We start from the raw sequence: 72,089 nt of genomic DNA on the forward strand, positions 1-72,089 counted from the left end.
TTGGGTGCAGGAATTGTTGTCAAGGAGACTCCTTCAACACTTAATTGTCAACCCAGGGGTTTCATAAACTTAGAGACGAAGCACAAGAAATTCCAAAAATGATATGAAATTTTCCAAACTCTATTCCTTCTTCCTTAATTGCAATCTTGCAAAATAAAAAAGAAAAGATCACTTGGCAATTTACACCAAAAATATTCTAGTGCTAGAATATGAAAGAAAATACTTTTGTAGGAAAATAAATGAAAGGAATTCTCAAAACCTCTTGCAACAATATTTGAAAATATAAATCTATGTTTATCTTCAGCATAGTTGTGTGCCAGATTAATAATTGGACCCTTGAAGATATCTAACTCTTATAGATCTTCCTCCCTGTACTAAGTTATTATTCCTGTACTTCTGCAATGTGCTTGCACTAGTATCAGAACAAAGCTGAGGTGCTAGGAGTATATTTTACATCTATATTGAAGATTTATGTCTTTATGCAGGAACTCTAAACCTCAAGGCTAGATCACTCTGTTCCTATATCAGGAGATCAATTCTTGTACTGGGACAGAGGTTCCTGCACCAAGTTTTCCAATCCTTCTTTCGAGAAAATAAAGAATGTGTTAACTAGGAAAAATAGCTTGCAAAGGTGAATAGAACTTCAAAAATAAATTCCTCAAACCAAAGATGCTTCAACTAATCTTTAATGTCTAAAACAATAATTAATTCTCAAAGTCAAAGCATACCCTTCTTTAATTAAGGAACTTCTGCATGTAATCTAAGAGATCATTTAATTGTGATAGCAGGCTTTAATCCTATAATAGCTATACAAACTAATCTGCATTCATAACCTTTTGAACTCAAAAAGATTTCCTTTAAGAATTATTGCCCATGAATCAGATATTTCATAAATAGCATGAAGTGTGGGCACAGAACAGTGTGTGTCGCAATAGTGTTTTGTTTCATAAGTATATTAAAATATCAAAAGAACTTCATACTATAAATCAGGCTTTTTAGAATCGCATTAAGACTTAATTAAAATCACACTCTTCAAGATCGCATTAAGAATTAATATCAAATAAAAAACAAAAGACCATTACTATAATGAATCGAAAGAATCAATATGTGAAACTATAAATGCACTAGTGTAGGAATGGAATGCATGCTTGCACAATCCAGGTAGAAAACGAGATTAAACTTCAAAGAAGGAAATCATAAGATTAAACTTCAATCGAACTTGCACACCACGATCTATCACACTATAATGAAATCAGATTCAAGCTTTGTAGAAAGATAAAAGAAACATTTGTTTACTTCACACGTTGCATTAAAAGTAATTAACACACCCTAATCGAAGAGAAGAACATGAGGGAAAACGAGTTGGGTTGGATGGGCCCTAGCCAACCAGCTTTTTTCCTTTTTTAGGAAACGTAAAGAACCAACTCTTTAATCAACACATCAACACAAAATTATAGTGCAAGATTGATAAATCATGGTGTAGTTCCTTTCTATTAATGATCAGCAAATATACGTCATGAACTTGAATCCAGCCCAAAACGAGGGCGATATAAGCAAAATTACAAAAGGATAAAATCACTGTATCCTTGCTATAGCTATCGCTCACTACCATTTTCTATCTGAGTCCTACATTTTATACATTCATTTAGCCTTGCGACCATCACCAAATTACAATAAGTGTTCCAATAAGAGCCTCTCATCTATAACAAAATAACAACAACTTCTCGTGCTAAGCCTTTCGGCTATAACAAAATGTTATTCTAGGTATTTAGGCGGCAACCTAATCTCCACCATATCCCTAATTTTTCTCTATGCTCTGAGCCCAACTCGAGTTAATCATTCCAGAACACGGTGTCTGCATGGAGTGGTGAGCTTTCACAGTAGTTGGAAATTTTCGAGTGGTGCTGATTAATTCATTGTCTATCAAATACTTCTAGGAATAGAATTATTAGTTGCAAATATTTAAAGGAATAAAATCTATGTAAATGATTAATTAAGCACATTCGTAAACCTTAAACATAAAACGTAAATCTAGTGCAGGAAGGGACATGATTCTTGGACTAGTGTAGGAATAAGGGGGTTTGCAAGGTTAAAACAGAGGTATAAGGTTATGGTTTTGAAGGGAAAAAGGGTTAAAAATGAAGCAATTTAACCTACCAACAGAAAACCTCCCTCCCCCTAACTCCATTTAATCACTCTTGGTTATCTTTCCATTCAAGAATATACCTGGGTGAAAATCAAATTCCTTTAGTACACCCTTGCAACCAGTAGTTTTATCATCCATTCTACCAGACCTCCCACAATGCCACATTAGACAGTGAGATTCCAATGTGACTCAACTAGTAGAGGTGAGGGAAGTTATTGGGGTCTCTCTCAAGAACAGTAAACAACTTAGATATATTGGGATTCAACTCTAGAGCACATTTAGTATGTGGTGGATAAAACCACTTTGGAAGCTCTGGAAGAGAAATATGCTTACACTGATGATGATATACTTAGCCATGTGGAAAATTGGATCCTTGATTTGGGCCATACATATGGACATTAAAATTTGTATATATGCACAATTGAGATCTATTTTCATCTCAAAACATGTATTGGCAAACCTTTGGAGGAGAAAGAAAACAATAAAAGTGAAATTTCTTTATAACTTTGCATACTACTTATAGAGAATTACCATATGTCTCTCAAGCACTGGGGTATGGCAATGTGATTGGCGAGGATTAATGCCCTACTCTTTAAGGAAAGGGGCCATCTTTTGTAGGCACCACCACTGCATTAATTGATGTGTCAACTTCAACCTAGTCTATTTTATGTCTTACTCGTTTTCTTATAATAGTGTTCTTCAGGCCTTGCAGTAGGCCTTCATATTCAATTGTGTTGTTGGTGCATGTGAACTCCAACCGGCTAGCCATTAGATGTTGGTTCCCTTGCGGGTCAATGAGAATACTTCTAGCACCTGAACCTTCAAGGAAGTTAGAACCATCAAAATAGAGTGTCCAGAATATTGCATCTAATGTTACATCAATTAAACTACTGTCTAAGAAATTGGTCCTATCGTCTACTATGATACATGATAGCTCATCAGTTGGATTATGGGAGGGAATTTCCAACCATGTGTGTGTCAAAGTTTCTTCAACGGTTTCTACATGAAACTATCCAAAACAAGTTTCTATATTATAAACATTGAAACTATAGTTCCCAAGGATGGAGTTGGTAAACATTACAGGTTCATTGGGACCATTTAGTTCCGTTACCGCATACTTCATGTATCTTTCCCTATCAACTCTGAACATATCACCCTTTCCCTTCTGAGGCAACAAGAGATGGGACCAATCAGTCGAGAAGTATCCATTCAATTTTTCTGACCAGCCCCCGCTAAGCAGCATTCCATAGGCCTCAGGTATATTGACTACCACTATATCAATGACCTGTATATACTGTGGCTTAGCAGCCATCCGAATCAACACATCCTTCAATTCTCCAATTACTGTCACATTTGTCCTATCTAATTGCATGATTTGAGTTCTAGTTTTTTCAGGTATGGCCTAAAGTCTTTTAGCGATAGCATAAGGCATGACAGTGGATGAGGCGCCAGAATCTACTATGCAATTGTGGACGTTCCTATTGAAAATTTCAAACGTAATGAGGAATGGTGGAGTCATAGATTTAGATTTCCTCCCTATCATGGTTGCGCTGACATCTTGGGGTTTTTGGTTCATTTTGGATAATGTGGCCTCCATAGCTGATGGTATTTGGGCTACACTAGTGGTACTAACAGGTTTGGACATTGGCTTCTTGGTTTGGGTGCTTGAGGGGGTGTGGATTTGCAGTTTCGCTCATTCATAGCTTTCAGTAGCAAATCTCTTTGCTGCGTTAATTTTAACAAGTCAAAATATGTGATATTGGCCCTAGAATTCTTGAGATCATCCAAAATATTATAATCAATGTTATAGACAGGATAGGGTAGAGTAAACATACCTGTTTTGCCATTTTTAAGTGGGATTTTACCATGTTGAGTAGCCTTCATTGTAGTGGGAGATGCATTTTCTTTCTCTGGGTGACTTGCAACATGGGTATTCTTGGATTGATCGCCAGGTCCACTCTTCTCAACAAGAACTCTGGGAGCAGATGCTTTCACAGGCTGAACATCTTGCTTTGTTTGGTCTAAGGGCTTTGTTGCACCTGGAAGCGGCCCTTTACTGCGCATGTGGATTTCATTAGCGTTGATTTTTGTAGTTGCATCTCCTTCTTCATCATTCTCATCATTATGGAAATCCCATAGCACATTAATTTGGGTTTCCTCATCTGATGGTTCCTCTACTTGGTATTCCTCCTCGTCTCCTTGTTCTGGTTCGAGCTCTAGTATAGGTTCTTCTTTGTTGAGGAGAGATCCAATCAGAGCCAATTATTTTGGGTTTAAATCCCCTTCATTAGGTGGAGTAGGAAATCTGAGCTGACCATGACCACCCTCTATTTTCTTCTGGTAGAAATGTTTGAAGGGTTTTCTATTATTATAATATCCTCCCTTACCACTAGTACTCTCTCTGTGATTCCTTCTCATATCAATGACTCTGTTCGTAAGTTTCTTAATGATCTGATGCAACCCTTCCACATCCGTGGTGTCCTTGTCTTTAGTTTCAACCCCTTTGTTATCATTTCCATTATTCTTCTTGGATTTCTGAGGGGCTTTCTTTTCTCTAGTTGTAGGGTGGCATGTTGTGAGGCTAATCATTTCATTTTCAACTTTCACTTCTTCATCGATAGCACCTTGTAAGGTCTGCACTTTACTCCTTTTAACCCACATCGTTGTAGGGACAAGGAGAGCAGAGATATAGAATTCCATTAGCACCTCTTCAGTAGGTCTAGCAGTGACTGGGATTCTGTTGAACAAGGTGTTGAACTGGATTTTAAAATCCTTAACTTTCTCCTTGCTTTCCATTTTCATACGGGATAATTCTAAGACTAAGGCCGCAGGCATTTTGTGATCACAAAAATTGTCCAAAAAGGCCTGCTGAAAGGCATCCCAAGAGGTGATTGACCCTATTCTCAAGCTGAAATACCATGTGGAGGCTAGACCACTGAAAGTAAAAGAGAATAGGTGGCACACCACATCTTCATCGGCAACCCCCAACCTGCGCAAGGCTAAGAAGAAAGAGCAAATATGGTTATCAGTGGTATCTCCTTGCTCAGGGTCAAAATTAGGTAATACTCTTTCTGTGTTTTTGGGTAAGGGATGTTGCTGCCCAGATACCGCTACAACATCCTATGCAAGCCAAGGAGGGAGTGCTCTTGGAGGAGGTGGGGGTTGATTCACACTCGGAGGAGGAGGTGGAGGTTGATTCCCACCTGGAGGGGGAATGTTGGCCATAGTATGGACAGGGAAGTTTTGTTTGGAGGCTTCTCCATTAGGATTCTCAAAATCGAGCAAGTCGTTACCTTTTGAAGTGGAATCCTCAGGAATTTCTTCCCAAGCGGTGTTGATACTTTGCAAGGATTCTAGCACAATATCTTCGAGAGAAGTGGTTGCAGATGTATCTTCGCTTAGGGTAAAGATCCTTGGCTTTCTCTTAGTTGTCAAAGGTAAAGAGCAAAAGATGGGAAGCTAAGAGAGGGAACGAGTGTAAGCCCGAGTAATTGTTTTGACAGGTTGTTCTTGAGTGACAGGATATTCCCACAATCTCTCTTCCTTGGGTGACCTAGAAACAGGATTAGAGGGGTCTCTGTTTCTTCAAAATGAGGCTCTTTCAAATGTGTAGCAAGATCTCTCCAACCTCTACAATCCATACATTAATCCTTCTGAATCTATGCGTGGCACTTATAGATGAAATCTTGAAAAGATGGAGAGGGCAGTTTTTCCCTCCTTCTAGTGCCAATTTGTTGACATGGAAAATGTGCACTATGCCAACAAGGGGAACTAACCCGATCACAAGCCCCAATTAGACCTACTTTCATTTGGAATGGCTAACTTTGACGGGTTTTAAGGGACCCTGTAAAATGCTTGAACATGTCAAAATATTGCTTCTGGGAGGAAGAATTCAATTAAATCAAAAAAATGAAACAGCTAACCTCTATGTATTAAATCCTATCTATGCTACTTCTAACTACTCTAACCTAGTCCTATCTACTCTAATCTATCCTGCAAGAGCATAATACAAAGGTTTAAAAATCACATATATGTTCAGCAAGAGCGTGATAAATAAGGTTAAACATCATGCATAATTCAAGTCCAAATGAATCAATCATTGAATTCACAGCTGGACAAGACTGTATTAAAGCTAAATTGCAATCCAATTACTCATATAGGAATCCACATTCTTCTATGGAATTAAAACTGCAACTGATGTTTAATTTAGTTTCAAATCAGAGACCATTCACAAATTAACCATGAAACTAAATCACACTATTTTTAACAAGACTAATAGTGAACTGTAAGTCATCAATATGCATAAATATAAATCACATTTATATTCATGTCAGTAACAACACTCTGATCCAAAACAATACAATCTATTTGGAACTAAAGGCTCCTTCTTCCCTCAAAAACAATCCTCCTCATTCACAATAAAGTAACATTGTTCTTCTCGAAAATCAAAAGCCCCTTCTCCTCTTCAGAGGTAATATTTATGCTAAAAGCCTCTCGCCCTCAGTCTTCCTTGCTTCTTCGCCTTCCCTCTCCTTCCTTCCTTATGCCGATCAAAAGAAACAGGTGAAAGCAGTCAGTGTCACTGCTGACACGTAAAGGGTGTTTCTTGACATTAGGGTGCTTCATTTCTTGGGCACTAAATGATTATTGATTAGAGGGGATGACTATTTTGTCATCTCTTCATGATGCGATTTGGAGTGGTTTTGTCCTTTTGGGAATACATAGGAAACACCTGGACATACGAACGCCATGCCATAGAACCCGATCTTCAAATACACATATCCATGGGGCAAGCTCTTCAGATCGGCGCATGCATCCTTTATTTGGAGTCAAACTTGAAGCTTATGCATCCATCCTGAGGTTTCACTTGCCTTCTCTTGGTCCTCACCTGTAGAGATGGCCAACATCAGTTACACATATATAGATATGCTGCAAAATGCTTAAAAAACACAAATTTCGCATCCATGAGACATTTATAACATAAAGAATGAAAATCGAGAGAGAATTGATCCTTGGTTTTTAGATTTATGCATAAATTAAGCCTCGCAAGCCAAACTCGATTTACACTGAAAACTGTTGCAAAACACAATCGAAATCAAAATGCAGACTTGAAACATTATATGCTTGGCTTTGTAATCATCGGCGGGTTCGAAAGGTCATGGTGCGCTATATATATATATATATATATATATATATATATATATATATATATATATATATATATATATATATATATATATATATATATATATATATATATATATATATATATATATATATATATATTTCGGATCCCGCCAATAATGACAAGCGATGGATCCCAGACCCGAAACACATATGTGTTAAGTTTCATAAATCCCTTTGGATCTGCAATGTTACCCTTCCCTTTGGAAAACACTGACGTTAATGTTTTATCGCACAACACATGGATAATGGGAAAAATCCGCATATGGCTGTTGGGGTGGACTTGAAAATAAATATGCCTAGTTTTATAATCATCTAAATGTCTGACTTCTACCTCCCCGCTAACTTTATGCCCCCGTGCTCTGCCGATATGCGATGAGCGATTGGGAACCGGACCTGATAGCGCATATATTCCAATTAATAACTCTGTCGGGTCTGGAAGATAGTAGAGTGCTTTATGTAAAGGCCTCATGCCCAGGCGATTGCAATATGCGATGGGCTTTCGGACTCGACATGTATATATATTGTGGTTTGTAATGCCGTTGGGTCCGGCCCTTATGGCATGTGTTATGCACCCATATTGAGTGCGATAAGTGAAAGAGGGAGGGTTTATGTGTTTTGCGAAGGGTTTCCTTTGTAAAAGGATTATAACATGACAATGATGTGATGAAGGGTTTTGCGAGTTAAACCAACAAACAATTATGATAAGGGTAGGGGTGATGGTTTGTGCGAGCACCAATGTACCATGCATGTTTCGGAGGATCGAAAGATCCCAATGAAGGGAGATGATAAAGGGACAGGCTGTGCCATGAATGATCCATGCAGCAAAGGTATATTTAATGGCTTAGCCATTAGGACTTGAAAGTTTGACTTCGCAAGAAATTGATATCCATGTGATAAAACAGATCATTCTGAAATATGAAAAATCAAACTTTTATGGGACCCATTGGAAATTTGTTGTAGAAGCATGTTTCAATAGGGTGGTAGTTGTGGCCACAATAGGACCATATTACTTCGGTGATAATTTATTATCCTTCTTAGATTGATTGAGGGACATTTGTTTGTATGGTTGTAGCTGTAAAAATACCCAGTTTCCTACATCAAAACTTCTTTCGCTGCTATGTTTATCTTCATGTTGTTTCATTCAATTATGCACCAAAGTGAGGTTGTCCTTTAAGATTTTGAGAACTTGTTGTTGATGCCCGATGTGATCTTCCACTTCTTGAACCTTAGAATGATTGTCCTAGACTTTTTGGAGATCTGTAGAAATAGATGATTTTGCTGTTTGAACCTCTAGTGAACATAATTGTGAAATTATGCCCCATTTTTCTTTCTTTAGAAGATTTTTCATGCCATTAGAGCTGATACCAAATGTTATGCAACCAACTCACAAAATAAGAGAAGAGATAGATCAATGACTTCAACACTAACCTATTCGAGGGGGAAACCTCCTTCAAACTACACAAATGAAAAATTATTGGATGATACAAATGACAAGACCTCCTTTCTATGTATAGGAGTCTAAGGGGTCACAATATAATCAGAGCCTACATAACAATAATATTGTTAGGACACAATAATAAAAATAGTTGGATTCTATGGGGCACAATAATAACAATATGGGGACTACATGGGCACAACAATACAATAAGGGGGTTGCACTAATAACAATAAGGGGATACTCTAGTGGTATAGGGACCTAACACCTCATCTTCAAATTCAGAGTGCTCTCGCACATATACAATGATATAGCCATTTATGAAGTTTCATGATGAATATAACTCCTCCATAAAGCATGATTTATACATTTATCTCCTAGAAGAAGTCATTGTGCAAAAATGAGTTGTGTGGAGTGGAGCATGTGTGTGGAATAACTAATGTGTCGAAGAGGGGGTATGTGCGCAAGAATGAGTTTGTCGAAGTAGTTCATGTGGAGCAAGGAACACAAACTTTCTAAACTCTTTGATTCATTCAATAGGATTAAAATTTTCACTTTACTTGAAATCGATAAGAATCATCCCATAGTTTCTAAGTTCAAAATCGTTGCTTCTAATGGAACCTTTATTAAATGCTATATGGGATTTTTGGTGGTCTTGGAGTTCAGAGAATCGCTGAGTATCCGGATTGATAATTCATCATTTCTGAAAGAAATATTCAAGGTTCAACACAAAAATGATAGATGATATACAAACATGATACATCATTCATTTATCATAGAAAGTAATAGTGCCTTGATATGCATTACAGATTAAGCGTGACTTGAATAGATAGATTCAATAATGATAATCTTTTTGATGACATTTTAATAAATTAATACTCGATTCTTTGATTGTCATCAGCCACATTTCATCCATAAATCATCATTAAATAATGATTCACAAAAACAACTATTAATATTTCTTTGAGATTGAAATTGAAGTCCCTACAGGGGTTTGGATGACGTGGTGAGTAAGCCCCCTTCTATGATGTGTGTTAACTGTTAACCTATTATTCCCCTCATAGAACCCTTGGCACTTTCTTTTTCAACGTGAAGAATAAGCTTTCCCTCGCGGTCCTCTTCTTCGATGTGACTCCCTTTGTAGTGAATGTTCACTATTGGATAGGTTGAGTGGGTCTACGAAGGTAAGCTCGTTGGATCCCCATAGTCAATCGAATCATGGAGGTTTGTAAAAGTGATTGATTATGCAATGGATCTGGATGGTCAAATTATTAGGAATATGGGTTTTCTAAGGGTGTTATTCCTTTGGGAGTATCAATGCTAAATTTAGCTAATACAATTCTAAGTTTCTAGGATGATTTAGTGCCCTATCTTAGGATCATGCTTCTCTCGATCATTATTATAACCCTACAACACAAATTTAAACCAAATATAAATAATTTAATCATGAAATTTGGTGGGATTTTAATAAAATGATTCAATTTAATGTACTCCTAGAACAAACAATTTTGAAGTCAAGAGACCAAAAGAGGCGCTTGGCAACCAAATTCAATTTTATGTGTTCATTTGTTGATTTAGAAAATAAAAATAAAAAATTGAAGACGTCGATGGTGTTTATATTATTTATAATCTTACTATGGAAGTCATGGTAGAGGGTGGACATAAATATGTTTTGATGGCATTATGCAGATGCGGATGGAATCTAATAGAGATAGCATGAGTGGTGATATCCGAGTTAGGTGAATTCATGGTGGAAGACCAATGATTGAATGGATTCATGGAGCTCCTATGGTTGTTATTGAATAAATGTTTGAGTTAAATGCCAACTTAGGCCTCTACATGGATTAGAATTCACATTAAATAACAACATTTAGACTTGCGATCTTCGCGACTTGACGATGATATCTTGGAAACCCTTGTGATTGCAAAATGTCGCCGCCCCAAGTTGAATATTCAACCCAGAAATTGGCATCTATTAATAATTTTGGTAGCCTTATTCGCTCGTTGTGACATCATGAGATACTTCCCCGATCTGGAAACCTTTGCGGGTAGAGTTGACAGGTCAACGTGGGGTCTCGACTTGGTTGGATAATGGAACTTGGTCATGGTATATTTTAATATTTTAGTACCTTATCCTTCCCTTGGTCTATGTCACAAATGTGTTGACCTTGCTCCATGGATAAAAAATGTAACCAAGGTTTATATTATATACAGTTTCCATGTGGAAATTTTTAATTCATGGTTTGTAATACAACATAATATAAATGTAATATATATCATAATGTAATGTATATTTGTTAGGTCCGTATAATACTAGTGTATCCCCCTTATTGTTATTGTTATGCCCCATAGAATCCCATTATTGTTATTGGTGTGCCCTTATACTATTATTGTTATGTAGGCTCTGATTATATTGTGGCCCCTTAGACTCTTATATATACAAAGGAGGTATTTTCATTTGTATCATCCAAGAATTGTTCATTTATATAATGTGAAGAGGATAATTTTTAAGTCATTGATCTATATTTTTGCGGGTTGGTTGCATAGCATTTGGTATTATAGCTTTGGATTCTAGGGTTTTGATGTTGCAAATAGGTCGCCGTGGAATTTTCACTATAACATTTTTTCTACAATGTTTCAGAATCTGAAATGTTTACCATTTCGATCCAAAATCCTGATGAACTTCGTGTAAAAAATTCAGATCTTGGTTCGCTATATTTTCGGATATATGATCCTAATAAGTTAAGGTTTTTGCATGCTCCATAATTTCATCTTAAATAAGTGACCTTGGGAAAATCATCATATCTTCCTCTACCAACATCAGATTTGAATTTCATAAAAAGTGTTTGAAATTGCACATACTTTAGTATCTTTTCTACTTTTTCCAGGGTTGAAGGCAGAAAAAGGGACACATGGCACTCTGTACAAGTTCTCTCTATTGAATCAGTCCATAATAAGGTCATCATGAGAAATTGGACATAACTTTATCTTGAAGAATCCAAATTTGGTCTGACTTGTGGAATTGGAAAGAAGACTCAGAGGGATACCACATGACCGAATTTCAAACCTTGGAGATCCGAATTTATAGAGATACAACATATTCAATATTGAGCTCCTACAAAGCAAGAAAAAGGTGTGTATATTTTTTAAAATTTGCATAAGTTTTGTTTGAAAAATCAGTGTGAAGTTATTCTAGGGGCATAGTGAAGCACAAATATCATTTTTTGATTCCAAAATGACTCGAAGAAAGAAAATGGAAACACCTAGTAAGAACCAGGAAAGCTCTACTATGACACATGAAGAAGAAGAAGAAATGCAACGTGATATATCAAAATTATGAGACCAAGTGCAACAAATTTCTCTCACGCAAAGAGTAACCAAAAATGAAATGAAGCTAATATGGATAGTTTGAAGAATGGTTTAAAATCAGACATGGAATGTTTGAAAGATGTCATATAAGAAAAAATGAAAGGAAACATGGAATATTTGAAGAATGGTTTAAAAGCAAACATGGAAAGTTTGAAGGAAGGTTTGACAAAGTTGCTACAAGAAATGCTTCCTAATGGAAAAAAGGCATTAGATGAAACTAATGATGAGAACAAAAGGAATGTTAATAATGATTTCTTAGACTCTAAATTTTGATTTAAGACCCCCCATATTCGAAAAATCAATATGAGGAAGTTTTTTGGCAAGGATCCGATAACATGGATACTACAGATGGAGCAATATTTTGATCTCCATAATGTGAAACACACACAAAAGGTATGCACTGCATATTTATATTTAGAATCAAATCAGTTTGTATGGTATTGATGGCTTTGTTCTTGTAAACCACTTGTCACTTGGTTAATTTTTACGAAGGAAATGATAGCAGATTATGAGGATACAAAGAGAAACACCTTCTTTAGCCAATTGATAAATCTAAAACAATAGGGTTCAATGGCAGAGCACATTGAGGACTTCCAAAAATTGAATATAAGGGTAAATGATATTCCAAAGGATCATAGGATTGATGTATTCATAGGGAATTTAAAGGATAACATCCAACATGAGGTTCACCTCTGGGAACCAGATTCATGGGAGAAGACATTCAGGGTGGAAAGAAAAGTTGAAAGAAAATTATGCCAACAAGGAAGTCTACCACTGACAAATATAAAGATGGAAGTGTTTTTCTCCTATTCTTACACAACCTGCAAGGTTGACACCACAAAAATTGGATGAAAAAAGAGCAAAAGGGCTTTGTTACAGTTATGATACAAAATACACTAAAGGTCATAAGTGTGCTAAGAATAAATTAGTCTACATAGATTGTGAAGAGGAGGAATAAAAGGAACAAGAAACATTAAACGAGGAGGATATAATCCAGGAACCAACCCCAGAGAAAGAAGAAATAAATCTGACCATTTCTTGTAATGCATTGGCAGGAATTACCACTCCTCAAATTCTCAATATTGAAGGATATCTCAAGAATAAAAATTTAATAGTGTTGATTGATTCGGGTAGTACCCATAATTTTATTCATTGTAAGATAGACAAGGAATTTAATTTCCTCCTATATCTAGCACCAGAGTGTCAAGTGATGGCTGCAAATGGAGGAACTATAAATTTCCCTATAAAGTGCCATAATATCAAGCTAACCATGGGGGAAAATGTATTGAATGGTCCAATTCTTTCCATTGCAATGGGCGGCGTTGATATTGTACTAGGAATCCAATGGTTACAATCTTTGGGGAGATAGCTTTCAATTTCAAGAAATTTTCTTGAAATTTTATTGGGAAGGAAAGGAAGTTGAATTAAGGGGAATCAAAGGGAAAACAAGAAATATAATCATCTCTAATGGTATGAAAAAACTTCTGAAGAAAGAAAAACAAGCCGTAATTGTATAATTATGCTCACTAGAGGTTCAAACATCGAAATCATCTAATTCTCTAGATCTCCAAAAATTCTTGGACAATCATTCCAAGGTGTTTGAGAATCCCAAAAGCCTCCCACCTATTTTTGATCATGATCATGCTATTCACTTGATTCTAAGAAGTGTTCCTCCAAACATTAGGCCTTATAGATATCCCTATGCCCAAAAGAGTGAAATTGAATGTATGGTTGCAGAAATGCTAGAGGCTGGTATAATTCAACCTAGTCAAAGTTCTTTCTCTGATCTAGTAGTATTGGTGCACAAGGATGATGGATCATGTCGTATGTGTCCAAATTATAGGGAGCTCAACAAGCTCAATATTAAAGATAAATTTCCTATTCCTGTCATTGATGAATTGTTGGATGAATTGCATGGAGTAATTTACTTCACCAAGATGGATCTTCATTTATGATATCACCAAATTAGAATGAAGACTAAATACATTTTGAAGGCAACATTCAAAACTCGTGAGGTTCATTATGAATTTTTGTTCATGCCTTTTGGCGTTACTAATGCACCTTCCACATTTCAAGGTTTTATGAATTCCATTTTCAAACCCTTCCTTGGAAAAACAAATTAGTATTTTTTGATGATATACTAATCTACAACAAGTCTTGGAAGGATCATGTTCAACATGTTGACAAGGTGCTTAAACTATTGAAGGAGAAACAAATATATGCAAAAACCTCCAAATGTTTCTTTGGAGTATAGGAGGTGGAATATTTGGGTCATATTGTATCTCATGAGGGTGTTAAGGTAGACCCTAATAAAATTAAATCTATTAAGGAATGGAAAACCCCCACAACCATAAAACATCTTCGAGGATTTCTTGGGTTGACAAGGTATTATCGCAAGTTTTTTCAAAATTATGGGAGAATAGCAACACCTCTAACATCATTACTGGATAAATATGCATTTTCTTGGACTCTAGAAGCAACAAAGTCCTTTGAACATCTTAAAGAGGAAATGTGCCAAGCATCGGTCTTAGCTATGCCAGACTTCAAAAAAACTTTTATTGTGGAATGTGATGCTTCAGGAAATAGAATTGGTGTTGTTTTAATGAAAGAAGGAAGACCCGTTTCTTTTGAAATTCATCCAATCAAAGGAAAGTATTTACACAAACCTATTTATGAGAAGGAAATGTTGGAAACACTACATGCACTAAAGCAATGGCAATCTTACCTAATGGGGAGACACTTCAAGGTAAAAATAGATCATGATAGTCTTAAATACTTTTTGGAACAAATATTGTCTTCAAAAGAGAAGCAAAAATGGGTGACAAATATGTTGGGTTATGACTTTGGAATCATCTACAAAAAAGGGAAGCGAAATTTTGTTGCATATGCACTCTCTAAAAAGGACGAGGATGTGGAAGCATTGCTTTGTTCCATTTCTATTATCCAAACTAAGTGGATAACTGAAGAAAGGGATGAATGGAATAATGATGAATATTTTTGGTCACTCATTCAAAGTTGTAGCAATATCCTAGTATGGTCACTCATTCAAAGTTGCAGTAATATCCTAGTACATCTGATACATGTAGCTGGAAAAATGATGCATTATGGTACAAAGATCGCTTATATATTTTTAATAATTCCCAACTAAAATGAAATATTATTTTGGAATTGCACACCTCTCCCTTAGGAGGGCACTTAGGATTTTTAAAAACTTACCAAAGGGTCAAGAAGGAATTTTTTTGGGATGGCCTTAAATATTATATTGAAAAGTTTGAGGAAGAATGTTTAGTTTGCCAACAAAATAAAGTTGAGATAATTAAGACCCTGACTCTGTTACAACCTTTAGCCATTCCAAGTCAGCGTTGGGAGGAGGTCTCAATGGATTTTATCATAGGTTTACCAAGTTTGAAGGAAAGAGTGTCATCATGGTGGTAGTTGATAGACTTACCAAGTATGCACACTTTTGTGCATTATCTCATCCTTTTAAAGGTACTATAGTTGCTACTGCATTTATGGTAATAATTCAAAAGCTTCATGGAAATCCACAAATTACAGTAAGTGATAGAGATCCCATTTTCACTAGAAATGTTTTAGACGGAATTATTTTCTTTTCCTAGTACTCAATTAGCTCATATCTCATCTTATCATCCTCAATCTGATGGGAAAACTGAGATAGTGAACAAATGTTTGGAAGGATATCTTCATTGCTTTATATTTGATAAGCAAACACAATGGGTCAAGTAGTTACCTCTTGATGAATGGTGGTATAACACTTCCTTCCATACTACGGCAAAAATGACCCCATTTATGACACTTTATGGATACCATCCACTATCAATCACATCATATTTAAGAGAAAATTCTAAGGTTCAAGCACTAAGAGATCACATTGAGCATCAACAACAAGTTCTCCAACTCTTAAAGGATAACCTCACTCTAACATAGAATTGAATGAAACAACAGGAAAATCAACATCACAGTGAAAGAAGTTTTGAGGTAGGTGGCTAGGTATTTTATGGCTACAATCATACAAACAAATGTCTCTCAAGAAAGCTAGGAAGGATAATAAATTATCACCCAAATACTGCAGTCCTTACAAGGTGTTGCAAAAGATTAGTACTATTGCATACAAATTGGAGCTTCCTGCATATCTTGAGTACACTCAGTTTTCCATGTTTCATGCTTAAAGAAGGTTATCGGTGACAAGCTTCCAATTCAAACAGTGTTTCCAGAACTTGACGAAGAAGGAAAAATCATATTTGAGCTTGAAGCAGTCACAGAAATAAGAACCTAACAGTTACAGAATCGATCAATTTTAGAGTATCTCATTAAGTGGAAGAACTTACCCACTAAAGATTCCACATGGGAGGATGATAATTTTATACAGAAGCATCCAAAAATACTCAAGTGTTGAGGACAACACTTTTTTGCAGGAGAGGGGAATGTTAGGTCCCTATAATACTAGTGTATCCCCCTTATTGTTATTGTTGTGCCCATGTAGCCCCCACATTGTTATTGTTGTGCCCCATAGAAGCCCATAATTATTATAGTTGTTCCCTTACATTATTGTTGTTATGTAGGCTTTGATTATATTGTGACCCCTTAAACTCCTATATATACAAAGGAGGTCTTTTCATTTGTATAATCCCAAAATTGTTTATTTATGCAATGTGAAGGAGGTTTCCCCCTCAAAGATGATAACTTTTAAGTTGTTGATCTATCTTTTTGTGAATTGGTTGCATAAAAATATTTTGTACATAGTTTATAAATAGTTGGTTTACAAATGGTTCACCACATAACATATAATATTATAAATAGTTTACCACGTGGCATATAATTTATTTAGGGTAGAAATGTGTATAATGATTTTATTATCTTTTGTTTTATTTTTTTTGTGTTTACTAATAATATAACATATAATTTATATAATAGAACAGTCATGTTATATGTTTTTGTTTTTAATGTGGATTTAATATTGTTAATTATAAGTTTTTTTACACATTATTTACAAATAAGAATATAATAATGCATATGTATAATATCATGTATACATAATGATATATATATAATATGTATAAAATATAAGTTTATTTAATAAATGTATGCACATGTTTTCCCCTAGAGAGGGTCATTAGAATGTTAACATGAGAATTCCACGTGTACATAGATATCATGCAATGTGTACATGGTGTTTATTACAAACTCTTCAACGATAGTAAAATACCACATACCTTTGAAAGGCCATAACATTAAATATGGATATAGGAATCGAGAAATCTGTGTATTGTTGAAAAAATGTCAGAGAGAAAGGCAATACAAAGGTAAAAAATATAAAATAATGAAAGCCAAAAATTATTCAACATAACAAGCCAGAGAAATAAAGGTAATATTCACAAAAACTATATGGGATCCCTTTAATTTTGTTAAAAATTAAGGAGAGGTGTTGAGGCTTTAATGGGATGATTTCTTCGTAAATAATTATTTTGATATTATTTTAATATAAATTTTATATATGGGAAATTTATTTAATTATATAAGTTATTATGTCTCTTTATTTATATCTATTAATTTAAACGGGCTAAAATCTAAATTTTGTGTCATTATCTTGATTCCCAATTTCATCCACTTATAATTTTACAAGGGTATATATAAAAATATTTGATAGAACTATAGTTTTGAAAACATTTTCATTGTTTGAATCCAGGTCACAATTTACTATAGATAACCACATTGTTTAATGAATAAAATAATAAAAACATAGCCACCTCAACTTCACCTTCATAGAGCTCTCACAAGTAGACAATCATTATAGTCATGTTTGAAGTTAGACAATGATTATAGCTCTTCCATAAAACAAGATCTACACATTTAATTGTGTGAATAAGAGATGTGTGGAGTCAAGGATGTGTGAAGAAGAGTGGGTATATGCATCGAGACAATGCATGTACAAAGCAAGGAACTAGCTTTGTGGAACAAGAGATGTGTGGAGTAGGGGATGTGTGCAGAATAAAGGATGTGTGTAAGAGGGGGTATGTGTGATAGAGCAGGTGTGCAAAGGGAATACATGTGCGGAGCAAGGGACAAAAAATTTCTTCTACACATATGAAATTAGGCTCAAAATATATAGATTGTTTTAGTGATAAATTTGTAACAGAGAGATAAATTTTGTTTTCTTTTAAATAGTTAAATCTGAGTAATATTTTTGGATTTTTCTCATATTTGTTTAAAATGTGGAAATTATTTGTTTTAATTATATGTTGTACAATAAAATATTATGTTTTGGGATTTATTTTTCTGCAAATACAAATGTTGTAAATAAATTATTTGGTCGTGATTATTTTTGGTACAAAATAATGAAACCAAAGTGTGTTATATGCAGGAATGCAGTTTTGTATGTACTTTGCATGTACATCATATAAATATTATTGGGACTCTTAATATTTGAATTTGTTATTTTATCGTTTAAATGATGATTAAAGTTGGGTCAAGCTTAACAAAAAGATATTCATAACTTCTAAATATTATAAAATCAACGAAGCTAATTTAGCTAACCATAATATAATTTTATAAAAAATTTATAATGGAATTAAATAAAAATTTAATAGAATACATATCTTGATTATATATAATAATAACTGCAATCAAGAATTGACATTGGAATTTCAAACTGTCAAACTCATGTCATGGAAATTGACATAGGAATTTGAAACTATCAAACTCGTGTCAAGGAAATTGCCATCAAGGGATTTCACCCTTTGCATGGAAAAAACTTTTCTTTGATTCATTTCCTAGTAGGAAGCAAGGGTTCCAAACTCTAAGGAAGTATTTTGATTTAATGAAGTTACAATGGAGAGGCTTCAGTGGCTTCAGTGATGGCATAGGCAGTTCATCCAGTGGATTCAATGATAGCATTGGTTGGTGGTGTGGTTAGAAATGATATCATTTAGCAAGTTTAGTGATGGCATTAGCTACTGTTGTGGTTAGAAATGATGTAGATCATCTAGCAGCAGCTCAATATTGAGACCCGACATACCTTCCATGTAATGTTTTGGACATTGATCTACACATTCCCAAGAACATTTTTAATACAAGACAGGAAATATTCTCAATATTGCATCAAGTACAGGATACTCAATCTCAAGGTATTAAGAATTAATAATATTATTCTAAATCCACCTGAGCTTGATTTCTCACAAACTCAAATAGTTTATTAGTATTGTCTAGGAATAAAGGCCAAGAATGCATGCGGAATTTTTTTCCAAGTACAAGTTCATGGCATAGCCATCAACTACACCATAAAGTACAACAAATATAAAATTAATTTCTTCCATGTTCTTTAACTTGATTTTGGTTTGGACTCATCAACCATCTGCTACCCCTTTCTTGAGTCAAGTGTGGCTCTTCATAGCAAAGAGAAGCCACCATGTTTCCCTAGATTGTGTGTATAATTAGAGTTAATGTGTGGGGTCAAGGCAGCCTCTCTAGTATATTTGGTTGGGCTAGTTTTAGGTTAATATATAACATTTTAGAAAATTTTCATATATATAAATCAACCATCATTTACATTTCTACAATTAAAAGATAAATAAGTTATCTTCACTCGAAGTTGATATTTGATATTGGCTATTTGTAAATTTCTTATACTTGCATACACATCTTCTAGAGTAGTCTAGTCATTATATTTTGTATATAGAAAGAACAAAAGAAAGGAAGATTTATTCAGTAGCAGGTCATTTTCCAAGATACTTAGGAATGCTTTTATCAATGTGTTATATTTACCTAGTTTTATCGGTGAATCATTTTTAATGTAATATGTAATATGCATAACACAAGATTTGGGTTCGAAGTCTACAGACACACCAACTACAAGGGTAAATGCGTATCGTTTTGTGGGTTCGATGTTTATGACGCACAACAACTAAACAAGTTTTTTTGATATTTTGTATATTTATTAAATTTGAAGGTGAGATAAATTTAAGTTGGATTGTTATTTTAAAATAATAACAATTTTTTTATTAAAAATTAATTTTTGTTTCTATGTATGTATATTTATTTAAGATTTTTATTCTCATAAAAAGAATGAATAAAAACTATGTGTCCAAGAAGTTAGCAAGGAAGTACAGGAGAATGGGTGTGTTGAGCAAGGAACACAAGCTTTCTTCAGAACACACAAAATTTGGATAAGAATGCATAGATTATTTCAATGGTAATTTGTAAAATAAAAATGATTTTTATTTTCTTTTAAAGAGCTCAGTATAGCCCGCAGAGGTTTAGTCTCATAGCCAACGGACGATCTGTTAAGTCATCCATGTCGTTGTGCAGGTCACGAGTTCAATTCTCGTCTTACCCGAGGGTCGTTCTTGCGGGGAGGGCAGTTCCTCCTAGAGGTTATAGTGGGCGTTGGTGGGATTCGACCTTGTGTAACACGAGTACAATACCACCGTCGTTGTCGATTCCGCTAGTCAACAAAAAAAAAGAGATCAATATAAATTTAAATTGAATTATTTATTCAAATAATAATATTTTCATTAAAAAATAATTCTATTTATGTGTGTGTCTTCAAGCATCATAAAATGAAGGGACAAAAATTAAGAAAAGTGTCTAAAAAGTGAAGCATGGAAATGCGGAGGAATAAGGAACACAGAACATGAAATTTGGCTCAGAATATATAGATTGTTGAACTGGAAAATTTGTAAGAGAGAGGTGGTTTTTATTTTATTTTAAAGGACTTAGTAACGAAAAATAATAAATCATAAAAAAAGTATGCATCCTTGTGTAAGACTAGGAAAACATCAAATATTTGCTACTTTAGAAAAAAACGTAGATAAGCTAGGAACTTTCTTCAGAGTTTGGGTTAGCTCTAAAGTCTAGAAATAAAATAACCAAAAATAAATCATAAAGAAAATATACAATGTCTCAATAAGATTAAGCAAGTTCATAAAATAATTGGTACTCTAAAAGAAAATTGAACTAAGTAATGTCTTCCAACAAGCTTTGAAGTACAAAAATATAATAACAACCAAGAAATAAGAAATATTTTTTCTCAATAAAAATAAGAAAAGATAAATTATTTGCTCACCTAGAAGGAAAACTAATCAAATTAGCAAGTCTCCTCTAGCCATCTTTAAAGTAAATAAAATAATGACAAAATAATAATAAGTTGAAATATAATTGAAATATAAATTTTTAAAAGTTAAGGAAAAAGAATGAAACTGAAGTTTGCAACCATAAAATTATATTATTTAAATATCAATTATATATGTGCGAGAGTTTATACTCAGTAGATGTGCAACTTTGTAGATGTTCAAGGGAAAAAAAATCAAAATCAATAAAATTGAAAATTAAAAAATATTAATGTAAAATATTATTATGTATATATGAGAATAATAATTATGATTTTTTTATAATAAAATAAATATATATACATTTATTTTAATTTATATTTTCAAATAACATTTATTATAGGTTTCTTTTACTAGAAATTTTCACCCATTAATATATCTTGTTTACCGAGATTTTTCCCGGAGCTGCGGAGGGTTTTCGAGAGCTCTGGAGGCGATTTTCAAAAAACTTCTCCCGCGCTTGTCTGGTTCTGCTCTCCAGGCCCTGCCTGGCAGGGCTGCCGCCAGCCCGTTGCCCCTCTCTCTCCCGCGCACTTTGCTTTCACCCTCAGGCCTCCTGCCCGGTCCCGCGCTGGGGCCCATACCTTTGCTCTCGTCCCTCCTGCGTTGGCTTCTCAGTTTTGAATGGCTGGGAACGCCCCCCCCCCCCCCCCCCCCTCCAGATCTAGAGAACTATGAAGAACTTTTCGCCTCGTTGATCCCTCACAATGCTACATCAAGAACTCGTCCTTCAGTCTGTAAGTTTGTCAAGAAACTGGATGAAATCCCCGAGGTATCTCTCCCTCCATCCCTGCCAAGGGAGTCAGCAATCACCCTCGTTGAAAGAGGTTTCGTAGGACAGTTCACTGGTCTTTGGCCTTCTCCAAGATCAGTTCAAAAATGGGTGGAACGCAACTGGAATGCAATGACTCAAGGGAAAATAGCCATCAGATTTTGTGGAAGGGGCTATTACACATTTCTTTTTGAAACAAAAGAGGACAGGAATCTCATATTCAGAAACGGCCCTTATTTTATGGATTCAAGAGGCCTCTATCTGAATAGATGGACACCAGACTTCGATCCGGAAATGGACATCCCAAATGCAGTTCCGGTTTGGGTCCGCCTCCCACATCTGCCACTCCATTGCTGGGGAGATGAATCAGTAAAGGCAATAGGGAATGCAGTCGGCAAATACATCGACAGATCTGAGCCAAGGGAGAACATGCATGCGTGCGCCAGGATTTGCGTAGAAGTAGATCTCGGGAAAGGCCTGCCGGAAGCTATCAAGATCAAGGTCGATCAATGGACGCACATCCAACAGCTGGACTATGAGCAACTACCCTTCAAATGCAAGGTATGTCACGAATATGGACATTTCACAAATAAATGTAGCAAGTCAAAATTAAACAAACCCATTGAAAATGAAGAATCTACGGATGGCCCCTGGGAACAAGTAAAAAAGAAAAAACCTTCCTCCTCTCAAGGGCCTAGCTCTAAGCCCTCCCCGGAATCCCACCCTCCTCCCCCTCCTCCTCCCACTAGCTCAGCTCCCTCCTTTCCCTCCACCTCCAACCCCTTTGAATCTCTGGAAGTTGAAGACCCCTCTTCCCCTCCCCCTTCCCCCCGCGACAACTCATTAGCTATCATCTCCTCCCCCTCGATCCCTCTGCCCTCTCCTCCTCCAACAATAGAGAGAATACTCACCAGAAATAAACTGAAAGAAACCAATCTTCCCTCAGATCCCCCGAGAAAGGCAGGTAGAAAGTCAAATAAAGAACTCAGAGACGAGGCAGCAGCGAAAGAGATGGCTACTGGAGCATAGCAACCAATGGATTCCTATCTAGATAGGCAAAAAGGAAGCGGGGAAAAAACAAAGGAGAGGAGCGGGACTCATCCAAAATCTAGTAAATGATGAATCTGATCTCTTGGAACTGTAGGGGGATGGGCTCCTCCTCAAAAATAAATGCAGTCCGTGACTTAATAAATCAGGAGCAACCAGACTTCGTCCTCATCCAGGAGACCAAAATCTCAGACCAAGATTTTCAAAAACAAGACAAAAGATTCAAAAATTTTGAAGGTTACTCAATAGGTTCAGAAGGTGCCTCAGGAGGCATAGGAACACTTTGGAACAAGAATAAATGGGATCACATCAACCTCCAATCTTGCAATTGGTGGATAAGAACAGAACTCAAAAACAAAGTCTCTCAAGAAGTATTCACCATATACAACATCTACGCTCCAAACCATTATCAGGATAAAGCAATCTGCTGGGACTCTTTATCCTTAGATTTACAGTCCTCACATGACAGGAGCATAATTCTGGGAGGAGACTTGAATCTAATAAGAAATGTGGATGAAAAGCTTGGAGGAAACTTTCACGCGAATCCTTCAAGAGAGGCACTGGAGGCCATAATCCAGACCTATAATCTCATTGACATTCCCCCCTTCAATGGGAAATATACATGGAGTAACAAAATAACCGGCTGCCACAATATAAAAGAGAGGTTAGATAGATTTCTCGTGCAGGAAAGAATCGCAGCAAGCTTCTCATCTATTAAGAGCAAAATTATTCAAGCTTCGGGTTCTGATCACAAACCTGTGGTGATGAATTTGGATAAAGGGAGAAACTTGGGGCCTCTCCCCTTCAAATACAATAAAATCTGGGATTTTAAAAAAGATTTCCGTACGCTCATACAAAAACAGTGGGCCAAGGAAGTATTTGGATCGCCTCATTACATCTGGGAAACCAAATTAAAATCTCTAAGAGCAGTCATGAAACAGTGGGCAAAGGAAAACGCAACTACGGAAAAGAGGAAAAAAGCGGATCTTTATACGCAGATGGAGCAGTGGAATCAGGAAAAGGAGAACAACCAATTCACAAATGAAGATATAATCCACAAAAATGAAATGTACAGGGAACTATATAGACAAAATAGAGCTGAGGAAGAGGAACAAAGGCAGAAATCAAGGTGCCTGTGGTTGAGGGCTGGAGACAAAAATGCCTCTTTCTTCCATAACAACATAAAGCTCAGGCGCGCCAGAAATCAGATAGATAAAATAATGGCAGAAGGGAAAGAGATCGGTGACCAAGAAGGAATTAAAGAGGCAGCTTTCAATCATTTTAAGTCTCTTCTTACCGCAGTTCCTCAGCAGTCAGACAGCTCTGATTTTCTCAGCGCTGTTGAGAGTAAAATCTCAGACTCTCAAAATAGAGATCTGGACCAGGATATCTCAGAAGAGGAAATCAGATCAGCAACTTTCAGTATGCAACAGGATAAGGCCCCGGGCCCTGATGGTTTCACAGTTGCCTTCTACCGAAATCATTGGGATACAATCAAAAAAGACTTTGTGCGGATGGTTAAAAATGTCTTCAAAAACCACAAGATGGGAGAAAACACCAAATCCTCACACCTCGCTCTCATCCCTAAGGAGGTTAACCCTCTTTCCTTTGACTACTTCTGGCCAATCTCCCTTTGTAATGTCTCTTACAAGATCGTCACTAAAATTCTTGCCAATAGGCTCAAAAAGCTCCTTCCTCATCTAATCTCAGAGAACCAAGGGGGATTTGTTCCCCACAGGAAAATCACAGATAATGTCATACTGATTCAAGAGGCAATCCACAGCAGCATCAGCAGGAAGGAACGAGGCATGATAATCAAACTCGACATGGCAAACGCATTTGACAGAGTTGACCACCACTTCCTAACAGCAGTCCTCAAAAAATTCGGGATCTCAAAAAATTTTACAAGCATCATCACTGGATGCATCTCCAATCCCTGGACTACTCCCCTGATTAATGGCCGCCCAAGCAGGTACTTTAGAAGCACCAGGGGATTGAGGCAAGGCTGCCCTCTCTCTCCCTTCTTATACATCATTATGGCGGAAACTTTGAGCATTCACTTAGAAAATCTCCGCAAGCAAAAAGAGATCACTGGAATTGGTATAGAAAGAGGGACTAAAGAAATTAACCATTCGCTCTTTGCGGATGATACCCTTCTCATTGGGGGAGCCTCAAGTCTAATGGCAAAAAGATTCAAGAAAGTCTTGGATGCCTTCCTAGCAGCCTCAGGAGGGATGCTGAATAACAAAAAATGCAAGATTTATACCTGGAATGTCTCTGATCAAATCAGGCAAAGAATCTCCTTGATATTGGACATCCCAGTGCAAAGGAATTGGAGTTACTTCTCTTATCTAGGTCTGCCTTTAGCCAAAGAAACAGTCAAGGCTGAGATTTGGACCAAACATATAGAAAAGATGAGAGGCCTCCTTCAAAGCTGGGGAGTATCTTGGCTAAATCTGGCTGGTAGATCGACCCTTATAAAGGCTATCCTCTCTGCTCTCCCCATCTACCAGTATGCGGTCACCTTGGCTCCCGCCAGTATACATAAGCATATGGAACTATTAATGAGAAGCTTCCTCTGGCAGGGAGGAAAGCAAGAGTCTAAAAAATTCAGCCTTGTCAAATGGGATCAAGTAATTCTTCCTTACGAAAAGGGAGGCCTAGCCATTAAAATCCCGAGCCTCTCCAACCGTACTATGGGCTTTAAGCTGATTTGGAGAATCCTCATTGGAAAAGGCTCTTGGTGGGTGGAGGTTTTGAAAAGGAAATATCTTAATGGTTCGAACTCTAATCTCCTCTCCGAAACAATAGCTAAAAGACCTTGCACCCCTGTTTGGAAGTTCATTAAAAAAGTTCTCCCACAATTCAGAGAGAACATTTCCAAAGTGCCTGGAAATGGTAAGGAGGTTAATATTTGGACTGATAGAATCATGGGCGCCAAACCAAGAAACCTCCTCCAAAACCTCAGGCCTCTGCAAATTTGGATGGAAGCTAAAAATTTAATCTCCTTGTATGATATTTCAATATGGGACCACAACATCTGGCAGGACTGGAAGGACCTTCAAATTCCCAATGAACTCAGAGATCAATGGTCCAATCTTAAGGTCTCTCTCACAGGCGCCGCTCCCACCAACATAGGGGTTGAAGATAGGTACATCTGGGAGCCAAGCGGAGGAAAATTCACTGTCAAAGAGGGCTACAAATTTCTTCAGGCATCCACTTCAACAGTCAAATGGAACCTCTACACAACTGTTTGGAAATCAGAGTGCATACCAAAGGTCAAACACTTCAATTGGACTCTCCTCAAAGGTAAGGTTCTTACAGCTGAAAACCTCAGGAAAAGAGGGATCTCGGGACCCTCAATATGTTGCTTCTGTCGTGCTGAGGAGGAGAGTAGTCATCATCTTTTCTTTCACTGTCCTCTCGCCCAAAGTTGCTGGACTCAGATTATCAGACCAATGGAAATTGGAGAGACTTTTGATCAGCTCTCCTCTCTCCAAAAAAACTAGGCGAAATGTTACCCTTTTCCTAAGAAAGGCAAAATCAACATCATCTGTTTGTGGAAATGCATCCCAACTACTCTAAGTTGGCAAATCTGGCTAGCTAGGAATAACTGTATTTTCAATAAAAAGAAACCTAACCCAGCCCACATACTGGCAAAAACTACAGCGCTCATCTCTGAAACAATAAGTGCAAACTTGGTCGCTCCCCCAGATCAATCAAGTTGGCACAAAGAAGAGATTGACTGGTACAACAAATTCTGCATCAATTATAGCAATAACCATCTAGCTCACCCCAAAGCATGCACGAGAAGAATTCACTGGAAGCTCAGAGGCACAAAGGAAGAAGTAAGTCAATGGATTTTAGACCAGAATCGCCCCACTCTGCATTTTGACGGAGCCTCTAAAAATAACCCAAGGGAAGCTGGAGCAGGGGGAATTATAAAGGACAGTCAAGGCAAAATTCTTGTAATCTATGAATGGGGATTGGGCCAAATGTCCAATAATATGGCAGAAGCTTACAGGCTTTACCTAGGCACCATCATCCTGAATCGGCTGAGAATTAGGAATCCAATCATACTGGGAGACTCGGCCATCGTTATTGCAGCTATGGTGTCGGGGACAAAATTTAAAAAAGCGGCCCTCAATAATGTAAAGCTCAGGATTGCGGACAACATCAGAGATATGGGGGACACGACCTTCAAACATGTCTTAAGAGACAACAACACAGAAGCGGATCACTATGCCACCAAGGCATCCAACAGACAGAACGGTCAAGTTAGGGAAAATGACTCCATCTATGAAAAACCAATCCCGTAGTTGGCTTAGCTGCCTTTCAAATCCTCTGACTAGTCATATCAGTATGTTCCCGATCTCATGTCTCATCATTCTCCATATTTCCTCTTGTTCTCTCTGGCCAAATTCAGACAAGTCGCACGCAGTCTGTCATATCTCGGACTCCGATCCTCCCTTCTCCTCGTTTGCCACTCAATCAATTTGGATCGATCACAGGATCTCGACCTCCCAGTCTTCTCGTGACTCTCTCACGCAGAATTTAGGTAGGAGTCTTTTCAAAATCTCCATAGACTGTTGCAAAGATTTTAAGTCCGATCCCAAGCCCAGCCAGATCATCGAGTATACGTCGTCCTCTCTACTTGCTCAACCTACCTCTCCGCTTTATATATCCATGAACCTCTCACTCTATGCACACATCAGAAACTCGCTCTTATACTTGTAGGAGAGCAAAGGTCTTGTAATTGATAATCAGCTCCAGAAGTTCTGCAACAAGCGAGGCCGCCAACAGTCCAGCACAGTCGTGAGATCGCCTCCAAAAGCTTCCAGGGATATCTTCAGCAATCTCCAAGCTTGGTTGTTCTTCATCTGCTCGGTTGCTCTTCATCTGCATGGTCGTTTGGTAAACCACAGAGCTCGGTCTTTCTTCTTCTGTGTGGTTTCTTCAATAGTCTGTTTCCTCCTCTTGGCATTCTCCTCATTTTCTTCCGGTCTCCCCCCACTTCTTTACTCACCCAGTTCCTTCTCCCTGTTCCTGTATCGCATCCCCTTCCCCAAAAGCTCTCCTGATATGGCTGAGATTCCGGAAAACAGAGAGCAAGCTGAGAATCCGGAAAACAGAGAGCAACCCGAGAATCCTCTGGACAGAGTGATTGCAAACAGCAGCTGCACGTTATGTAAAGCCCATTGCTTTATGATAGCAAGGTTCGTCAAGCATTTCAATGAGCTCAAAGAGGACTTTCAAGCAGATAGCAGATCAAAGAGAAAGAAGTTGGAAAAACAAAAAGCAGAGATAGAAAGCCTAAAGGAAAAATGTAACCACATGGAGGAAGCAATCGCTCACATCAAATCTATCACTCAGAGTATGCAAGCTGAGACCTCAACCAGAGCTAGTGTAAAGAAAGAACCTCAGATTGATGACTCTGTCAATCAGCTTTAGCAATCTGTCTTATGACTTGTAAATTTTGTCTTCTCGCAGGTCTGTTTGTACGGCTATATAGCCGTTTTCTTTTTCAATCTGTTCTTCTCAAGTTTTCCTACAAGAAGTCAGGGTCTGCGAACCCTTTTTGGACTTCTCCTTCTCTATTTCTCCTTACATATGTAACAGGACTTGGCTCCTCGTAGTTTTTATAATATATAAGTACCCGATCTCGTTAAAAAAAAAAAAAACATTTATTATAATTTATATTTCCAAATAATATTTATTATATTTTTATTTGTTTTGATATTTTTATATTTATTAAATTGGAAAGTGAGATAAATTTAAGCTAAATTTTTTTTCCAAATATATATAATAATATTTTTTTATAAAATGATGATTTAATATTTCCTTGTATGTATATATGTTCAATATTTACACTCTCATAAAAAATGAATAAAATTGCCTTAAAAAATGAAGCAGGGAAGTGTGGGAGAACCGGTGTGTGGATGCACACATTCCATTGTTTCATTGGTAAATTTGTAAGAGAGAGATGATTTAATTTTCTTTTAAAAGATCACTTACCAAAAATAAATTAGAAAGAAATTATGCATTCTTTCAAAAGCATCAAATATTTGTTACTTTAAAAAAAAAAGTTATAAATATACTTTCTTCGAACATCAAGTTGGCTTTAATGTACATAAATAAAATAACAAAAAACAAATCAAAATGAAATTATGGATTATTTTAATAAGATTATGAAAGCATAAAATATTTGGTACTCTAAAAGAAAACTAAACTAAGTTAAGAACTCCCTTCAAAATTGAATAGAAAAATAATAATAATTTGAATTGAAAAAATAAAAATAAAAAACAGAAAGAAAAATGAAGTAAAAATTTGCAACTATAAAATTATATTTATTTAATATCAATTATATATGTCTGAGAATTTATCTATATCCTTAATAAATGTTCAAAAAAGACATTAAAATCAATAAAATTAAAAATTATATATATATGTATTATAAAAAAATAAATCTACATACATTTATTTTAATTTATATTTTCAAAGTAATAATTAATATATTTTCATTTGTTTTAATTTTTTTATATAATTTATATTTTTGTGTATGTACATGTATTGAAGCTTTTCATTCTCATAAAAAATAAATAAATAAATAAAAAATAAGAAAAGTGTCTTAAATGTGAAGCAGGTAAGTGTGGGAAAACGGGTGTGTAGAGTAAGGAACACAAACATTCTTCCTTTCACATGAAATTTGGCTTAGAATAGATAGATTATTTCACTAGTAAATTTATAAGAGAGAGATGATTTTTATTTCCTTTTAAAGGTTTCAGTAACAAAAAATAAATTAGAAATAAATTATGCATTCTCTTTGTAATACTAAGAAAGTATTAAATATTTTCTACTTAGATAAATCAATGACTTTCTTGGAAATTGGGATAGGTTCTAAAGTCCAGAAATAAAATAACTGAAAACAAATCAGACTATGCATTATCTCAATAAGATCAAGCAATCATAAAATATTTGGTACCCTAAAAGAAAACTAAACTAAGCTAGGGACTGCCTTTAAAATAGAATAACAAAATAATAATCAATTGAAATGGAAAAAAAAAAAAAAAAAAATTGAAAAATGAAACAAGAATTTGCAACCATAAAATTATATTATTTTAATATCAATTATATATGTGTGAAAATTTATAAGAATTTGCAACCTTAAAATTATGAGAATTTATCTATAATCTTTGTAAATGTTAAAAGAAAATCATCAAAAGCAATAGAATTGAAAATTATATATATATATATATATATATATATATATATATATATATATATATATATATATATATATATTATAGAATAAAAATATATACATTTATTTTAATTTATATTTTCAAGTAATAATTAATATATTCTTATTTGTTTTGATATTTTTATATAATTTATATTTATTTGTATGTACATGTTTTCAAGCTTTTCACTCTCATTAAAAAAAATAAAAAAGCAAAAAGCAAAGTGTCTAAAATGTGAAGTAAGGAAGTGTGGGTGAAAGGGAATATGTTTCTGAGGAACAAAGAACACAAACATTCTTTAGAACCCATGAAATTTGGCTCAGAATATATAAATTGTTTCACTGGTAAATTTGTAAGAGAGAAATAATTTTTATGTCCTTTTAAAGAGCTCAATAACTAAAAATAAATTAGAAATAAATTATGCACTCTCTATAAGACCGAGAAAACATTAAATATTTACTTTAGAAGAAAAATTAGATAAACTAGGGACTTTCTTCCCCATGAAATTTGGCTTAGAATATATAGATTGTTTCACTGGTAAATTTGCAAGATTTGTAAGAGAGAAATTATCTTTATGTCCTTTTAAAGAGTTCAGTAACTAAAAATAAATTAGAAAGAAACTACTCTGTAAGACCAAGAAAACATTAAATATTTACTATTTTAGAAGAAAAGTTAGATAAACTAGGGACTTTCTTTGGAAGTTCGGACAATCTTTAAAGTCCAAAAATAAAATATCCAAAAGAAAAAAGAAATTATGCATTATCTCAATAAGATTAAGAAAAGATAAAATATTTGGTACTTAATGAAAACTAAACTAATTCATGGATTTTCATCTAGCGAGAAATTAGAGGCAACATCTCTATAAAAATAATAAAGTATAAAGTGTGTGTATGTTTCAATAAGAAAACTAAAGAAAGCAGGGTCTTTCTTCCTGGAAGCTTTAAAGTCTAGAGATAGAATAAGAAAACGCTAAATAGAGAGGTGCAATGCTTCTTCCTTGTAAAAATCAGTGTATAACGATAAATAATTAGATAATAGTTTTCAAGCCTAAGATATATGGAGTTGTGACTTATTAGAGAGAATTATAAGTTAATTGCTTACCTTTAGAAGATTTTTCTAGAGTCCTTTAAGGTTTTGGTGACAACACTCGAAAAGAAACTATTAAAGAACAAACCCAAATTCATATTAACTTAAGTAAATTATTCTTGAAGTAACATGAACTAATAGGTAAAATATGTGTAGGTTTATGAATTCAATTCACATATGTTAAAAGATTGCAAAGTTTAAAAGAATTTTCAAGAAAAGAATAATGCATCTACCTCCACCAGTGTTGTCATGATCAATGGCCTTTCCATTATGTTTTCAATATCAAAATCTAAAATCTTCACAACAAAAAAAACTAAAAAACTAAAAAGTGAACATATCTTACGTGGAACTCTGAAGGATGTTAAAGGAGCTTTGGCAGCTACATACAACACAAATAAAGCCAGTTTAAATAGAAATCAAAAAGGGTGAAACAAGTTTCCACTGAAAGCTAATACTTTAGGGTTTTCTCGACAAAATAGAGCACTAAAGCTAGTGCAACATTAAACATAATAAATCTAAGACAGACCGAGTATATGACACCCACCAAAAGCATTGAACAATGATAGTACAAAACAAGGGCAAAGACACTTTGGAATTAATGAATTGTAGTTATATTAATTATGTGACTTGTGTTGGTACAATATACCCATATTTTTATACAATAAACTTATAATATTATATCTTTCTATTTGATAAGACGTGATATTTTTGCATTTATTTTTAGCTATATTGAAAAGACTATTTCACAATTTTTAGCATATATATATATTTGTACTCAAATTATTTATTTATTTATTTATTTTATTATTAATGTTTTTTTTTAAATGTTACATCTAACCATAAATAATTAGTCCATTTAACCTTTCCAACCAATTAAAAATATTATTTTTTTTCAAAAAAATAAAATTCCAAAAAAAAATTTAATATACAAATCTCTAAAAACATTTAAAAACATTAAACAAGCATTTGTCAAAAATCAAAACTGTCAAAAATCAAAACAACTTGGCTAAAAATTAATTTATATAAATAAATCAATACTAACAACACCACCACGTTTTACATATTTTTATAAATTATATGAATAAAATTAAAAATATTTAATAGTAGTTTTCCCAACAAGAAGAAAAATGGAAAAGATCATAAAAAAACTATTCATCATAAAATAACAATATAGATCTTTATTCATCATAAAATAACAATATAAAATCTTAAAAGTCAAATTGAACATTTTTTTCAACAAATTCATCATTTCGAACTATAAATTTTGTATTTTAAAAAGTTTGACTTTCTTCTCAGACGTCAACCGCCTCTTATGTTGGGTCTTCTATGTCCATGTTAAATGGGGCACCTTTGAATTTCGCTTGATGTAATGTGGTAAAATCGACATCCTCCTCTTCTTCTATTGTGTCTTTTATGTCTAGTAATTGTCCAAATTGGTCACTTTTAAACCCTCTTAATGTTGAATGAGTCTCATTGAATTTGAATTTCAATTTTCCTGTATGGTATGTGCTAAAATATCCTTTCTCCAACCAAACCAAATGCTTACATTTGAGAGATATTTTTATAAAAAAACAATTATAAAAATTAATGGAAAAAATTAAAAAAAATATATTAAAAAAAATGGATAGTGTCTTAATTAAAAGAATAAAATAATAATCTAAATATAAAGTTGTAAAAACATTAACAAAATAAAGATTAAACATATGAAAAACTAATAGGAGCTAGAATAGAGACTCTGTAGTGATAGCTAAGAGGAAGCTTTAGGAAAGAGAACTGAAGTTTTACAGCATGGAGCACAAAATTTAACTCAATGATTAAGGTGAGGGGGATTTTCACAAAATTTAACTCAATGATTATGGTGAACTCAAAGATTATGGTGAGGGGAATTTTCCTTAGCTTTATTTTTTATATGCATAAGGAATGTATGGAAATGTAGGAGCTTTCCAAGGCTTTGAATGATATTCTAACATTGAAGGATGTAGACGAGGTTGAGTGTTAGATCAGACAAGTGGAAATTAAATTAAGAAAGGGACAAGGTTTGACAAAAGTCCTATAGTATGATCATGGATCAGTTTGTAGGATTATCCAATATTAACATTGAACCATTAAGGGAATATTTAGTCTTAATGTAGTGGTGAAGTAAATGCTTGATTATTCATTTCACTTATTCCTTCTCTAGAGGAAATTAACCACTTTTTAGTCTCACATTTGAAAGATTTGAAGTTACAAGAATATGGGGAGGAGAAGAGTTACCGTGGTAATGTTTTTTCTAGAGTTTTGAAGAGTTTTGAGGATATAGAGGCTTCAATGGCTAATGTTGGGGTAGAAGGAGGAGATATGGTTTGAGACTCAATAGGGTGAAGGATTTATACTAGTCCATAAACCGAAGCGTATAAAAGTGAGACCAAACTACATCAAAATGATGGTAGATCATGATTTGTAATTCAAAACGGTAGAAGGTTTGATGTTCAATTTATTCATTAGAAGGTCCATGGGAAAGTTTGTAAAGGGAGAGACCCTAAAGTGGTGGTTGAGTGAGAAATGGGAGCCTTTGTTGGATTATGTCCCTACATTTCATATACTAGTACAAGGATGGATATGTGTCTTGGTTGTGGAGCCTAGTTATCTTCCCAAATTATAGGTATTATTTTCTTTAAGTTATGTTTGGACCCTAGTTCCTCATGGGAGGTGTAAGGGGGATTACCCCCCTACTAATGTCACTAGGGGATTTGGGGGTGTTGGCGATAATTCTTTGGATCCCCCCAATTGTGGGGATTCGAGGGCAATGCCCCAAAGATAATTATTTGGAAAATTTGCCTTGTAAAATATTGTAATTCCATAGTTAATCTGGATTATTCATCATCACATCACAGATTTGATGATAGATGTTATGTTAGGATTTTTTTCCCTAGAAGAAAACCCACTCTCTTATGTTGGAATTGTATTGTGGTTGTGTATTATTAAGAGAGCATTGTAATTGAGAGGAAGGAGACTATGATAGAGAGAAGAGGAGGTTGTAATGGATTTGTTGTAGGTTGCAACCCTTCATTTTTCTAAACATAATAAAAGGAAGGACTAGTTATTTCTTCATGACATAGCCCAAATTGGGTAAACCACATATATTGGTGTATCATTTGTATTGTTTCATTCTATGTTTTATTCTCAAATTCATTTGATTTATTTCTTTGTGATTCTATTCATACAAATAAATATCAAATCCAAAGGCTTATTTGGTTGATAAAACTCATAAGAAAGGATGCTTCCTAGTTTGAGTGGAAGCAGTGTAAAAATAAAGATTTAGGATAAAGAAATTTAATGTCAAAAACCATTAGATATGGAAGGCGCAACTGGAGATTATCTATATCAAAAAAAAAAAAATCTACAATTGGGTGGAATAGAAAAGAGGCCAATGGCTATGAAAGATTAAGAATGGGAAATTATTGACAGAAAGGAACTGGGAACAATATGGTTGTGTCTAAAATATAAGTGGCTTTTAACATTTCAGAAGAAAATAAAATAAATGGTTTGATGATGGCATTGGATAAAATATATGAAAAACGTTGAGCTTCAAACAAGGTAATTATTTTGAGGTTTTTATTTAATATGAAGATTTCACAATGGTGGATTTGTTTTTGATCATTTAAAATAATTTAACATGGTCACTAGTCAAATAGGTTCTATATGTTAGGTCCCTATACTACTAGTGTAACCACTTATTGTTATTAGTACAACCCCCTTATTATATTGTTATGCCCATGTAGTCCCCATATTACTATTATTATGCCCCATAGAAGCCCACTATTGTTATTATTGTGTCTTTACATTGTTATTGTTATGTCAGCGCTTATTATATTATGACCCCTTAGACTCCTATATATAGAAAGGAAGTCTTTTCATTTGTATCATCAAAGAATTTTTCATTTGTGTAATGTAAAGGAGGTTGCCCCCTCGAAGAGGCTTATTTCTAAGGTGTTCATGTATCTTTTCTATCTTTTTGTGAGCTGGTTTCATAACATTTGGTATTAGAGCTTTAGATTCCAGGGTTTCGCTGCTCCAAACAAGTCATCGTGGAATTTTCGCTATAACGTTTTCGCTACGAAGTTTCAGAACCTAAAAAAAAAAAACCATTTGAGACAGAATCGGTCCGAATCTCGGATCCAAATTTCAGATCTTGTTTCGCTATAGTTTCGGATATATGATCTAAGGAAGTTAGGGTTTTTGCAGACTCCTGAATTACATCCTAAACAGGTGACCTTGGGAAAAGTTTCATAACTTTATCTCTGAGCATCAGATTGAAATTTCATAAGTTATAGAAAGAGGACAGACAATAGTTTTCTGTGTATATTTTTTAGATCCGAAGGTCGAAACAATGACACGTGGCATGTCGTACAAGTTCGCTCTACTGAACTAGTCTATAATCGGGTAACCGTGGGATATTTGGCATAGCTCTTTCTTGGATAATCAAATTCTGAACAGACTTGCAAGGTTAGAAAGAGAACTCAGAGAGCTACCGCAGGAAGAAATTTCAGAACTTGGAGATCTGAAATTAGATAATTACATTCGTTTCAACATCGAGCTCCTAAAATCAAGAAAAATTGAGATGAGGAAGTTTGATGGCAAGGATCCGGTAAATTGGATACTATAGATGGAGAAATATTTTGATCTACATGGTGTACCATTGTTACAAAAGGTATGTATTGCTTCTTCATATTTAGAACAAGATCAATTTTTATGGTATAAAGGGCTTTGTTCTCGTAAACCACTTGTTACATGGCCAATTTTCACGGGTGAAATTATAGCACATTATGAGGATACAAAGAGCAACACCTTCTTTAGAGAAACACCACAACAATTGGAAGAAAAAAGAGCAAAATGGCTTTGTTACAAAGTGGAAAGAAAAATTATGGCAACAAGGAAGTCTACCCCTCACAATTACAAAGATGGAAGTGTTGTTTCTCCTAGACTTCCACAACCTACAAGGGTTACACACAACAATTGGAAGAAAAAAGAGAAAAAGGGCTTTGTTACAATTGTGATAAAAAATACATTAAAGGTCATAAGTGTGCTGAGAAGAAATTATTTTACATTGATTATGGAGAGGAGGAAGAAAAGGATCAAGAAACATCAAAAGAAGAGTATATACACCAGGAACCAACCCCGAAGAAAGAAGAAATGAATCCGACCACATCTTGTAAAGCATTGGAAATAATCACTACTCCTAAAACTCTTAAGATAGAAGGACATATCAAGAAGAAAAAGGTTCAAGAAGTGAAAGACCGCATCAAGAAAGAAGAAATGAATCTGACCATATCTTGTAATTCAGTGGTCAGAATTACCACTCCTCAAACTATCAAGATAGAAGGACATATCAAGAAGAAAAATGTTTAAGAAGTGAAAGATCACATAGAGCATCAAGAAATGAATCTGACCATATCTTGTAATGCACTGGAAGAAATTACCACTCCTCAAACTCTCAATATACAAGGACATATCAAGAAGAAAAAGATTCAAGCAGTGAAAGATCACATCAAGCATCAACGACAAGTTCTCCAACTTTTAAAGGACAACGCCACTTTCATGCAGAATCGAAGAAACAACAAGCAGATCAACATTGCAATGAAAGAAGTTTTGATGCAGGCAATTGGGTATTTTTATGGTTACATACATACAAACAAATGTCCCTCAAGAAAGCTATTTATGAGAAAGAAATGTTGGCAATACTACACACACTTATGAAATGGCAACTTTACCTAATGGGAAGACACTTCAAGGTAAAAACAGATCATGATAGTATTAAATACTTTTTAGAACAAATATTATGCTCTGAAGAGCAACAAAAATGGGTCACAAAGATGTTGGGTTATGACTTTGAAATAACCTACAAAAAGGGAAGCAAAATGTTGTGGCAGATGCACTCTCAAGAAAGAATGAGGATGTGGAAGCATTGTTGTGCATCATTTCTATTATCCAACCAGATTGGATAAATGAAACAAGATATGAATGGAAGAAGGACGAAGAAGTGTGGCCACTCATTCAAAAGTTGCAGAAGATCCCAGTTCAAACAATATTGCCAGAATTTGACGAAGAAGGAAAAATCATATTAGAGTCTGGAGCAGTCACAGAAACAAGAACCCAATAGCTACGAAATCAATCAATTTTAGAGTATCTCATCAAGTGGAAGAAATTACCCTTTGAATATTCCACATGGGAGGACAAGAATTTTATACAGGAGCATCAAGATCTACTCAAGCATTGAGGACAACAATTTTTGAAGGAGAGGGGCATGTTAGGTCCCTATACTACTAGTGTAACCCCTTATTTTTATTAGTACAACCCCCTTGTTATATTGTTGTGCCCATGTAGTCCCCATATTATTATTATTATTATGATTGTGCCCCATAGAAGCCCACTATTGTTATTATTATGCCCTTACATTGTTATTGTTATGTCGGCTTTGATTATATTATGACCCCATAGACTCCTATATATAGAAAGGAAGTCTTTTCATTTGTATCCTCAAAGAATTGTTCATTTGTGTAATGTAAAGGAGGTTGCCCCCTCAAGAGACTTATTTCTAATGCATTAATCTATATTTTCTATCTTTTTGTGAGCTGGTTTCATAACATTTGGTATGAGAGCTTTGGATTCTAGGGTTTCGCTGCTCCAAACAAGTCATCGTGGAATTTTCTCTATAACTTTTTCGCTACGAAGTTTCAGAACCTAAAAAAAAAAAACCCATTTGAGACAGAATTGGTTTGAAGCTCAGATCCAAATTTTAGATCTTGTCTCACTATATTTTCAGATATATGATCTGAGGAAGTTAGGGTTTTTGCAGACTCCTGAATTACATCCTAAACATGTGACCTTGGGAAAAGCATCATAACTTTCTCTCTGAGCATCAGATTGAAATTTCATAAGTTACAGAAAGAGGATAGACATTAGTTTTCTGTATATATTTTTCAGATCTGAAGGTCGAAATAGTGACACGTGGCATGTCATACAAGTTCTCTACTAAACTAGTATATAATTAGGTAACCGTGGGATATTTGGCATAACTCTTTCTTAGATAATCAAATTCTGATCAGACTTATGGGGTTAGAAAGAGAACTCAGAGAGCTACTGAAGGAAGAAATTTTAGAACTTGGAGATCTGAAATTACATAGTTACAGTCATTTCAAGATCGAGCTCCTAAAATCAAGAAAAATCGAGATGATGAATTTTGATGGCAAGGATCCGGTAAATTGGCTACTACAAATGGAGAAATATTTTGATCTACATGGTATACCACTGTTACAAAAGGTATGTATTGCATCTTCATATTTAGAACAAGATCAATTTTTATGGTATAAAGGGCTTTGTTCTCGTAAACCACTTGTTATGTCGTCAATTTTCACGAAGGAAATTATAGCACATTATGAGGATACAAAGAGCAACACCTTCTTTAGAGAAACACCACAACAATTGGAAGAAAAAAGAGCAAAAGCGCTTTGTTACAAAGTGGAAAGAAAAATTATGGAAACAAGGAAGTCTACCCCTCACAACTATAAAGATGGAAGTGTTGTTTCTCCTAGCCTTCCACAACCTACAAGGGTTACACCACAACAATTGGAAGAAAAAAGAGAAAAAGGGCTTTGTTACAATTGTGATAAAAAATACATTAAAAGTCATAAGTGTGCTGAGAAGAAATTATTTTACATTGATTGTGGAGAGGAGGAATAAAAGGATCAAGAAACGCCAAAAGAAGAGTATATACACCAGGAACCAACCCCAGAGAAAGAAGAAATGAATCCAACCACATCTTGTAAAGCATTAGAAATAATCACTACTCCTAAAACTCTTAAGATAGAAGGACATATCAAGAAGAAAAAGGTTCAATAAGTGAAAAACCACATCACGAAAGAAGAAATGAATCTGACCATATCTTGTAATGCAATGGTCGGAATTACCACTCCTCAAACTATCAAGATAGAAGGACATATCAAGAAGAAAAATGTTCAAGAAGTGAAAGATCACATAGAGCATCAAGAAATGAATCTAACCATATCTTGTAATGCACTGGAAGAAATTACCACTCCTCAAAATCTCAATATACAAGGACATATCAAGAAGAAAAAGATTCAAGTAGTGAAAGAACACATCGAGCATCAACAACAAGTTCTCCAAATTTTAAAGGATAACGCCACTTTGGTGCAGAATCGAATGAAACAACAGGCATATCAACATCGCAATGAAAGAAGTTTTGATGTAGGCGATTGGGTATTTTTATGGTTACATACATACAAACAAATGTCCCTCAAGAAAGCTATTTATGAGAAGGAAATGTTGGCAATACTACACGCACTTAAGAAATGGTGACCTTACCTAATGGGAAGACACTTCAAAGTAAAAACAGATCATGATAGTATTAAATACTTTTTAGAACAAAGATTATCCTCTGAAGAGCAAAAAAAATGGGTCACAAAGATGTTGGGTTATGACTTTGAAATAATCTACAAAAAAGGGAAGCAAAATGTTGTGGCAAATGCACTCTCAAGAAAGGATGAGGATGTGGAAGCATTGTTGTGTGCCATTTCTATTATCCAACTAGATTGGATAAACGAAACAAGATATGAATGGAAGAAGGGCGAAGAAGTGTGGCCACTCATTCAAAAGTTGCAGAAGATCCTAGTTCAGACAATATTGCTAGAACTTGACGAGGAAGGAAAAATCATATTGGAGCTTGGAGCAGTCACAGAAACAAGAACCTGACAGCTATGAAATCAATCAATTTCAGAGTATCTCATCAAGTGGAAGAACTTACCCGCTAAAGATTCCACATGGGAGGACAAGAATTTTATACAGGAGCATCAAGAACTACTCAAGCATTGAGGACAACACTTTTTTAAGGAGAGGGGCATGTTAGGTCCCTATACTACTAGTGTAACCCCTTATTTTTATTAGTACAACCCCCTTATTATATTGTTGTGCCCATGCAGTCCCCATATTATTATTATTATTGTGCCCCATAGAAGCCCACTATTGTTATTATTGTGCCCTTACATTGTTATTGTTATGTCAGCTCTGATTATATTATGACCCCTTAGACTCCTATATATAGAAAGGAAGTCTTTTCATTTGTATCATCAAGGAATTGTTCATTTGTGTAATGTAAAGGAGGTTCCCCCTTGAAGAGGCTTATTTATAAGGCGTTCATCTATATTTTCTATCTTTTTGTGAGCTGCTTTCATAACACTATAGGAGTAAAATTTGATGACAACGATAAGGTTCTTTTGATTTTGAGCTCATTTACAGAAAGCTAGAATGGCTTAGTCATGGTCGTAAGTAATGTTTTCTCTAGATCAATCACTTTAAAGTTTTATGATGATGTTGGTTTTATCCTTAGGAGGAAATGCAGTAGAAAACCACAGGTTAGACATCAAGTAATTCTTTGACTATAGAGAAGAGGAGAAGACAAAAGGAGACACGAAAGAGACTAGGGAATCATGGAATGTCTAATAAGGGTAGATACAAATCCAAAGAGAGGATGGAATGCTGACATTATGCAAAGAAAGGGAACAAGAAAAAAATGTGTTGGTATCTAAAAGAAAAAAAGAGAGATATACAACAAGAGAATATAAGGGAGAAAATGTAGCAGTCAGATGTGTTACAAGATGCTTTAATCTTTTCAGTATATAACATTGCTAATTCTTGGGTGATAGACTTAGGGGATTCATTTCATGCCCCACCCCATAGAAAATATTTTCATGATTATGTTCAAGGAAAATTTGGATAGGTTTATTTGGGTGATGATGAACCATGTAAAATTATTGGAAAGGGTAAGGTATGGGTAAATTTATAGAGTGGAAATAAATGGTTTTTGAAAGAGGTAAGGTGCATCCTTGATTTAAGAATAAATATAAGTTCAATAAGGAAATGGGCAAGTGAAGGTTTTATAGTCACATTTACAAGAAATTCATGGGAGGTCACTGGAGGATCTATAATAACATCAAAAGGAGAGAAGGAACGTTCATTATATTTATGTATTGGTAATGTTGAACTTTCTATTGCTTTAGCTTCTACAAGAAAGGATATAGAATTGTGGAATCATAGGCTTCGGTACATTAGTGAGAATGGGATATAGATTCTCCACTCAAAGAAATGATTGTCGTATTTGAAGAAGTTTGTTTTGGACTTCTATGAGCATTGTGTTTATGAAAAACATAAAAGAGTTAGATTTCTAAAAGTTGGAAAGGAAAAGAAGAGGGAAAATTTAAATCTTGTGCTTACAGATGTACGGGGACTAGCTTAGGTATCATCTGTTGTTGGCTCTTATTATTATGTTACTTTTATTGATGATGCAAATACATAAATGTGAGTTTATTGCATTAGAAAAATATGATGTATTTGATACTTTTAAGACATGGAAAGATTTGGTTGAGAATGAGCAGGAAATAATTTTAACTGACTCGAATAAGATAATGGAGGTGAATATTGCAAAAAAAAAATTATATTTGTTGTTGATACTATGGGATCCGTAGAGAGAAGATAGTTCCATGAACACCACCAGAAAATAGTGTGTCAAAAAGGATCAATAGGACAATCATGATGTGTGCTAGGACTATGATATTGCATGTAGGATTTCACTTATAGATTTGGATAGATGTTTTGGATACTTTTGTTTAATTAATAAATAGAGGGCCTTCAATTTTCCTGAATGGTGGAATTCTAGAAGAGACATGGACAAGTAAAAAGGTAAACCACTAATTTTTTAATACTATTTCTTGTGAAACATTTGTCCATATTAATATAGAAAATAGTAAAAAACTTGAGGAAAAATACAAAAGGTATATTTTTATTGGATATCGAGTTAAATATTTTGGCTATTGCTTATGGGATTATTAAAATAGCAAAATAATTAGGAGTAGAGATGTGGTATTCAATGATACAATCATGTACAAAGATCAGTTGTAGAGAAATAAATAAGAAAAGGAAAACATAAAATACATAATACTTGATGTAATCATAAAAGATAAATTCCAAAGGTGTTAGAAAATAAAAATGTTCAATAACAACAACAACAATAGGTACCTCAAACTTCTATAAGTGTTTCTATAAGATCAACCAGGTTCATTAGACCCCTTAAACTATACTCTCCTTTATCATATTATGTATTATTGACTCATTCTTGTGAACAAAAAAGATATGAATAATTAATGCAAGTAGGAACTAAAAAGAAATGGGAACAAGGGATGAAAGAAGATATGGACTCTTTGATACATAACTAGACTTGGTACTTGGATCCATTTCCTTCAAGTAAAATAGCATTATAGAATAAATGGGTTTACAAGTTGAAGGGAGAATATGGGGGGAAAGAGTAACACAAGGATATATTTGTTGTAAATGGATTTGTACGAAAGAGAGGTATAGATTTTAATGAAATATATTATCATGTTGTCAAAATGAGTTCAATTAAAACTATTTAGTTTAGTGGTAGTAAAAACTTTGCATCTTGAATAGTAAGATGTAAAGATAAGTTTTCTCCATGGGGACTTGGAGGAAGAGATTTATACGAAACATTGATAGAGGTATGAGGTATAGGGGAAGGAAAAATTATCATGCATAGTGAATAAGAGCTTGTATGGTTTAAAGAAAGCACCAAGGAAATCATATTTTAATATTGATAGGTTTGTGACAAAAAAAGGTTACATTAGAGGTATGTTTGACCACTATGCTTATTTTAAGAGACTAGATATTGGCAACTATACGATCGTGTTATCATATGTAGATGATATTCTTATTGTAGGGACTAACATGCAAGATATAAATGAGCTAAAAATAAAATTAGTTAATTTATTTTCTATGAATGATTTGGGTGATTCAAAGAAAATCCTTCGTTTGATAATGACATAAGATGAGAAAAATCTTAAATTAACATTTTCTCAAATTGAGTACATAGAAAAGGTGTTGCAAATACTTAAAATTAAATATTAAAAATAAATACGTACATAGTTGGCTATCCATTTCAAATTGACTAAGGAGACATGTCTTAAGACGTAGGAGGAGATAGGCTACATGTCCAAGGTTCCATAATAGATATTTCACGTGTAATGGGAGTTGTGAGAAGTCAATAAAGTAGATTCTTAAGTATTTGAGAGGTACTACTACTAAGGAATTATGCTTTGGATGTTCAAACAATGTTTTACAATGATATGTTGACTCAAATGTGGTAGGTGGTACAGATAGTAGGAGGATCACATAGGGTATTTGTTTTAATGAAAATGGAAAAACAATAAGTTGGATTTCAAAATTGCAAAGGGTTGTTTCACTTCAACAATAGAAGCAAAGTATGTTACTACTATAGAAGCAAGTAAAGAGATGAATTGGTTACAGAGGTTAATGGAGGAATTGGTAAATAACGAGGAGAGTAGCAAGTCGTATAATGATAGTGAGAGTGCCATTCATCTTGCAAAGAACTCATGATTTCATTCTAATACTAAGTATATCCATCTTAGATACCATTTCATAAGAAATATTTTTAAAGATGGAAACATGAGGTTGGAAAAGATACATACTACCGAGATCCTACAAACATGTTAAAAAAAATAGTAACAAAGGAGAAACTAAGTTTTTACTTAGTTTCAATTGGTGTTCAAGAATGATGATCAAGATAAGAAACTAGTTAGGTTCAAAGTTGAAACATAGTCTAGCAGGTGCAGTAGTAGTGGAGTTGTTGTAACCAGTCTCCACATGGGAGAATGTTTTGGAAATATGTTTCCATTGATAGAAACATATGGAAAAGGTGTCAAAGGATGCCTTAGAAGACCAGGTTCCAGGTACAAGAAGAAGAATCAAGAGAAACATGGATAAAAATTAGTGCAAAGATATTGGAGCCAGTTCTAGAACAGTGGATCATATCAAATGCAGATCAAACCCACCTAGATGGAAAGAGCTTGGAAAAAGGCTTCCAGTGGTATGTGGAAGTATGAAAATAACCTCCCAATAAAGCCATTCAAATTTAGAAGAGCTAAGGAGGTTGGAGACCCATTTTAGAGCATGTGTTTGTTTGGAAAAATAGCTAAACCTAATGACAATGGTGGAGGAGTATCAAAAATAGGACTAGCTGTATATCAAAGTAGCAGGAGAATTTTTTATTATACGAGGTGGATCGCACATGACACATAAGCCTACAACAGCTACCCCAACTGGTGCATCCTCGAAAATTATTAAGGAGCTCTTAATGATTCTAGTGGGAGGACATTGGATGCGCAAACAGGGCCCTGAAAAACATTGTGGAGGAAGTTTATTGGCAAAAGACTCAATTAGCAGGCCAGCATAGAGACAACAAAGCCCGCAAAGGTTTTCCCAGAAGGATAACAGAATAATATGTAGAGGAGCACCAACCCAGAGGCTTTTTTAGCACGCATGCTAGGACCCTTTGAATTTTTTTTATAAAGAAAATCAATGAAAAAATAGGCTACAAGACCCTTCTCTCTCCTCTCTGATAGTGGAAAAATGGCATAATTTCATTGCCCAGATAATGAAGGATGATGAAATCAGAATCGGAAAATAGGAGCATGACACATGGTAAGCAGATTTGGTGTTTTCGGCACCCAAATGGATCATTTCTGAGTGACACATGGACCCATTAGAGGTTGACACATGGCACAGGTGATGTCAATATGACATCATCCCCTTTATCAGTGCTTAGAAGAAATAAGCAGAGCACTTTAGGGTAGTGATTGGCTAACTTGGTGTGGGATGATGTGGGCAGTGTCAGATTTGACTAAGCCAGGGAAAATTTTTATTGGTTCACAAGTGCTCCCAAGGACCCCACAATACAGCTTAGCATGTAATGGGGACCTAGTGATGGTTAATGATACGTGCAGAGGAAGCATCAGGCAGAAAGAACTGGGATACGATGCAACTTATGGGGCCTTATGGTAGAAGCAGCAGCCAACTGAGAAGTTGGAGGGTAGACCCCATAGGATAGGTTAGCCCGCATATATGAGTCTGGAAGTTTAATAAAAGGGGCACAAATGAAAACATCGGGATAGAGAGATTTGGGCCCAAGCATCGACATGAGGTTACATGAAGTATAGAACCATGGGCGCATAAGTTTATAAAGGAATTAAGCCCTCATAGGTTTAAGAGGAGGATAAGCACCTAAAGGCTTAATCCAATGGTCACAGTGCTTGGTCCTATGGTGGGAAATCAAACAGGTGACAACGTGGAAGGGGGTAAAATGAAAATTTGGCAGAATTCATAGTATTTGTAGTTAAAATTGAAAAGGGGCCGTGGAGGTTTATTTGGTGGTGCATTTTTGTTTGATAGCATTGCTAATAGATCCTTCGGGTTTTGGTAGAACAAGTCGAAAGCTTTAATGTGTGACTATTTCGTGGAAGTTTTAGGAGTTAAGCCAAATTTAAATAATTTTTAAAATTAGAAAATCCCCTCTAAAACTTGTTAAAAGGTCAGAATAACCAAAATAAACAAAGTAACTCAGTTTAAACTATAGAAAAGAATGATTAAGGTCTGAGAACTTAGTGAACAAATCTAAAAGACTGAAATAAATGGGACAAAGCCAAAAAAAATAAGGATTCATGTAAGAATACAAAAAAATCAAAGAGGCCAAAATTAGTAAAGAAAAATATTTATAAGAAATATTGAGCAAATAGATTGAATAAGTTCTTGTGTGGAGAATTTTGTGTGTGGTAACGTTGTTGATGTTCTCAGTAATTAGAGTTTTCTAAAGGTATTGGTGATTGAGAAGAAAATAGTTTTATTTTGAATGGAGAGGTGGCATTCATGGTTCTAATATGAAAATGGATGAAATATGAATTAGTGATTGTCAAAAAAGTTGTAGCTTTCAAATCAAGGATTGGTGCTCCTTCCATTGGGTGTTGGTAAATATTCAGGGGTTGGTGCTCCTTTAAGTTGTAGCTGATAAATTAGGGATTTGTAGCATCCTGTTGGTTGTAACCAAAGAATTGTAACAACAAGTTGTAGCTTGCCTTGTGAATGAATTGAAGAGAAGTTTTTGGAGAAATTTTTTGTTCCTTATGTTTTACTAAAATTGTTTTATGTCAATCTTATTTAGATTAATTGTTGAAGTACCTTATGATGTCCTAGTGTTCTTGCACAAGTGAAAGAAATTTTTTTAAATTGGTAAAATTCCCACAATACTGAATAACCCCCCCACCTCAATATTATCTTGGTTTCCAACAATTAGTATCAGAGCCAAGTTACTTCAAATCATCCTAACAGTTGGAAGAAATATCAAGGACCATGGAAACCTAAGAAGGAGGATTTACCAATAGGGAACTAATGTTTAATGGAACAAATTATGCATTTTGGAAAGTGAATATGAAGACCTACATTCAATCGCTTGGAGCAGATGTGTGGGATGTTGTAGAAGAAGAATATCAAAGTCCTTTGGGAGTGATTACCAAATATAAAAAGATGGAGTTTACATGCAATGCTAAATCCATGAATGCCATTATTGCTAGCCTACCTGAATCAGATATTTTCAAAGTGATGGACTACACATTTGCTAAAGCTATCTAGGAAAAAATGAGTAGTTTATATGAAGGTGATAGCAAGGTAAAGAAAGCTAAACTCCAAGGTTATAGGATGCAATTTGAGTCTTTAAGTATGAATAGTAATGGCAAGTCTGTGGCAAAAGAATCATCCTTTAAAGAAGAAAGGAAGTGCAAAGAAGAGAATTATGACTTTTGTTCTGAATTAGATGAAGAAGAAGCCAACTTTGTGAGGAAGCTCAAGTGAGGATCATGAAAGTATAAAGGTAAGCTACGCTTTAAGTGTTTTAATTGTGGCAAAGTTGGTCATTATGCATCAAAATGTCCTGAAAAGAAGAAGAAAAGATTATGATCCCAAATAAATATTAAAGAAAGTTCAAAAGGATAAAGAGAAGTCTGAGAACATGGGTTTATTCATTCAATAAGGGATCTCCTTAGAAAGTGAATCTATTCAATCCTGAGATGAGGATAGAGATGTTGAAATCCCAAAAGAATTCATGCTAATGGCCATAGAAAATCTACAAGTTGAAGCCATTAATTCTGATGATGAAGAGGTTAAAGTAGATCTTGAAGGAGAACTAGTAGGTGCACTTGAATAAATAGAAAGGATGGGGAAGAAGAATAAACCCCAGCTAGAATATTTGATAAAATAAAAAACTGAAGTTGTTGAGACCTTTCTCTTGCAAGTAGAAGAAGGTAAGAAGATTCAAGATCCATTAAACCAGCAGCTGAATGAAAAGAATCAAGCATGTGAAATCCTGGAAGGAGAAATCATGTTGTTGAAGAAAGATTTGGAGAAGGCTAAAATGCATCTGAATTTCACTCAAAATTTTAGTATAGGGACTAGTAATTTAAATTGAATATTGGAAGCACAACGTGTCTCCTCATATTGAACTAGTCTAGGCTTTGAATTTGAGTCCAACGCAGCAGCAAAAATGAAAGGGAAGAAACAAATCACCTTTGTTCCAAAAACTAAACAAGGGTTTGCACAACAGAAAAAGGGAGATATGCAACCCAAAAATCAACCCAACGATTATCAATAATAGTAAAATAAAAATGTTGGCCAAGCAACTTGAACTTCACATAATTCATTATAGCATAGAAGACAACCTTCTAGATACACTAATATATTTCCAAGATATTGTTTCACATGCACAAACTATGGCCACAAAGAAAAAATTTGCAAAGTAAATATTTCCTACAGACATCTCATATTTAGAACAAGATTTCAGTAGAGAAAAAGCAGACCCAAGTATAATAATTATTTTCCTCCTATGAACTATCTGGTGGAATGCTTTAAATGTCAAAATTTTGGGCATATAGCATTAAATTGTAGACTCAAGGAGAAGAAGGCAGAACCAGTTACTAAGTTGATTGAACAAAAATCCAAGGTATGGAAAGAAAGGGAAAAAACATAGAAATGTGATATTACTTTGTATCCTCAAAATGAAGGGAGTTATTAGTATGTGGATAGTGGTTGTTATAGGCACATGTCAAGAGATAGAAGCAGGTGCTTGACATGGAAACTAGTTGATAAAGGTAGTGTGACTTTTGGGAACAATGCACCAGGAAAAATTATTGCAAAAGGAGTGGTCAATCTGTCAAATGGAAAAGGTAAAGCTAAGAATGTTCTATATGTTGATAGGATGAAGCATAACCTTGTTAGTGTGTCACTGATGTGTGGTCAAGGTTATGATGTGATTTTTAAAGCCAAAAATTGTCAAATCAAGTCTATGGGCACATGAGAGGTATTTGTTGAAACTGCGAGAACATATAGTAATGTTTATGTGCTCAAAGATAAGACATAGAGGTGTTTCTTATCAAAAATTGATGAAAGTTGGATGTGGAATAAGAGGCTTCAACATATTAACTTTGATCAAATTGTCAAACTGAGCAAGAAGAATATTGTCAAGGATTTTCCCATGCTATCAAAACTAGAGAATAAAATTTGCAAATATTCCCAACTGGGAAATAAAACTTGAGTTCCATTCAAGAAAAAAGAGAACTCATCATCAAAGCCATTATAGCTGGTACACATGGCTCTGTGTGGACCATCCCAAAAGTAATCACCCATAGGTAAATTATATTTTATGCTAATGATGATTTTAGTAGGATGATGTGGGTTGCCTTCCTTAGAGAGAAATCTAAATCTTTTGAGAAGTTCAAAGAGTTCAAAGCCATGGTTGAGAATGAAATCTGGAAAATTAAGATCATAAGATCTAAAAATGGAGGTGAGTTCACTTCAAAATAATTTGATGAAATTTGAAAGAATAATGGCATCAAAAGTCAATTTACAATAGTAGAGACTCTCTAACAAAATTGTGTAGAAGAAACAACAAAGAGATTGGTGCAGCAGTTAGCAAGAGCCATGAGGGACAAGAGGAATGTATAGTAGAGATTTCGGGAAGATTCCATTCATATAGTAGTGGTTATTCTCAACAAAGAACATATCAGGCCAAACAATGACAAAACCCCCTATGAAATTTGGCATCACAGACTTGTAACAGTCAAACACCTCAGAGTTTTTGGTAGCAGATGCTATATCAAGAAAAATGATGAGAAGTTGGGTAAGTTCGATGCGAGAGTAGATGAAGGAATTTTTCTTGGATATTAACATAATAACAAAGGGTATAAATTCTATAACAACACCACCAAGAGGATTGTTGATTGCATTGGTGTTAAAGTGGATGAATATGTTGAGTCTGAAGAGAAACAAATAGTGAAATCCAGTGCTGATGAACCAGTCAACGTTGGTGAGAAGACCAATGAACAACTTGTAGAAGAAGAAGACGTTGCAAATCCCTCCAATAGTCAAGCCAAGGATCCTTCAAGGTATCTACAAAAAAATCACCCTACTGATCATATTGTTGGTTAATTTAACTCTAGTGTGCAGAAAAAAAGGAATCTACTTAATCCCCCCGTGCAAACACATTTTTCCCTCATGTCCATAGAGGAACAAAAGTATGTTGTGCAAGATTATCAAGATCAAAATTGGTTAAAATATATGCTTGAATAATTGGACCAGATAGAGAAAAATTAGACATGGAAACTTGTTCAAATACCTTCTAACAAGAATATCATTAGCACAAAGTGGGTTTTCAGAAATAAATTGAATGATCGTGGAGAAGTGGTAAGAATGGCAAGGCTAGATTGGCATGCAAAGGCTATAGTCAAATACAAGGTATGGATTTTTATGAAACATTTTCTCCTATTTATAGATTAGAGGCAATAAGAATGTTTCTAGCATTTTCCTATTTCAATAAATTCAAAATTTATCAGATGGAAGTCAAATCTACCTTTCTCAATGGAGAATTACAAGAAGAAGTTTACATAGAGAAACCATAAGGTTTTCAGCTAACATAGAAAATAGATTATGTTTGCAACCATAAGAAGGCCTTGGATGGTCTCAAACAAGCTCCTCGAGCTTGGTATTCCAATCTAGACAGCTACCTGTTCAAGTGTGGATTTAAGATAGGCGCAGCTGACAACAATTTATATGTCAAAGAAAAGGATGGAAAACTCTTAGTGGTGGTTGTATATGTTGATGATATTATATTTTCCAATTATCTATATTTGTTGAACAAACAATTTTCAGTTGATATGAAGGTTGAGTTCGAGATATCAATGCTTGGATAAAACTCTTACTTCCTTGTATTGTAGATTTCACATACCCCCAAAGGAATTTTTATCTCTCATCAAAAATACCTTAAATAGGTGCTACGAAATTTGGCATGGAGGAATTCTCTTTTGTGATAACATCAATGGTGAGAAACTACAATCTTAGTAAGACTAGTGAATCTCTAGCAGTAGACCAGACTTTATATAGATCCATCATTGAAAGCATCATATATTCGATAGCTTCAAGACCAGACATCATGTAGGTTGTTGGTTTAGTTGGAAGATACCAAGTAGCTCCCAAACAAAGCCCTCTACTAGTAGCCAAGAGGATTCTTAGATATCTCAGAGCAACAATGGATTATGGATAGTGATACCCTAGAGGTAAATATTTTTCATTAACTATTTATAGTAATGTTGATTAGATAGGTGATGTAGATGATCGAAAGAAAACAAGTGGTGGTGTTTTATTCCTTAGAGAATGTCTAGTTTCATGGTTGAGAAAGAATCAAGCTTCCATTTCGTTATCTACAGCTGAAGTAGAGTATATTGCAACAACTTATTGATGCACTCAACTATTATGGATGAAGCATACCTTGGAGGATGTACAATTATTTATGATCATCCTATGCCCATTATTTGTGACAACACAAGTGCCATAAGGATGTCAAAGAATCCAATTTTCCACTCCAAGACAAAGCATATTCCACTCTAGCATCATTTCTTGAGAGAGCAAGTTGCAAACTAGATTGTGAAGCTGGAGTATGTCATTACAAAAGAGAAAGTTGTTGATATCTTCACTAAGCCACTTCCTAGAGAATAGTTTGAGTATTTGAGACAAATATTAGGAGTTGTTCCTCTTGCCCCCCTCCACTATATATTCATTCATGAGGAAGAAAGGAAGTTGGCACATATTCAACATATCAAGATGAACTTCTCAGGTCCACGGGATCAACATGACAGAGGAATATTATTGGAAGGGAGAATATGGTGACAGAGGGAGCATGTTGGTGTCTTTGTCATTAATGTCAAAGGGGATAGATCCATGGTGATCAAACAAAAGATGAAAAAGGAGAGTTACTTGGTGAAGGAGAGGTGTTAGTGATAAAAAAACAACATGTGGAGAAGCAAGAAAGAAGAACAGTAGCACCCAATAGTAGAAGAAACTAAGCATAAATTGCATCTCAAGTGGAGCATCATTTAAAGGAAACGATCATATTTGATGTCTTGTTTGATCTTGGTGTTTCCATCAATGCCAAAGGGGGAGAATGTTGGAAATATGTTGTCATTGATAGACAAATATGGCAAAGGTGTCAAAGGATTCCTTAGAAGATCAAGTTCCAGGTACATGAAAAAGAATCAAGTGTAGCATGAATAAAAAGTACTGTAGAGACTTTGGAGCCAGTTCTAGAGCAACAGATTATTTCAAATGCATATGAAACCCACATGGATGGAAATACATCGAAAAAATCCTTCTTTTGGTATGTGGAAGTTTGAAAATGGCTTCCTAATAGAGCCAGTCAAAGTTGCAGATCTCCCAAGTCAAAGTTAACATATCTAAGGAGGTTGGAGACCCATTTTGGAGCATGTGTCTATTTGGAAGAATAGCTAAACCCAACGAAAATGGTGGAGGAGTGGCCAAAATAGGACTAGGCATACAACAAAGAAATGAGAGAAATTTTTATTGGATGAGGCAGATTCCACATGCCACATAAGCTTGCAGAAGCTACCCGGACAGGTGCATCCTAGAAAATTATTAAGGATATCTTAATGATTCTAGTGAGATGACATTGGATGGGAAAATGTGGCCCTAAAAACAACACTACAGAGGAATTTTATTGGCATAAGTCTCAGGAGGGAAGCCCCCACAAAGACAACGAAGCTTGTAAAGGTTTGCTCAGAAGGATAAAAAAGCAACGTGTAGAGTAGCGTCAAGCCAAAGGATGTTTGAGCACACATGTTGGGACCCTTTGAATTTTTATTTTTTTTAAATCAGTGAAAAACCAGGCCATGAGACCCTTCTCTCTCCTCTCTAACATCTGACACATGGAAAATTTTGATTGCCTAGATGATGGAGGATGATGAAGTTGGCATCAGCGGATAGGAGCATGACATGTGGCAGGAAGATTTGGTGTTTTGGGCACCTAAATGGCCCATATTTGAGTGACATATGGACTAATAATAGGTAAATATGTGGCATGGGTGATGTCAATATGTCATCATCCTGTTGGTCAGTGTCTGGAACAAATAAGCGAAGCACTTAAAGAAAGTTACAGGCTAACTGGGTGTGGGATGACGTGGGTGGTATCAGAGTTGAATAAGCCCAGGATAATTTCTAATGGTTCACTGGTGCGATAGAGGACCCCATAGTACATCTCAGCCTGTAAAGGGGAGCTTGACAATGTTCAAAAATGCATGTAGAGGAAGCACCAGGAAGTAGGCACTAAGACACGATGGAACTGAAAAGGAATTATGGCAGAAGAGGAAGACAATGAGAAGTTAAAGGAAAGAGCTCACAGACAACTAAGCCCGCAAGTATGAGTCGTGAAGTTTAATAAAAGGGGCATGAAAAAAAATGTCAAGATAGCGAGCTTTAGACCCAAGCATTGGCACAAGGCTACATAGAGCAAAGAAACATGGGTGCATAAGTTTATAAAGGAATTAAACCATCACAGAATTAAGAGGAGGATAAGTGCCTGAAGGCTTGAGCCAGTGGTCACAACTCTTGGTCATATGGTAGGAAAGAAGAAAGGTGTCAATGCGAAAGGGGCTAAAATTCAAATTTGATGGAATTGACAACATTTGTAGTTAAAATTTGGAAAGGGGCTATGGATTTTTATTTGGCAGTGTAGTTATGTCTGGAAACATTATTAATAAAGCATTTGGGCTTTGGCGGAACGAGTCGGCAACTCTGATGTGTGAATTTTTAGTGGCATTTTTATAAGCTAAGCCAAAGTTAATTTCCTGCTAAAATTACAAAATCCCTATTGGTTGTAGCCAGAGTATTGTAACAACAAGTTGTACCTTGCCTTGTGAATGAATCGAAGAGAATTTTTTGGGATCTGTTTGTTCCTTATGTGTTACTAAATTGTTTTATGTCAAGGTTATTTAGATTAATGGTTGAAGTACCTAATGATGTCCTAGTGTTATTACACAAGTTTAAGAAAAAAAATTAATTGGTAAAATTCCCACAATATTGACCCCTTCCCCCCCCCCCCCCCCCCCACCTCTTATTATTGTCCTAGTTTCCAATAGAATGTTGGTTTTTGAGCCTAATTATATTCCTCATTTAGAGGATTTTTTTTTTCTTATTTTTTGGACCTCGTTCCCAATAGGGGGTCTAGAGTTGATTACCCCCATACTAGTGTCACTAGGGGGTCCAACGAGGTCAACAAAAATTCTTTAAAGCTCCCCCTGGTGGGGTTTCAAATGGGTTTCAAGGGCAGTGTCCCTGGAGAGAAATTTCCGAAAGAATTTTTATGTTTGTAAAATATTGTAATTTAATAGCCAATGTGTACCATTCATCATTAGGTCACAAATCGAATAGTAGACATTATGTTAGGGTATTTTTCCCTAGAAGGAAACTCCTTTTTATGAGCGAATTTTATTACAACTATGTATCGTTTAGAGGGAATTATAGTTGAAAGGGAGGAGATTGTGAGAGAGAGAAGAAGAGGTTGCAATGAATGTGTTACTAGTTGTAATCCCTTCATTTTTCTAGATGAAATAAAAGGAAGGACTAGTTATTTATCCATGATGTAGCCCAAATCAGGTGAACCATGTATATTGGTGTCTCCTTTGTATTGTTTCATTATATGTTTTTTTTCTACATTCATTTTGATAACAGCGCTTTATTTATGATTTTGAATAAAACATATAAAATATCATATTGAAATAATGGATTTGAGGTATATACAACCTATTACTTAAACATTGGTTACTAATACTTGATCCTAGAAGGGAAGAAATTTATATTTAGAAGGAATGGCTTTTATTACTAAAAGTCCTACCTAAATTGTGGAATAGAAAAATTTTGGAGGTGTTGGAGACTCCATAGGAGACTACATTAATTTTGAATATTGTTGGATAGAAAAGGTTTATCAAAGAATAGTAAAATTTATGGTTGAACCGGGCCATAGGGAATATCTCTTGGAAAAAAATGATATAGACTTAGGGTATGGTAATTTAACCAAAAATTTGATTAATGTAAGATACCATTTCATTGTCGATCATGCCAATAAATAGGTCATTTGAGGGTTGAATGACCCTTAACTATGAATTATTGAGTTGGCATAAGAAGTTTGGGTTAAAAAATTTGGTGGGGTGAAAGTAATGCAACTAGAAGGTTTGGATGATGAAGTTTACTTAGAATAAGTTAGTGCTAGTTATCTAGGAACTTCATACAGTTAACATTTGATGCTACTCAAGACCTAGACAATAATGGAACTTTTGTTCTTGGATTGAGATCCACCTAAAATGGTATGGATCTTTCAAAATCTACTCTATTTTCTATTAAGATAACTAATGACTCGTTGATCTCATCTAGTAATGATTTCACTACAAAAATTATCGAAGATACAATTGTTGGTTCTCGTTTTTCTTTACATAACCCAAGTGGGTTCACTAGGGTTGACGAGAGGATTAGTTGGAGAGAGCATATCTAGATACTGAGGTATTTTCATAGGATAAAGGGTGTATTAAATCTTGATATTGTCCCTTAAATGTATAATGACAACAAGTTCAATGTTTTCAGAACCTAATAAGGCTATAAATCGTGATTTTGATGTCCTATATCATTCTCCAAAGGTCCTTAAGAAGAAGACTCAAAAACATTCCATGAAGTCATCCTATAATTTGCAATCCAATAGAGATAAGTAGATGGATCCAAGGGCTATAGGGGGAGTATTGTATATAAATGAGGATATAACTTCCACTATAGGAAGAAAAACCCACATGTCCCTCGATAAGTTCCAACAAAAGAAGGAGAAAAGAAAAGGTAAACAACTCATCATTATTGAAGACCTTAGAGAAGAGAACTCTTATCTTTTTACTACAAAATGATCATTCTTTATTTAAATTTCAGAAGGGTGTTGGGGTGCCCACAATTAGTTATCCCTTAAAATAGTTTTTCTATCTACCAACCTAATATTGTTTTTCTTCAAGAAACAATGTCTATTAGACAAAATGCCATGGATTTTTTGTCTTCTATTTTAAAGGACTGGGACTTTTTTAGTAGATGTTGTAGGGTTATTTGGAGGTTTATTTTTTGGTTGGAATTCTAAATTTGAATCCATATATTCTTTAATTTTGAACCCAACCATTATTATGGATCTAGTCTAAGGATCTCAAGAAATATTTGAGATTGAATAATGTTGATAGGGTAATGCAGGTAGAGAACCTCACTAGGAAGGACTTGTCAACTCTAGTTTTATGTATGTGGCTAATGTCATTTTCAGAGGAGACTTGAACCTAACCCTAAACCTATGGGATATATGGGGGGGATGCTAGAATGGACCTGTTATCACCCCAAGAAACTCTCCTAGGTTGTATATCAGAGATGCTCGGGAATATTACAAACTCAACAAAAATGTTGGAAAATGGTGGATGAATGGAAGGAATGATGCATATTCAAGCCAGATAACCACTTCTACTATGCTTAACCCCAGACATGGGTGAAAACCCCCAAACTACAAGGCTTTAGACCATCGATTACTCACAGTTTTAGGAACATGTGAAGATGGAGAATACTAACCACACCAGCAGATGCACAGGACTCTGTGATGGCCGGCTGCAACCAGTTAAAAGGTTTGTAAATATATTTCCTAATGCATAGATAGGATGACAGTTCTCTGGCATTAAAATAACAGAAACCTGCATACACACTCAATGATACATACTAGATTTTAGCATAGAGGTGGGATGACAGCCCCTTTAATGCTAAAAATCAAGAGCACATGAAAAATGCATAACAGGCACAACTTGGAACAAAGAAGAAGTGGAAAGTGAGAAATTAATAGCAAAAGAAGCTTGCATTAGCTAAAAATGAAGACCATACGCTACAGGTATCACAGTAGTTACAGTCTCCAAAAGTTAAATTTTACATCAAAACAATATCCATCAACCATTACATTCTATCTTCTGGATATATATAGAGGTTGATTACAAAAACACTCTATTATGCTATATGAGGAGGGGTCATAATGGTCACCAACCACATTAATTGTTTGATATGGGTCTTTGATACAATCTGCTGCTTCAACTAATGAATTTGACATTCTCTGGTGTTCTGCAATCCATCTTTGAGCAGGTGGAGTGTTGTATGAGTGAAACTCCATAACTGGTAAATGCCTTTGACTCCTCGAGGCCATCCTTTTCTTCTCGGCCATCCCCCTCCTTAAATACAGTTGTTGAGGATTAAAGAACAATAGAGGATAGTACAGACAGTATGGTGAGGGCAGACTGAATAGAGGAACGAAGCTCAGCCATCGGGTCACACAGATACCTGGTGGAGATCGTTTGATGAGGAGTATCGGGAGGTAACGTGGACAGGCGAACATGGGCCGTCGGATCACAGGGATGAACGGTTGAGATTGCATCGAAGGGAGCTATCGGGACGAAGTAGGCGGAGACCATTGTGATTCGTCAGAGCGTGGTTGGGCAGATTTGACGGCGATCGGGTGCGAAAGGTGCGCGGAGATTAACGGTCGGGGGATAGTGGTATCGTGGGCGGGAGGTATTTATCGCACCGCCTTTGAAGCCACGGTGGATTTCGTACGCGGGCTCGTGATACAATTCACTAGCTAACACGTGGTAGATGGGACATGAACAAAACCACCGCAATCACGAGTTAATGCACAGGCAGTTAACAAAAGTGGGAGGTTCGATCGTCATTCGATCGCGAGGTAAGATGATCGGACAGTGGAGAACGGCTGCGCAAGTTTCTACGATGGGAGCCATTAGATCAAACTGGCAGAGATCAATAGCTGGGGTTGGAGGGCGGTGTTACGAAGGCAGGTAAGTGTGCAATCGCGGATTTACAAGGTTTTTTGTGTATCCAAGCCCGTGACAAGAAAGGGCTTGACTGAGGTTTTGAACGAAAACACGAGAAGTAATGACGAAGGAGGGTAAGAGAAGTAAAGGGGAAAGTGAGGGCGACCACCACGAGCCTTTCTTTGAGCACGATCATGGGCAAAGTTGGCCTCCATCTTTAGAGAATGTAGCAGAGCTAACATTGGCTCCTTCTGGGGATGAGATCCTCCCTGTGAGGTCTCAAGAACCTGCAGACCAATGCCTTCATACAAAACTAGCTTATAGATATTGCCTAGTATCCATTGGGCATGGAGTCAAATTAAGCCTACACTAAAAACTTGTAAAAGAACATGATTAGAATCATTAAGGCTTGAGAGCCTTAATCAACATAAAATTTCAAAAACTGGCCATCTACTGGGCCATAAAAATTGTTTCTCCTGCTCTCGACCGATTCATTATAGAACAGCAAAACTAGATATATTTGATCATCTACCTCAAATAGTTTAGGACATTTGAGCTTAATAGGTAGATATGGATCAAATTTCATCCCCTTTTTGTGTGCTCTCCTTCTTGGATGTTCTTTATGGGAGCCTTTGTACACCTGTTGAATAATCATGTTGTTGTGTGCTTGTCTATGTCATCTGTGGGCTGCACAATTAATATGAATGGAAAACCAATGTACTCTTGTGTGGTGTACTCACAAACATCACCTGCTCCTACATCTTGCTTTGAATAGTCCACATCCCCAAAACTGAGCATCCTCCTTCTCTGTATCTAATAAGCTGCCTTTTCAATATGTGTGGAGGCTACCTGAGTAGGTTTTAGAATATCAAGACTGAGGTGATCAGTATCAGCCTTGGGCATTGAATTATGGCCTGCCTCAGAGTTCAAGGGGCAACTTTGAGGGATTGTCACTTGAGCAGACAGAGAAACATAAGATGATGGGGAGCTTTCCTCTCCCTTATTGATCACTGGGCAGGGGAAAAAAGCAGGTTGGGTAATTTGCAGATGTACATAGCCATTAGAAGATGGGCCGACTTCTGGCATAGATTCTTGGAGGGTGGGAGGACCTGTTGCTGGCTACTACTACTGATAAGCTTGTTGTTCTGCAGGTACAACAAACTAACAAGTAATGACTCTAGATAATGCTTCTTCATAGGCAGATCTTGTTAAGAAAGGGGCACTGCCCTTATCTTCCAAACCATGGACCTCCTCCTCTTCTTAAAACAGCTCTTCTTCCATGTCTATATTCTGGAAAAGGGTATTCACCCTTTTGTCTTTGTTTGCATTTTTATTTCTTTTTAAAATCTGCAAATGCTCATTTTCTCCTCTATATGGATTTGGAGTTGGAAGAGAAAATAAACAATGAGCTCCTGCTTCTTCAGAATGCTGCTCAGCCATTAATTTGGAAACTTCAAAGGCTAAAAACTCAATCATCCTAGACATTTTATTGATCTCATAATTTGAGGATGATGAGGACTCACCCCCCTGTCTTCTCCTTTCAGCATCACCTTCGAGTCTTTCTGCAGCAATAATGTTTGCTTCTACTTCAAAGGCTGCATTTTTCATATCCGCTAAAGAAGTACATCTTCTTTCTCTTAACAACAAGAAAAATTGAGAATCGAAGGAATTAGCATAAGTGAGCATGGCAGAAGCAGGGGTGGGCCTCACTTCAGCTGGCATTCTGCTGTACATATGATTGAATCTGATGTTGAAGTCAGACAACAGCTCACCATCTTCTTGCTGCAAGTTCCCAAATTCAGTATGATAATAGAGCAGATCTTTGTTATCCCCCCAGTGCTTTAGGAACACATCATCTAGGGCCTCAATATCTGCAATGGACCTAGGGGTAATTCTATGAACCATTTTCTAGCCTCCCCATCTAGGCTTTGGACAAAAACCCTCATCCACACATCCTCTTCATTGATATCTAGATTATCAGCATAGCTATAAAAGGCCTCAAGGTGCTCTTCAGTTGTTACTCCTTCTGTACTAGTAAACTTTGGCATAAATTCTTGATAATCTCCTGCAGGAATGGCATTCAAAGGGACAGGCAAGACCAAGGGTCCACACCTAGCAGCAACGATTCTTTCTATCTTTGTGAGAGCATGTTGACCTACCATGACTGGGGTATATGAAAGGATACTGGTAGACTGAGTGGAATGAATCAATGAAAAGGATGACAGAAACAGAGGAATATGATGGACAACATGGATGCTTCTTTCTTTGAACTGAAATCTGAAAGGGAGATGAATGACTAAGGAGCTTTAAGGGTCTTTGAAGGTGACTTGCTCACTAGCAGAGATACACAGGACTTTTAAGGCTTACCTGATCCTAGTGCTCCTTTCTACGAAATTTTATTCTGCTTAACGATCTTCTCAGGGTCATGCATTGATTCAGCTAATGGTTTCCAAGGATTTCTCCGAGCATGCCTCACCAACTGCGCCAAAACTGCAATGTGGAGTTGCCAAAGGTTGGTCTTCCTCTAGTAGAGTCGCCAGATAGATGATTACAACTAGAAATGTGCCCAGGCCTTGTCTATCATCAAAATCTGGAACTGTGTTGTTCTCCTAGGGAAGCTGAGCTTCAATCTCCTCTCCTTGGCAACGGTGCCAATTAATGTTATCACCCCAAGAAACTCTTCTAGGTTGTATATTAGATATGCTCGGGAACAATACAAACTCAAAAAACATGTTGGAAAATGGTGGATGAATGGAAGGAATGATGCATATTCAAGCCATATAACCACTTCTACTATGCTTAACCCTAGACATGGGTGAACACCCCCAGACTACAAGGCTTTAGACCACCAATTACTCACAGTTTGAGGAACAAGTGAAGATGGAGAATACTGACCACACCAACAGATGCACAGGACCCTGTGATGGCCGGCTGCAACCAGTTAAAAGGTCTGTAAATCTATTTCCTAATGCATAGACAGGATGACAGCTCTCTGGCATTAAAATAACAGAAACCTGCATACACACTCAATGATACATACTAGATTTTAGCACAGAGGTGGTATGACAGCCCCTATAATGCTAAAAATCAAGAGCAAATGAAAAATGCATATCAGGCACAGCCTGGAACAAAGAAGAAGTGGAAAGTGAGCAATTAACAGCAAAAGAAGCTTGCATTAGCTGAAAATGAAGACCAGACGCTGCAGGTATCACAGTAGTTACAGTCTCTAGAAGTTGAATTTTACATCAAAACAATATCCAACAAACATTACATTCTGTCTTCTAGATATATATAGAGGTTGATTACAAAAACGCTCTGCTATGCTATATGAGGAGGGGTCATAATGGATCACAAACCACATTAATTGTTTGATATGGGTCTCTGATACAATCTGTTGCTTCAACAAATGAATTTGACATTCTCTGGTGTTCTGCAATCCTTCTCTGAGCAGGTGGAGTGTTGTATGAGTGAAACTCCATAACTGGTAAATGCCTTTGATTGCTCGAGGCCATCCTTTTCTTCTCGGGCATCCTCCTCCTTAAATACATTTGTTGGGATTAAAGAACAGCGGAGGATAGTACAGACAGTATGGTGAGGGCAGACTGAACGAAGGAATGAAGCTCAGCCGTCGGGTCACACAGGTCAATGGTGGAGATCGTTTGATGAGGAGTATCGGGAGGTAACGTGGACGGGTGAACGTGGGCCGTCGGATCACAGGGATGAACAGTTGAGATTGCATCGGAGGGAGCTATTGGGAGGAAGTGGGTGGAGACCATTGTGAGCCGTCGGATCGCGGTTGGGCAAATCCGATGGCGATCGGGTGCGAAAGGTGTACGGAGATTAATGGCTGGGGGACAGTGGTATCACGAGCGGGCGGTATTTATCGCACCGCCTTTGGAGCTGCGGTGGTATTCGTCCGCGGGCTCGCGATACGATTCATTGGCCGACATGTGGCAAATGGGATGTGAACAAAACCACTGTGATCGCGAGTTAACGCGTGAGCAATTAACAAAAGCAGGAGGTGCGATCGTCGTCCGATCACGGGGTAAGATGATCAGACGGTGGCAAATGGATGCGCGGGTTTCTACGACAGGAGCCATTAGATCAAACCAGCGGAGATCAATGGTTGGGGTTGGAGGGCGGCGTTACGAAGGCAGGTAAGCATGCAGTCGCGGATTTACAAGGTTTTGTGTGTATCCAAGCCCATGACAGGAAAGGGCTTGACTGAGGTTTTGAACGAAAACACAAGAAGTAATGACGAAGGAGGGTAAGAGAAGTAAAGGGGAAGGTGAGGGTGACCACCACGAGCCTTTCTTTGAGCATGACCATAGGCAAAGTTGGCCTCTAGCATTAGAGAATGTAGCAAAGCTAACAGGACCACTATGAAGGTTTCTTCTCATAATTGTTTCAGACTCAACGTCTAGTTGGTGTGGAACCTAGTTAAAGTGTTCCTACATGGAGAAATGCCAGAAGAGTCCATGGTAGGATTTCCAGGGGGCTAGATAAATTATTAATGGAGGAGTTGTTATTTAATAAGAGTATAAGAATTAAATATGAAGTTGGTGCTTGTGGGGGGTCGGGGGGGTCCTTCATATTATCTCCCAATATTATTAAATTTGGACTTAAAATATTGCAAGCTACCTAGTCCTCTTAAATTTAAACATTATTGGTTAGTAGGTGGGGAGATTATATATTTAATTATAAAGAGTTGGAAGCCTTTTTATAGTAAAGAGGGGGATACTACAATGAAGCAATTTTTAGATATTTTGAAAAAAAATCAAAGGTGTTATGAGAGTGTGGGATAAAAATATTGTTTCTAAGTAGAAAACAAGTTAAAGAGGGTGGAAGAAGGAATTTATACACTTTAAATAATGATGATGGAGTATTTTAAGAGGATGAATCCTAGTCCTTAAAAATATTTGAGTAAAAAAACATTGGAATTATTAGAAAAGGATAAGGTTAAGTGGATACATAAAAGCAAAGTTATTTAGATAAGGGAAGGAGATAATAATACAAAATGTTTTCATAGTTTTGATAACTATATAAATTATATTAACACTATATGGGATATCATTCACCCAAACAATGATAAGGTTATATCTTTCAAAGAAATAGCAAAGGTTGAAGATAACATTTCAAATCATTGTTTAAACATTGGACAAATTGTGAAAATTTTAAGTCTCTTTCATTGCCTCATAGGTGGTGAAATGAATAAGAATTTGGAGAATAAAATTACAAAAGATAGAGCTAAGTTTTGTTTTATCCTCCTTCAAGAAAGGAAAATTTCTATGACTTAATGATTTGAGATTAGAATTCTACCATGGTTTTTATAATTTTCTGGAGCCAAAGCTTTTACAAGTTGTCAAGGAATATGTGCTTTCTAGGAGGGGCATTAATCTATACCTTCATAGTACTCATCCCCAAAAAACAAGACTCTACTTCCTTTGAATATCATAGGCACATTTTTCTATGGTATCTAATTTACAAGTTTATTTCCAAAAGCATTGCCAACAAAATGAAGAGTATTCTCTTAGATAATATATATACGGAAAATATTGGGTTCCTCTTCTATCACCAAATACATGATGTCATGGGATTATAATAGGAAGGAATGCATTTTGTCAAGACCAAAATGTTACTAGTATATATCTTGAAGATTTATCTAGCTAAGGCATATAACAAGGTGAGTTGGTTTTCCCTTAGATTAATACTACTTGACCTAAATATGAATCTATAGACTATAAATTAGATTATGGGATGCATGTCATAAAAATATTTCCTATTTTGATTAATGGCTCTCCTTATGGGTTTTTTACTACTCTTACAAGTCTTAGGAAATAATTTTCTCTATCTCCTTCCCTCTTCCTTTTAGTAGCAAAGAGGTTTTGTATGATAATCGAAGGTGCAAAAAGGAAAGGAGAATTTAAGGGGATTAAAATTACAAACTCTATCTATATCTCAGATTTAATTTTGTAGATGACATCATGATTTTTTGGACAAGGCTTAGTTAAGGAATTATAAAAAATTGAGGAGTAGTTGCATCTATACTATAAAGATATAAGAATTTACATAAATATGAATAAATCCTCTATAATGTTCAATGAACTAGTAGAATATGTTAAGTCACAAGCCAAAATCATATTTCTTATGAATTTCTATGAACTTGACTATAAGATAAAAATATTTGCATTTCATCTTAAAACCAAATGAACTTTAGTTTGATGTTTGGTTATGGATACATAACAAAATCAAATATATAAATATGTATTTGATGTAACATATGACTATCACATGGAGGGATATTAGTTTTAGTTAAGGAAGTATTGGAGAGAATTGTTGTATGTTATCTATTTTTAGCATAGGTACCTAAATTCATATTAAACAACATCATAAATAAGTGTTTCAATTTTTTTATGTACTACAAAGAGAGATATCGAAGGTATCATACTTGTCAAGTGAACAAGATTGGCCACTCCAAAAGATGCTAGAGGCAATGTTGGCTTGTAGGGGCCCGATCTAGGTTGAGAGGTGATTTAGCCAAACAAAAATCCTGGTAATACTGGCCCTTTCGGCAACAGTCCGTGGAGCGCAGACTGAGGTCTCACCCGAAGTAATATGGGAGGGTGCTAGAACTAGGTTTTCGTACCCTAGAGATATCTGATGATTTTAGTTGGTCCACAGTTTGACCCTATGCACACTTCGCTACGTGCACCTATTAGTACCTCACAGCCTGCAATGCTGCCCTCGCGCAGCCCTGCTCGGGGCTTGAACAGTGTTATTACCCGAATTCTTACGATTAACCCGATATTAGTTGATCACTTAGCTTATATGTATGTGTTTAGTTATCCTTAACAGTGTTCAACATTCATATAAGTGCGCATGATAAATAAAACAATATAATTGCATAAAGTATCCAACAAAAAATAGCACAAGAACAGATGCACAAGATTTGGAATCAACTTCTCTTTATTATCCTTCTTCCTTGGTTACAAACTCGACTCCGCCCTGCGCACTCAGCTGCAGGGGTCCACGCACTCAGTTACAGACTCTACTAGTCCTTTGCGCACTCAGCTGCAGAGCCTCTTCCTACTGCTATGACCCAAAGAGCTTAGACACTTACTCTATGCTTGCTATCTTCTACTTTCTTCTTTCTACTTTACAACTTAGAGCCTCACTCTATTTATACAATCCCATGGTCTGCGGACCATGGGTAGGCTGACACTACATTCAAAACTTAGGGCGGACAACCCTATGACTCTAACATACAATTTGTGCTCCACGCCCGTAATTCACAGAGTCTTTACAACAATAGTACTCAGAACTTGGGCTTTGAGCCCCAAAACATGTTGTGGGGGGATTCCATGTCCAACAGGCCCCAAAAAAAAACATCATGACTCTCCCTCGAGTCATTCTGTCGGCGTAGCAATCTTGGCCTGGAGTCCCTCTAGCTGGTCCTGAACAATCTGGATTTCGGCAACACACTAAGCTGCTGCCTATTGAACCTGCTGTATTCTTGCTTCTAAACCCTCTGTTTCCAGCGTGTTGTGCTGCATCTGTGCATGCATTCCTTGAATCTACATGAGCTTTCCTGCAATATCTGTCGTGATTGTGAAGGCTTCATCAATCCAGGGCTGGACGCGCGCTTTTAGAATTATTTCCTTGTGGCACATTGCGTCCACCTGCTCTTTTAAAGCCTTAGCTTGTTGCATCCTTGCAAGCCACTGAGTAAGGACTACTGTCTGCACAGTCCCTCTAATGCTGTCATATTGTTTCTGGGGTTTGCGTGCCTCAGTCTCCAGCCACTGGATGTTGGGGTCCTCCTGCAACGTAGTGAGGACCTCAAGCGCTTGCTCCAACATGTTGGTGCATTCGCGAACTGCACCTCCAATCTCTTCCATCCCTACTGCAATAGCGTTGGCATGCTACTCTTTAACCTTTGGGGGAGTGGAAGGCTGTGTCTTAGCCACATCTTGGCAATCTAGGGATTCAGCTCTAGCTGCACTCTTGTTGTTGCCTCACATGCGTTGCGGACGCCACTTGCCAAACAATGGATCCACACTTCTGTCAGTAGCTCCACTGTAATGGACAACTCTAGGACGCGCTGATAAGCGTCATCAATTTTCTACACCAACTGTCGATTCTACGACACCAACTCATCGCGCTGCAAGCTAAGATGTTCTATATTAATCTTCTCCTCGCTCAAAACCTGGATCCTGCAGCTCTCTCTAACGCGGAGTTCTGTTGTTATCCCATTGTTGGGTTGTGTTATATTCCTTCCATGTAGTTAATAGGGGGTTTGAGGGGCACCCGTAACCCCACTTTATGGGGTCCACGGCAGCGCCCTATAAAATTTTGGTTTTGGATCCTATGTTAAGTTGGGCGGACCCACACATGGTTTTGTGCATGATTTTCGCACATGTTTTTTGGACGCGATGGTTTTCAGTCCATGGTATTGGATGTGATGGTTTTCTGTCCATGGCATTAGACGCGATGGTTTTCGGTGCATGGTATTGGATGCTTCGACATGTATAAATATGTATTATAACATTGAAAGGAAAATAATGAAAAATCAAGATGGTAGTCCCGGTTTTGGGATATAGGGGGAAATCTCTGTGTATATGTGTTTTATGTGCTTTTCTCTCGCATTATTTATTTTCTGCATTTTAGAATTCGAATGTAGGTAATTTTTGTACTGGGTTAAAACCTACATTTGGTATTAGAGTTGTTTTGGCTTCAAGGGGACGCCTTTGCTTTTGAGGGGTTTTTCTTGGGCCTATGGTAGACACTATTCAGTGGGAGATCTGCGAGATCGATTCTGGTGGTGAAATAAGATGGCGAGCAATGGAAAGATAGAGATCGAGAAATTTAATGGTATGAGTTTTGAGTTGTGGAAACTCAAGATGGAGGATCTATTGGTGGATAAAGATCAGTGGATCGCGGTAGATCCGGGTACTAAAACAACAGGAGTGTCCGATGAAGAATGGAAGAAGTTGGATTGGAAGGTAAAGAGCACAATACGATTGTGTGTCTCAGATTCAGTATTGCTGAATGTATTAGGGGAAGCTACAGCAAAGGCTTTGTGGGATAAGTTAGGGACTTTGTACCAATCTAAGTCTCTAGTGAATAAACTGTTCCTGCGGAAAAAGTTGTATAACCTGAGGATGAAAGATGGAGACTCGGTGACAGATCATCTGAACGCATTTAATACTGTGGTAAGTCAGTTAGCATCTGTTGATATTAAAATTTCATATGAAGATAAGTGCATCAATTTTTTGTATTCTCTACCAAATTCGTGGGATAGTCTAGTTATTGCAATAGGTAGCAATGCAACTACCTTGCAGTTTGATGAAATAGTCTCAGCCTTGTTGATGGAGGAGATGAGACGGAAAAATATGGAGAACCAAAATGGTGATGCCTTGTCTGTATGAGGACTGTCCCAGAACCGAAACAAAAATAAGTCATCGAGTGGGAGATCTAAATCTAGAGGGAGATCTAAATCTCCAGGAAAACCTATAAAGGTGGTGTGCTAGAAATGCGGAAAGGAAGGCCCCTTCAAAAGGGACTATAAATCTAAAGCTCCTGACAAAGGAAAGGGATCTGATGAGGCTCCTTCTGCAAAGGCAAAAACCACCTCATATGAAGGTGGAGATGTGTACTTGGCTTCTTCAAGTACACATGTAGATCATGAGGCATGGTTGATTGACTCAGGTGCATCCTTTCACTTCACTCCCCATAGAGAGTGGTTCTGCGAGTATGAGAAATTTGATGGTGGTGATGTCTTCTTGGGGGATGACAGGAAGGCTAGAATCTTTGGTTGTGGAAAAGTAAAGTTGAGGTTGCAAGGTGGAAGGATTAGAACGCTTCCAGGTGTTCTACATATTCCTGCATTAGGCAGAAATCTGATTTTTGTTGGCAAGCTAGATGATGCAGGTGTAAAAACAGTGTTCGAGAAGGATACCTACAAGATGGTTTGGGGAGCACTGGTATTGATGCAGGGAGTTTGAATTGGAACTCTGTACAAGCTACAAGGTAGCACTGCTATTGATGGGTGCAATAGTTCTATGGTTCCTAAAAGTGGAGCAGAAAATCTAGTGGTCTCTGGAGAGAAGACCATGTTGTGGCATCAAAGGCTTGGACATATTGGAGAGAAGGGCCTTCGAATACTTCATGGTAAAGGTATGGTAGAAGGTATGAGTAATAGCTCTCTGGATTTTGATTTCTGTGAAAATTGTGTATATGGGAAGCAGAATCGGGTGAGTTTCCCCTCTAGTAGTAAGAGGGAGAAACAGATATTAGAACTTGTGCACAGTGATGTGTTTGGACCTGTGAAGGTTCCATCACTGGGTAAGTCTATGTACTATGTATCATTTATAGATGACTTCTCAAGGAATACATGGATATATTTCCTTAAGAAGAAATCTGAAGTCTTTGACAAGTTTAAATAATTTAAGGCTTTGGTGGAAAACCAAACAGAGAAGAAGATAAAGGTGCTGAGGACAGATAATGGTGGAGAGTTTTGTAGTAAGGAATTTGAAGAATTATATAAGAAGTGTGGTATAGCACGACAGAACACTACTCCATATACACCTCAGCAAAATGGAGTTGCAGAAAGAATGAATAATATGTTGATGGAAAGGGCAAGAAGCATGCTCAGTGGTGCCAGGTTAGGACAGGAATTCTGGGCAGAGGCACTGGATACTGCATGTTACCTGGTCAACAGGTCACCTTCATCAATGTTGGAGGATAAGAATCCACAAGAGGTATGGACTGGTAAGAAACCCTCTCTTTCACATATAAGGGTGTTTGGATGTGATGCATATGTACATGTTCCAAAGGAGAAATGAACCAAGTTGGATAGTAAATCTGAAAACTGCATCTTTATTGGGTATAAGGATGGTTTAAAGGGTTATAAGCTTTGGAACCCAGTCACACGAAAGGTTGTGTACAGCTGAGATGTGGTGTTCAGAGAGGTGAAAGATGTTATTAAACATGAAATCCAACCAAAGGAACCTAAGAAGATAGAGTTTGAGCTAAAGGAGGAAGAATCAGACTCTACAACAAAGGAGGAATCAGAAGATGAAGAGCCACAAACTCCAGCTATGAGAAGGTCAGTTTGAGAAAGAAGGCAGCCAGAAAGGTATAGTCCATCTGCTTTCTGTTCAAATTTTTCTTTGTCTGTTATTGATGATGATCCCAGAACTATGAAGGAAGCAGTGGATTCAGAGGATGGAAAACTCTGGAAAGAGGCCATGGTTGATGAAATGGCATCTTTGCACAAAAATGAGGCTTGGGATCTGGTGGAGTTGCTGGCTAGAAGGAAACCCATTGGTAGCAAATGGGTGTTCAAAAAAAAGTACTATACCCCTCAATTCACGATTAAAAAATTTCCATCCAACAAGCCACAATAACCCAGCTAACCTCCATCATAAACGATAAAAATACCCCCCTCCATCTAAATAAGCCTCGTTCACTAGAATATACAATATAGGTATATGGAGCGCAGTATCACATGATATCTGAGTTACCTTCACCACATACAATTCATGAATCTGACATCTACAGGGGGAAAATTAGTGAATAGCAATAATGAGGAAGCGGTACATAAGATGATTCACCCATTTGATGATCAGTCCTCTCCCCCCTAACAATAGAGCCTGCCTCAGGGAGAGCCAAAGATAAAGGTTCTTGGAGTGATCTGAGGGATGTTGGAAGGTGGGGGGTGATGGGGAACCATCATTTTGCAGAAGGAAAAGTGGAGAAATACAAAGCTCGATTGGTAGCAAAAGGTTATTCCCAGGTGCCGGGAATTATTTTGGTGATATTTTTTCTCCTGTTGCCAAGGTAACTTTTATTATATTACTTTTATCTCTTCTTTCTGCTTTTGATTTTGAGGTAGAACAAATGGATGTGAAGACAACATTTCTTCACGGGGATCTGGAAGAGGAAATCCACATGAAGCAACCTAAAGGCTTTGTAGTGAAGGGTAAGAAAGAACTAGTATGCAAGTTAAAGAAGTCTCTGTATGGGTTAAAAAAATCACCAAGGATGTGGTATCAGAAATTTGATACATTTATATGGGGACTTGGCTTAACCAGAAGCAAAGCAGATCACTCTGTGTATTTTAAATTAATTGAAGACCCAATTGTCCTCCAAATTCGACATGAAAGATCTTGGTGCTGCAAACTATATTTTGGGCATGGAAATTAAAAGAGATTGGACAAAGAGGAAGCTCTGGTTAAACTAGAGGAAGTATGTCGAGACAATATTTCAGAGGTTTAATATGCAGGATAGTAAACCAGTGAAGGTTCCTATTCCTGTAGGTGTGAGGTTATCTGCTGAACAGTGTCCCAAGACACAAGAAGAGGAAGAGGACATGTCCCGTGTTCCATATGCAAGTGCAGTCGTGTTGAAGCCCCGAAAATCAGGTCGACAACAAGGGGGATACCCACCTGGTCTGGACCTTGGTTGGCAGCTCCTTATCCGTTTGGTATAGCGAGTCCGACTGGGGATAATGGGACCAGTTTCCCAATCTAAGGGTGTGTGTGTGTGCAAAGTTGGATGATTCTGATCTAAGAGTTCTAATCTAAGCTACTTTAATCTAATTCTATGCTATTGTAATCTAATGAAAACAGCACATCTAATCTATGCTAACCCGGGATGTATTTCTTCTATTATGTGATCTAAAGAGATTTCAAATAATAACTGGTAGTAAAGATCATTCAGCTATCATAAGAATGGAAATCAATTAAGATGAACCACTTTGCATAAAAATTTAGGCAAAACAGTTGTGAACAACATATCACATAATAAGTTATTCATATATCAAACATAAATAAATGACTCCACCGTACAAAAGTGCCAAATGGTAACTCAAACATTCATGAAATAACATATAAACAACTAAAAACTGTATATCACTTTAAGAATATAAGCAGAAATGGCCAAGAGATAAAAGTACCATTTATGACTGATCCTACTCATAAGCTTCAAGCAACAATGATTTATCTCTACTTGTTCTAATATCTACTAAGATTACAGAAGTGCAACATCAGTAGCAGACATCAAATGAAAACATTAATAAACCTCAATCCATTCATTCATCAAAACCTCCTCTGAGGGTGCAGAAGTGCATGTTCTGAGGACAAGTTTTTGACAAATTTATGGACCCTTCTCTAAATGCATGAGAAGGGTTTAAATACTACTTCCTAATTCTAATAATAGTTTATTTACAAAATTTAGGATGCGGTTTTCAAATGACCGTCCTTTTTCTAATCTAATTTTTTAAGAAAAAACAACATTCTAAATTAAGCTACTTCTGAATCTGATCTTTAAAGCTGCATGCATTCATCATTGGTTTGAGGAGAGTCGGCTGGCTGACTTCTGCTTTGAGTTGGGCTGAGAAAACGGAATCTATGAGAGCTGGCACCACTTTCTTGGTTGCATTTATGATACATTTCACAGTCATCTGCTGACTATGCGGCTTCACCAAGTATGCCCAGTAACACTCCCAATTTAACCTGTTTAGTGCTTGGACCTCTTTTCCCTTTTCTGGCGCCTTCAGCTTCCATTCTGCTTGTTCTACCTCCCTGATTTGAACGTCCCACTCATTGAAGAGCAACGCTGAGCCCACTTCTTGTGCTACCTGTGTATTGCTCACAGGTGTTTTTGGGGCTTGTCCTTCAAGATTGATCAGTTCGTTGAAGGTTTCCCATTCTTTATCTAATTCTGTTGTGACGGGTGGTGCTTCAATGACGAGAGGGGGGACATCTCTTGGCGGGGAGGCGATAACCTGCTGTCGTGAAAATTCCATTTACTGAGCGGTGTCTTTAGCTGACTCTTCGCTTCTATCTTGGTTGTTTTCGGATCTTTTAGAATGCTCAGGCATCTCTTGTCCAGTCTTAGATTTAGATCTGGAAGCGCTTGAATTCCCACTAAGGCTAATGCTTGGAGTAGGTTCTCTGGTAGGTAGTTGCAGCTTTTCTAGAGGAACACTGGCTAGTCTTCTTTCCCTGTATACCATGAATCTTTGGAGGTCATCTAGAGACAAACGTGATTGAGCTTCCCGCAAAATTTCCTCGAGTGAGCTTTTACTCTGAAATAAATCATCAAATAGATCCTTCTTTCCAACGAACACTTTTATCTTGACTATCGTTGTGAAATCCTGGGCAACCTCATTTGGGTCAAATGGCCTTGCCGGGAATTTAAATAATTGTAGACACATCATATTCTCTACTTCGGTGAACGCGTGACCTACATCGAACAATGAAAAGGTCCCACAAGCTACAGGAAACTGAGTCCATATGGCCTTCTTTTTGTCTTTTAGGTCTTTAGTTAGGCCGCCTTCTGAACAGGTTTGATATGCAATTTCTCGAGCCAGAATTTTGTGAGGAATATACAAAGGCAGGACATGAGGGGGGACGGTGCTTCCAAATACTCTAATATAGGTGAACCATTCTTCTTCGAACCATCTTGCGATGGGGATGATATCTATCTGTGCCTCAGGTGAGCACCTCGGGGGTTCTTTATCATACATCATTCTATACATGGGTAAGATAAGCCCGTGA

Source organism: Pinus tabuliformis, chromosome Q, assembly GCF_031772625.1.
Source record: "Pinus tabuliformis cultivar Carrire ecotype Pingquan chromosome Q, CPIR1, whole genome shotgun sequence".
Lineage (NCBI taxonomy): Eukaryota > Viridiplantae > Streptophyta > Pinopsida > Pinales > Pinaceae > Pinus > Pinus tabuliformis.